The following is a 72,089-nucleotide window of genomic DNA, read 5'->3' on the forward strand; positions in this document are numbered from 1 at the left end:
ACACACACAAAAAGCAGTGGTCACTTTGATAGCGACAACTTGTATTTTAGTGCGGTGCCTAATACTTTTGGCCAAGACTTAATGTATTTAATTACTATTTTAAGATTGGTGGCAACGCTATACCATAATAAATCTGAATTAAAATTATCTCACAAACAGCTTTCGTTATTATTATTAAATAGCTTTAATATTCACCTTTTCCCTGTTTGCCTTTCCCTCTTATTTTAACATAAATTCCTGTTTTCGTAATTTGTCTGGCAGCTCGCAATTTCACCTATCAGCTGTTCATCTACCCAGGGAGGGCTCTCACATAAAATGAAACAGTTTCGAATCTAGTTATCCATGCCGTCTGAACAACTACTAATTGGAAGAGCAAAAGAATGCGTGTGAAATGAGTAGGCTTAATAGAGTCAAGGCCCCCATGACGTAACAGCCAAAGTTATTCTCATAATTTCAAATGTCAACAACAGCAAAACAGTGCACTTTGACATTCCATCGAACAAATCCAATAAAATAATCAGCTGTTGTCGTGAACTCACCTTGATTCGACTTGCTTGTATTCCACCATTCTTCGCTTAACTGTAAAGCATACTTAAACTAGCACTGAAAAACTGGCGTTTAATATTTCAAATACATACATATATTATATTTACATATACTTACTTTTTGCAACGGTTTTTTCTGGTTAAGAAGCCATTTGTCAGCAAAACCTGATTAAATGTTTTAATTATCAGTACAGAAACAAACTTATGCCAGTAAGTAATTTTAAATGTGTGTTTGAAAAGCACTGTAGTAAAGTTTTAAGTACCTTATTGGTATTGGTTCGAAACTTAGATAAACAAAGATACTTCGAATGTAAACCTAATATTCTCCACATTCGGTGTATGGTAAATTACTTTATAAGCACCCCCAATGCGCACTCATGCAAGGTGATATAAGTAGAGCACCTGGTTTGTTTTGGTGTTGTTGTTGTAGCAGCACAAACATTCCCCATACATATACGAGGAATGTTGCTGAAGTCACAGTCTTGGCCCGCTATAAATCTGGATCTTTCCGGTTATATAGAACCGACTGTCGTAGAACGAATAGGGGTTCGCTGAAATCGCTTCTGTATTCTCTCAATTTTGATATTGGATTTGATGCAATACTCTCGTACGCCTTCACTTTTAAGGCGTTTCGCCGATATGCAGGAAGATTCATGTTCTGGAGCACTTTCTGCGAACTATTTGCCTTTCATTTTATTTTTCTTTTCAGCGTACTGTGGCTTTGTAATATTATCTTTCGTTTATCAATGCTGAACGCTGATCAAAATTGATAGCGAAACTTAAGCTAATGTGGAAACATTTTTCCTTAAGGGGGGATTCTACTGTAAAAATCAAATTTTCATGGATTTTGTTTTCATACTTGTATTAATTTAATTAGTAAAAAAAAGTTTAGGGTTACATAAACACAGGTCTTGAGTGTACAAAAAAATTTTTTAAATTTATTTTCATTTCAAAATGGCAGCTGTACAGCCGCTCCCCCGAAACGCCTTTTGAAATCTGCCCACACTGTCGCGCATTTAAAAAAAATCTGAAATGAAAAAAAACCAAATTTTTTTTATTAATATATATATCATTATTTTTAGTTGTTAAGCCTATTACTTGCAAAAAAAAAATTTTTTTGTAAAATTTTTGAAGTTTTTTAAAAAATCGACATTTTTTTGTTGTCATTTTGTTATTAAAAAAGGGGTTGTAAATAATAAATTTTTTCCCACCATAGCTTTAAAAACTAGTAAATATTGTTAAAAATATACTATCAAAGTTTGAGCTTGATATGTTAATTTTTCACGGAGCTGTGATGTGGGCAATTTTGAAAACGTGGTTTCGAGAAAAACACGCTTAAACAATTTTTCATACTTACAGCTTAATCAGCTATTCCTGCCCCATATAACATTTCGTCTGCTCTTAATATTTCATTATCCTCTTCAAGAAGAGCCTCTGTACGAGCTCTTCGGGCTTCGTGGGTGGATTCAGAGCGACGTTTAACCTTTTTCTTCTCACGACGATTGTGGACGAAAATCGCATATTCATAGCATATGACCGTAAACCGCTCGAGCGCTCAGTTTATACCTGCTTTGCTAAAACTTTTATAACTTGAAAACTATTCAAGATTTCTTTTTAAGATTTTCATGGAACATTCTGGAGTTGTTTCTGAGTATGTTTCAACAAAAAGTAAAAAATCGATTTTTTTTAAGTTTTACAGTAGAGGCCCCCCTTAAAGTAAAAAATAAGAAGGTCTTACTGAAAAATGTTGAGTGTTAGGAAAATAAATTGAGCAACGTTCCGTCAGTACTAACGTTTAAGTTTTCAAAAGCTTTCAAGAATTGATATGTTGAATGTAGCTGACACATCATGTTATTTGCCAATAAAAAAATATTTCGCAATAATTTTTATATGTATATACATACCTGTTCCACTCACTCGACTGAGGGGAAGAATAATTATATCTTGGCAATCAAGCACGAGTGTTACAATAATAATTGATTGATTGATTATTTTAAGTGAAATAAAGAATACAATATTTTAAGTGTCTATTTAATTTGGAAATATACCTTGCGAAAAACATATTTAACATACCTATAATATTTTAATTAATATTATGCAGTTTTGGCATTAGCAAATTTTTAGGGAAAATTCCTTATTAATTAAATTATTATTAAATTATTGAAAATCTGCGAATTTCTGTTAAATGAAATGTTACTTTAATAAATTGCCAGCAATAACACAAATGTTTTTAATTTAACAAATAAGGAAAATTTAGGGTTGTGTGCGAGTTCATCTAAATTTTAGGACCTAATCTAATTCCCCAAGAGATTTCCAGCACTGCTTCAATTTAGGAAAATAACTGCTAAACTGTGCGATTGATTTGTTTTATATATATTTATAATTATTTTTAGAATATTGTTATTTTACCCAATAAACTACAATTATGTAAGGTACGTCTTAAATACAATAATAAACATATCTATTAATTCGAATTGCAAATCTTTGAGCTGAAGAAAAACGAAGTGATTTTTTCGTAAAATTTACTCAGTAAATTTCTTTATAAATATGCATTCAATATTCATCTTACTTATATTTTTTATTTATCTCTTGAATTCAAGCAAATTTATGAAGCTTGAAAGTTTCGAAATTTACTATACAGATATTGTACAATTGAGATATTATTCTGTAAAACAGGCGAACAAAATTATTGTAAAATACAAAAACACTTATTAATAAAATATGATTTTATATTTCGGATTCCCGGACAAGATTGCATGTTCAAGCTTTTTCTTGCAATTTTCTGACAAATATGACTTGCCAAATATCACTTGAATAAACGTAGTCTTTTCATTCATTTCATTTCATTTTCAAGGTCCGTCATCACGGAAACAAATGAAAATTCTTTGGAAAATATGAGTGTGTTCGAAACTGAAAGCCAATTAGCCTGTAAACTTGCACGTGTAAACCTCTAGTATACTATTTGGCGACATGTTGTTTCGAAATTGATTGTGATTTTCGCACTGATACAACACTGAAATTTTGTTCGATTGCCTAGCAAAATGGCGAAGTCTTGCTGAAAAGCTAAATCTAGTGATTTTCTAAATTAATAAACAGCAAAAGTACGCATAAATCAAAAACGAAAAGTAAGTGTATGATAAATGTGTGTAGTCGGATTAAAATCGTGAGGGCAGCACAAATAATATGAGTAACCTAAGAATTTAGCATGTGTTGCTGTATAGATCCAATTGTTGGAAATAGTGATCGAAAAGACCAAAAGGAAAACATCGAGAGCAATAAAAAAAGTAACTTCGAAAATAAAAATATGCGAATTGTTAAACGTCTGTCTTAGCAGAGCTGCCAATCATTGTGACGGTTGAGTGACGAGAAAACGTGTTATGTTCTAAAATTAGCTTATGGTTGAGTGCTACTAACATTGCTTTTATCTTTAATTACGCGACCTAAACTTTTTACCATTGGTAGATTGCTTGGTTTTTGCCAAATTATTATCCATTTGAACTCGCTGCTCCCGCATTTGGCAACGGTAACCCTGCACGTTCACATGCGAATTCGAAGTTGAGTAAGGCGAATATCATTGTCGAATGAGGCCAGCGAGGTGTCTCGCGCTATTGCTGCAGCAGTGTGTGTAAGTAAGATGACCAAACGTGCTATGAGTAGGAAATAAACGTGTAAAAGCGGCATAGCAATAGCAATTTACTGTTTTTCAACCATAGGCAGCGCTGCCAAACACGAACTTTAGCAATCGGACAGACGGAATTGTTCCAACGAGGCGACTTCGAAAAAGTTTTTTGTGATAACTTTACTAACTGAAAATTTGAAGAAAAAGCAGGTGTGGAAAAGTGCGGTTTTGTTGGAAAATACATTTTAAACTTATTCGTGTGCTAAAAAATATTGAAGAAAACTATTAAAATATTTCGATAGCGGAAATTCGAGTGGTGTGCGTGCGTGGAGTGTGCTGGTAGGGTGCTTTTGGCGAGGAGTCGTGGCTATGCATGAAAAGAAAATGTTTTGACGCTACGAAACCATCGATCACTACGACGACAAACGCAAGCAAACAAAGGAAAATTGAAACTAAAAATTTTGCCATTTTCGGTAACGGTCCTCCTGTAATTAATAGCCCTTTGTGTGTTGTTCCTGGATTTCAAGTTTCCTCAACATAGCGCTGGGCGACTACGTCGTGAACACCGTGTCCGTTGCGTGCCGTTGTCGTCGTCGTCGTGAACATCGTCTCGTATCGCCTTTCCTTCAGTTCAATTTACGAATAATAATAAAATAAGATGTGCTACACTGCGTTCATTTCTTGTTGAATCGCATATTGTGAAATAAAAAGAAATTAATTTTTCTTTTCTCTAAGAATTCTATGGTTGAGGCATCTGTGTGTGGGCTTTTGGTGACAGGTGTGTCTTAATAACATCTTTAGACTTCTGGAGTAGTGATACGCAATATATTATTTGCTCAACGATCTTGAAAAAGTAAGTAATGTATCACCACGATAGATGCAAATAGGTTTGTAAACCCTTAACTAACATAGAGGATACATTTTCACCAAAAAAATGATTTTTCGTGATATATTTGTATACTTTGTATCAGCGTTTTCTTCTAGATTTTAATATTATGTTTGGGGTAAAATTTTCCCATACGATGTTAGTTTTTTTACAAATAACGATGTTGTTCAGGGTTAATATCGGAAAAATTCCTAGCTGTTTCCCTTTTCTAAATAAATTAACTATTTATTGCAAAATGTTCGATTGTTAACTGAGAGTCCAACTAGCTTTTCCGTTGATTTCTGTTTGCTTTTTTTTTAGTTCGTTCCAATTGCATACGATTTTATTTTTCTACCTGCTATGTTTATGCCTTTTGTGGCTGTCTGTCCACATCTGGTTGTCCTCGTTAACGCGAGGCCATTGACTTTGAATGAATTGAAGTTGCATTTTATTTGTCCTCCAGTAACTTTTCTACAAATTGTATATTCGATTGTAAATTTTTTTTGCGGCAATTTTTGAATCTGACCAAATTGTTCCTTGTTTAGAGCGTTATTGTGTATCTTTATAGTCGTCTCGACTATCATTGCTTTGGTTTTTATTCGCTAGTTCTATTTCTTACTGGTATTATTTTTATAAATAAAACAAGAATCAAATGCAAGATGTAATGTTTATTATGGAATTAAATTAAGTAAGGATAACTTTTTCATAATAAAAAACCATTTATGGTACTTTTTGTTGCACAGAACCTTCAAATTTGCATTTAAAATTATTATAGTTGAACTACTAAACATTTGTGGTCTGCTAGTGGAAAGGTGGGTTTCACCTCAACTCGGTGAACGTTGGGCAAAAACACAAATTTTTAAAGTAGCAAGTTTTTTCTGAAACTAGAAACTAGTTTCTTTCCTCTCGGGGGCGTTTTAGGGAGATCTTTTAATTGGCCCTTACAGGACACTGTCCACGAAGTAAGCATGCTACTAAATTTTACATCCCTTCGAGTCATTTTTTGCGTCAGTTTTTTTAGGACGAGATGTAATCATCTCAGCACATTCTCCTTAGCTGTTCTAGTCCCACGCGGCAAAAATTTCGGCATCTTGGCTCTCACGTCTTTGCTAAGCTTGCTGATATTAGCATCATTGTAAATTTTATCAGTAGCATGGAGAGGCTAACATATTCGTAAATCAATCATCGTTTGGTCGTCATCCCAACCTTTTCTGTTTTGATATTTTCCCCTCCTTTTCTAAACTGCCAAATTGTGTATGAATTGGTTCTGTTCCATATTTTCCCAAAGTTCAATGAAATTTCATCTCACGATAATAGAAATAGCTTAAAAAGATTAAGAATATTTACAGCTTCCACCTTCCATGTAGTAGGTATGTATGTGGGACTTTCCTCCATGTATATATTTTGGAATGAACTTATGTGAGCTTTACGTCTGTTCGTATTGTATGCCGTTATTGGCAATTTCTCTTTTCCTAATAATTATAAAATCTTAGATTAATAATCTCTAATAGATTTCTTTATTAATCTTGTACATTTTTTCTATGCATATCTGCCTGTCATATACACGAACTACACATGCCATAAGATACAATTTTCTTTCTAGGCTCTCTGGCTGTTAGTGAATGAATTATTAATACACAGGAATTTCAGGCAATATGTTTTGATATTTATTATGTAAATTGTGTAGTAACTACTACTATCAGATTTGCTATTTTTTCGAGAGCGATATTTATTGTATGGCTATCTGGTGAAGCATTCTGAATATTTTTGAACGTGTTGAAACTTTCATTAACTTAATTGGAATAGCATATGTCTGAGTACAAAAATCTTTTTTAAAATCGCATTTCTTCCAGGACCTCAATAACATATGGATGGATATATCAAATCTTAGATGATATAGATAAACGCTATTACCCAATATTTTAAATATGTATTAAGTTTCAAATATACATATATGTACATATGTATAAAGATTTGTTAAAATAGCTTTTTCTAATAGCGTATATATTTCTACTATGATATATCATATCGGTTCAGTTTTTCTTGCTTCTGTAAACTTAATCGCAAATTCGTATTTTCTTTGTCAAGGGACTTTCACACGCAACTTCTAGAGAAAATTTTACCAACTCAGAGGTTTTAAGTTAAAAAAGCTTTATGCACATAACTAAGCAACGTGATTTGCTACAAAATGTAAAGCAAAAGTGAAAGTGTGTTGCATATTGACTCACTGTACGTATGTACATACGTGCGTGCATGTGCGTGCGCTAGTGTGTGTGGTTATGCGTATGTGTATTTTTCAGTGTTTGACTCGGAAAATATTACACACAATTACGCATTTATTTATGGGAACTATGTACTTATTTTACGTTGTTTCTATCTGTGCCTGCCAATCACACACATCCCTTAGGCAAGGCGTAATATAGAATGCAAGCACTTCCATGACTGTGAGCAAATTTTCCATGAGGAAAACTTAAAATATGAGAATTACTTTATGTTATAAGAAAATTAGGATATACTTTCACATCATCTGCAGCAAATCGTTATAAAAGTAGAAAGCTCATAATAGAATTATTTAATTGCGTGTAAGGCCCTGTTGGCCAGTTTATCGTTGTATTTTTGCTCTTCAGCAAATTATTTTTATTCTTTTGTTGTAGAAGTAACCCCTAAAATATTACCAATTCAAGTTCGCATCCAGTCCTTCTATAAGCAATGAGTCAAAGGAAAACAAAAGTAAACGAAATATCGGAATCCAAGTAAAATACATTTAATGGACATTTCAAACTTTGTCATCTACTATGTGTACCTTCCATGAGTATTTTTATATACCTACATATATTAAACATGTAGCCATGTACTACATATGTATGTATAGTGTGTTCACAACAATAGCAACGCGAAAGTTGCAAAGTTTTGACAAAATATTCGGCAATTTGTTATACGGTCGAAAATGCATACCGCCGTCAACAAGAAACAAAATATCAAAAATTTAAATAAAATGGGTTATAAAACCCATAAACAGTTTTTTTTAATTCTGCCCAAACAAATTTTTATGAGATTTTGTATACAGCTTGAATCTCTGAATTAGATGGTTTTGATGTAGGATAAAGTAAAAATATAATTAAATACAAATGTTCGGAAGCCTCTTATATGGAAGAAAATGGTCAACATCATATTGAAACCCTATTGGGTGTTTGGCCGAGTTCCTTCTCTTATTTGTGGCGTGCGTCTTGGTGTTGTTCCACAAATGGAGCGGTCTACAGTTTTAAGCCAACTTTAAACGGCAGATATTTTTATGAGGAGCTTTTTCATGCTCGGACGTTTGGACAAAGAACTGTTGCTTTTGACATTAAGGCAATTGGTCGGCCGGTTCTGAACTATGCTGAGCCTGTCTGGTCGCCTGGAACTAGTGACACGCAGTGGATAAAGCTACAGACATGTCAAAATACCGCCATTCGGACAGCGACCGGTTGCCTCCTGATGTTCCCCATTCAACACCTGCATAACGAGGCACAAATGCAGTAGTGGAGCATAACAAACTGCTCAGCAAGTAGTTCCTGCTTGGATGTTACCGCAGGTTTCACCCCTGCTTGAGCCTGAGCCGCCTCCCAGGGACGTCAGGAGACACCTTTTAGACTACGCTGACGAAATCCAGGACAAAACTGACCGCAACCTACTGGACCGGACAGTATATAGACAGTCAATAAACGACATCCACCGGGAGACCGTCACCACCTTCATGAACTCCCGTCCTGTGAATGCCGTAATCGGAGTCCAACCACCACCTATTGCAGACGAAGAGCTCCAGCTTCCCCGTGAAACTCGTGTAACACTGGCACAACTACGTTCTGGATACTGTAGCAGGTTAAACTCCTACATATCCAGAATTGACCCCGACATTCCAAACACATGTCCGGGATGTGAAGGTACCCCGCACGACACTAACCACCTCTTCACATGCCCCCTAAAATTTTTTAGAGCGCCACTGTTTCATTTATCCATGTCTTAAATATGTAACTATCCTATGTTTACAGGGGTAGTTCGCTCAGACGACAGCCTTCTGTCCGGAAAAACTCGAATCATTCCATTACGGTTTCTCTTTTTATTGCTTTCCTACGCTGTATGTAACTTGTAAAAAGCATTTGATCGGTTTATGGAATAATTCCGAATTATTTTTCGTTCAGCTTTGTACTTTCTTGTTCGCTTTCGAGTTATTTTCTGACGATGCGCACTCAAACCCAAAATGTATATTGTCGAGATATAATAAATACCGAATGTTACAGTAATCATGAGATACTTTTTGAAAGTATATATAAAATCCCTTGTTAAAAATAAGAATAGTTGATTTTGAGGTGAAGTAAGGTTTGTTTTACACTTTATTTTTCGTGTTCTTAAAGTGTGTTATTTTTGTTGTACATTTTTCTCTATTTCATCGTTATGTGAGGAAAGAAAATTCGTTTGTCTAGCGTAGTAGGTACATATCGTTAAAATATTCTATACGTACATACAAATCGGAAAATTTCAGAGGTTACTATGTACGAACTATTTTGTTTTCCGCTTCTGTATGTTATTTTATACTTTCAAACAGCAATTGGTGTAAAGTATGAAGTTATGTATGCCGAGCTCCCGTTGTATTGACGTAAATGTGCCTTAGCAACGGAAACGGATATTCCACAAAAAATTTAAAATGTTACTGCAACAAAGCAATGTCTGACGTTCATTTCTATATTTTTCGGCTTAAACTTTACATTTCCACATTCGCTTTGTAGTTCTGTCTTTGTTGTCTGTTTATTATTATTGTTTGCTGATGGCATTGGTGGTTGGGTGTGTTTTTCTTTTCTATTTATTTTCGTTTCTCAGCATTCGTCTCTCCAGCTGATTTCGTCAGCTGTTTATCATGGTTTTGTGTTTTTAGCCGATCGATGGTGCATGTATGTGATGGATGTTATTTGGAGGCAATTAATTGACTTTGCAAAGTTGCCAACGTTCATATTATAAAACATAAAATATTGGATTGGTTGCATTTGCTTTCTATTGTAAAAATAATTTAAAATTCAATTCTTCCAATTTATGGTGTGCGTCGGTTGTGTTTTAAAATTTTGTGCTGACTCCTGACGGCACTATCTTGTTCAATTCTAAAACACACTGGGAGGTTTGCTTTTTGCTTGCCAAGGGGCGAGTTAACTTCATTTTCTGAGTCTTCCACATTATGCCTACCTGGTAAACGTTTGTTGTAAGCGAATAATCAATAATAACGGCTTAGAACACAAAAAAGTTTTTTGTTTTGGTTTATTTTTTTGTTTGTTTGCATTAGATGATATGCACGGAAAAATAAAAATAATTTACTTCAGTAAAATAAATGGAAGTTGTACTCATCTTATAAAACAAGTTGAAAATAAATGCTTTATTTGAACTGAAAATGTAATCGAATTTCATATAATATTAGTTTTTACCTCTATTTGAATGGGATTTTGAAATAAATTTTAAATTTCAAGATTATGAAATAAATTTTAATGTACAGTGTGCATTTTTCTGAAATATTTTTCATATATACGTATCTTGTTTTTTATTGGCATTGAATTTAACTAATAATTTTTAAATCTTTTTATGCTGAAATACTGAAATCTTTGTTAAATATATATGTAAGTGCACACAATTTTTTTAAATAAGGAAATGTAGTGTACGTTTATTTTCTGATTAACGTATATGAGCACATATTTTTGCAATACAAATTTAAGCTGGCATCTTTTTATCTTATATTTTTTTCTCTTCTTTCAGTTACATATTTTTCTAAGCTAATGCAATAATATGATATAAGCAGACAAAAGAAAATATTACAAAAACAAACCGAAGAAGCACTGCAAACTAGAGAATTCACAGATGGTTCAATGCAATAAAAACACAAGAAGGAATAATAGCTGTAGTAACGGTTTGCAATAAGATCAGCGTTTAGATTATCAATACTAAAGACGACCTGCCGAACTAAACGGTTGTCACAACGTCTTCGGCTACATATTGACAGACGTCAATATACTGCACATCGATCCTTCTCTGATCTCCTCACCACTCACTGCCTCGATATCGTCAACAGCAAATTCAACGCATCGTTTAACTGTTGCCAGCTGTCGCAACACCATCTGCAGCAATAACAACAACAACGGCACAACCATTACAGCACGGTAAGATTTTAGATAATTTATATATTTTTTGTCTAACTTCAGCATCCAGAAAATTGAGCTGAGGCTTTGAAAACCTTAGAAGCTCCCTCGGGCGCTTCCGATCTATAGGTGACCAGAAGGAGCTCGTCGCCTTTCAAGTTTGGTTCCTTCCGAGCCATCGCTGAATTGACTCGAACCCCAACTTGCACAAACAGACCATCGGTAGTCCTCTCATATTTTGGGGAAGCCAACTCTCAGATCCCCTGTTTAGCAAACTCATCCGCTCTACCACTGTCCAGTGTCCAATGGCCGCTTGGCTGTCGGAGTAAATATTTACTTCCCTGACAGTTGTTACACAAATGTGCAGCTAATCAGCTGCTTCTTTGATTGCGGCTACCTGCATTGCAGTAGCCTAAACTTGAGTTTGGTAAGTAGCTCCTCACAAAAGGATCCTCCGCCAACCCTTTCATTCAACTTCGAGTCATCCGTGAACTGTTTCACCAAGCCCTGTTTCCAAATGTTGTACTCCGCCCACTCTTTTCTTGAGAAAGCATCTTACTCAAGAATGTCGCGTTTGGACCATACATTGATCAGTCTGCAGGAGCATGAACTCAAAGACTCGATAAGAAACCAAAATGATTTGTGATTTGATAAGAAACCAAAACTAAAACCAGCAGCGAAAAAAATCTTAGGTCATATAATCTGCAACTAGCCAACACTGACAGACTAAACAAATAAATGCATCCTTTTGCTCTCCAATTCTTCACCATCTATGTAATTTACGGTTGAATTTATCAGCCTTCCACTTTTAATAGGCATACGCACGCAGCTGGTGCGAGTTGAGTGCTTACATACTCAATGCAACAAACTTGCATAGAATAAAATCTGAGCTGAATTTCGGGCTCGAAATTTTGAAATATGATAATTGTAGTCTTTATTTATGTACGTGTAAAGTGAAATTTGAAGTCTTGTCTAAAAGTGTTGCCTTGTTGTCTACTTTTTGTTTTTTGTTTGTCCGCTTCCCCCGTCTATTCGCTCATCAGTCAGTCAAAAAGAACAACGAATCTTTAAAAACTTTTGTGGCTTTCGTGCCATTTCGCACTTTATGTTATTTTATTGTTGGTTCTCACTCACCTTAAACTGTCAGAATTTGTGTTTGCATTCGTTTCTATTTCTGGATTTTTATGCTTGGCCGCTAAACTCAAAACTAAGTGTACATATTGTACATAAATACATACATGATATGTACATAAGTATATAGATATGTAGAACATTAAAAAAAATGTATGTATGAATATGTATGTATGTATGAATGTAAGTACTTGTATGTTCATAGAAGGCATGTCACATAAAACGTCATTTCAAATAATTGAATACAGACACAAATATGAAACTGTATTCTCTTATTTTAATAAAAACCAAGTTGAGAAGTTTTTAGTTTCGCTTTTTATGCTTTTTACGTATGTACATATGTATGTGTTGGGGAAACCTTTGGACAATCGTCTATTTTTATTATGTTGGATATCTGCATAGATCGATTTAATAAAATTAAATAAATAAAAACTGGTTGCATTTTTAAAGTCTGTTCAAAATATAATTTTATTTCTTGATGCTTGAATCTATGATATCATTGATTTAATCCGAGTTTTATTGTGTATTTGAATACATATATATGTACATACATATAAGCTGACTCAGTTTTATACAAGTTAACGCCACTGTCGCTATGACTTATTCTTACATGTTCATGCGACATACATTAGTATTCACTTATAATTTATGCATAAGCTAAGACATATGGATGTCTGTACATATATACATATACGCTTTGTATTACAATCATTGTTCCGTTTCATATGAAAATCTCGTCACCAAATTTACCATAACAAATACGCCATCAAGTTATAAAGGGTTTTTTAATTGGCGCGGGTCGATTTTGGCGCCCTGTGGCAGCCATTTTGTTTTGGTGACATCTGTTAAATCTTTTGTTTATTATTCAGTTGTTTATGCCAAATCATCATGGCAAGTTACACGATTGAACAGCACGTTCAAATGATAAAACTTTATTATCAAAATGAGTGTTCATTAACGCAAACGTTGCGCGCATTGCGCCCATTTTTCGGTAGATGTGGTGGCCCTTTCAATTTCTTATGGCCCATATTGAACCATATGGACCTAGACGACATGTGGTTCCAGCAGGACGGCGCTACGTGCCACACAGCAAACGCCATTTTATTCCATTTCAACATCTACCCGCCCTTATTGGAAAACCCTTTATTATGTTCCACACATTTGTCTGAACGATAGTCGCGTATATATGGAAGATCAATCTAACCCTCATTCAGTTCAAGAAAAAATATTGTATGTAATATAGAAAGGAATTTTTGGATGACCGTTAACATTTGATTGACTGAACATGCACACTTCGATAATAGTACATCACCATTTTGGCCAGTTTGGGCTAGTTTCTTGTATTTTTTTTTGCTGACATTTTTTTTAATAAAATTATAAAAAATCAACGGTGTTTACGTTTAGCAATTTCAACATTGGTTTTTATTGTCATACAATTTATTAAGCTATAAAACAGCATACCAAAAATCTTTCTGAAAATTTTAATTAAAAATCTCGAAATTGGGATAAAAATAATCGAAATTTTTTGTACGTGTAACATCTCCAGTTCTGCGTCCTCAAACTTTTTCGGTTGTCTAGACCTACATATGTACATCTTCTGCCGCAATAAAATCACCAAAAATGGGTGGGGCTTCAGACGCAGTTTTTTTTAATAGAGTTAAGTAAAACTTCGCGCAAATGTTGGTCGATATTTTGGAGATGTCAAAGGTTTTTAAGTTAAAATTGCTCTTAGTCACAGTACTTTTCTGTTATTATGTTGGACTATGTAAAATACTTATAGAATTACGACGACCGCCGTTACCGAATAGGTTGGTGCGTGACTACTACGTGAAAGACCAAATAATAGAAAATGTTTTTTCTAATAGCGATCGCCCCTCGGCAGACAATGGCAAACCTCCGAGTGTATTTCTACCATGAAAAAGCTCCTCATAAAAAGCTATCTGCCCTTCGGAGTCAGCGTAAAACTGTAGGCCCTTCTATATATGGAAAAACATCAAGACACCAAATCGTAGGAGGGGTTCGGCTAAATACCCAGTAAGGTTGTAAACCCCCATTTTATATGTAAAATTAAAAGCATAGTTTCATTATATTTATAGAATATCAAAACCTCTATAATACGAAAAACTCAAAATGTTTGAAAAAATTCGTTATAAGTAGAGAACGACCGAATTTTGGTCATGTTCGGCCTGTCTGGTTTCGGTTCGCCTTCGGCAAAAAAAACCAAACTTTGTTTGGAACTTTCCTGATTTTCATTCCTTCTGAAAAAATTCAATGCAGCCTTTGGGATGTAGGTACATGATAACGATATGCTTTGCAGTAATATCTTATTTACCCTTATTTTAATAAATATCTTCTGCCAAGAAATTGTAATATTTTTCAATGGTGGTATCCAGGACCAAATTTTCTGTTGTGAAAATTTGCTTCTCTATCTGCTCCTTAATCGAGTGTGGGTAGTGAGCAATTGTTCAATGCTGCAGATCAGCTCTATAATGATGAAACATAACCGCTTGCAAGGTAAAAATGCCGATAAACTATTCTTTTTACATTGTAATATTCAACTTTTTTGGTATTTTTACAATCATAGGTATATCTTATGGACTGAAATTAATATGATTGAAACTTATGTACCTTTTTTTAATTGATTTTTAAAAGTTATGTGATTGCTTATTATTTGGGTGCTTGAGAAAATTTGTTTCGAAATTAGCCGGTAGATGTTTCGTCGTTCTCTACTTATAGAATAGCGTCGTTTTTTTTTTGCTTTTGTTTCAGTTGTTATTTCAAATTGAGCCAAAAATATTATCTTATTTTAGTTTTCTTTCGTTCATTTTGAATAATTTATTGAATTTGCTACAGATGGCAAATCCTCAACTATTATATATTATTGTAGAATCCTCAAATATTATATAAAGGGTGGATTTTTAAGAGATATAGGAAAGTTTTTCAAAAAAACACACGTAAAATTCAGAAAAATGCATGAAATTCTTATTTAAATCGATAGTACAGTCCATATAATTTAATGCTTGAAGATTATTTCATGCAAATGTTGGCCACGACTGCGCTTCAAATGATCCATCCGCTCGCCTCTCAACAAGTCCATTGTTACGCGTGCTGTGTGGCATGTAGCACCGTCTTGCTGAAACCACATGTCATGCAAGTCAAGCTCTTGCATTTTGGGCAAAAAAAAAGTTGGATATCATTTCACTGTAGCGCTCACCATTTACAGTTACGTTATGATTCGCAGCATTTTTGAAGAAGTACGGTCCAATGATGCCCCAGCCCATAAACCTCACCAAACTGTGACCTTTTCTGAATACATTGGTAGCTCTTGCAATTCTTCTGGCTGATCTTCACTTCAAAATCGACAATTCTGCTTATTTACGTGCCCATTGATCCAAAAATGAGCTTCGTCGCTGAACACAATTTTTCGATAAAAAAGTCGATGTTAAACTTTCTTAACACGCATTTTTATAATAAAATTCAATGATTTGCAAGCGTTGTTCGTTTGTAAGAAGATTCATGGTTAAATTATAGACCAAACTGAAGATGTTTGACAGTGAAACAAAACACGAAACGTGCGTCAGCTGTTTAAACCAACTGTTTAAAAAGATAATAGCTAAAAAATCACCCGTTATTATTGGCGAAGGCAAATCAACATGCGTTTCACTGGATATCTTATTTTAAAGCAAGACTGACAATGTATACTATCGACGCACTACAATTTGTTGTGAAGAGAGCGTCAATATATTCAAAATTCGGTATGTAAAAACTTTCATACTTCATTAAAGCTTTTGCTAAGGGAACTTTAACCGTCCATACTTTCTAAAGGTATTCATAGTCAAAATTTCTTCGTGAAATGTTTCTTCTACATCCATGGCAAACATTTTGTTACATTGATTTTTTCCTTGCATTAATGTTCGTCATAACGGGGGCTTACTGCACTTGTATCTTGATATTGAAATACAATAAGTTCAATCAAGTTACTATTGCCCTAAGTTTCTTTTTTTGTAAACTTATTTTTAGCAAGTTAAAAACTCACCATACCGTATATCCTGAACAAACTTAGGTGCCACCTCATCTACGGATAAACATCGCTTTTATTTTCCACGGATCATATTTAACATTGCATTATAATTAACAAAGAAATCTTTTTTTATTTTAATTTCTTAATTAAGTTACGCAACTTTTTACCCTATCTTTGACGCAAATCTGCATTTGTGCAACAGAAACATCGATTTACTCAATACGTACGTCCAACATATGCTTCGCTTGTACCTCCACCCCAATCAGTCTTGCCCTGAAGGCACATACTAGTGTAATCTCCACACCATACCACTCAAATCACTCATTAATGCCCCGCGTGCGAACTGCAGTCAATATTGAATACCCTTTGAGTTGAAGATTTTTTCTATACACATTTTATGTAAAATACACTTTATATACAAACTATTTGTATCTACATATAACATATATTGTATTTACAAATTTATATAAATTGTTCAACTATCAACCAACGTTGTCAGAGAATGTGACCTATCTCTTGCGCATATTGTTCGCATTATCTACCCCAGAAGCGTTGCTTGTGTGTCGCACACGCGTTTCATTGACCACTGCACTGCGCTGCGTCGATCGTTCGCCTATACATCTCATATCACCTCAATTCAATGGGGTTTCATGTTGTGCATACTCATGTTTACAAGCTTTCATACTAAATTGTAGCCACCCTGTTCCTCCCGTTTCTGCTACTTCTACTTATTCTTTTCAGCTGTTTTGCGTACTACTACTAGCACAAAAACCACAAACAGCCAATATTTGTGCGGCGCACAAACTTTTCGTCTTCATTGTTTGCCGCCAATGCCACTTTCGTCTCCGCCGACCTGTCGTTGGTTGACTTGGTGACGTGACGTCTTCTAAGTGGCTGATAGCTGCTGGCCGCTGGCCACTGCTAACTCACTCGACAAAGTTAATTTATTTATATTTTCGGTTTCTATGGTTACATTAATGTGTGTTCAGAACCTTGGTATTGTTACAATGTGATTCTCCTGTTCGAGCTGGGAATATCAGATTTCGTTATTCAATTAACTTTTCTGAGAGTGTTTTAATTATGAAGCCTATATTCTGCTTGTGAACAGGCCAGCGTTAGTATATACAGGGTGGCTGATGAAAGCCGCTACCAAAAAAAAATTTAATAACTTTTTTTCTTTTTAAGTTATCTGTTCCATTTTTGTTTTAATTTGCAGATTGATCTTTAAAATTTATTAAAATGGATAACTGGGACACGCAAACAAGAATTTGGATAGTCCGTCGCTATCACGCACTGGAGTCCGTAGTTTTGGTACAGAGAGAGTACAGGCGGATGTTTGGCGGCGATCCCCCGAGCAGATGGACCATAATGAGACTGGTGAATAATTTTGCTGAGCAAGGAACAGTCGTAAGAAGGCCTTATCATCGAAACCCACCAGTTCGGACGGAGGAAACGATCGCTGCTGTAGCTGCAGCTATACAAAGCAATCCAAGGGTTTCAACAAGAAGCTTATCTGCTCAACTTGGTGTCAGCCGACAGTCTTTGCAAACAATAATGCACAAAGATTTAGACTTATTTCCCTACAAAATTCAAATGGTTAACAAACTGAATGCAGCAGACTTGCCGATTCGCTTGGAATTTTGCCAGAAGATCCTGCAAATGGTGGAAGAAGACCAAAACATGTTAAACTGCCTTTTCATGTCTGATGAGGCCCATTTCGATTTAAACGGCAATGTGAACAAACAAAATTGTCGAATATGGAGTACTTCTAATCCACAGATACTCCACGAGACGGAATTGCACCCTCTTCGCGTGACAGTGTGGTGTGCGGTTTCTTCACGCTGTATTGTCGGGCCTTATTTTTTTGAAGAAAATGGTCACACCGTTACGGTTACTGGATACCGTTATTTGAAAATGCTGAAAGAATTTTTCTATCCAGAACTACGCCGAAAGAGAATTCCTTTCAACTCTGTGTGGTTTCAACAAGATGGGGCAACGTCTCACATAGCCCAGACTGTTATGACAGAGTTGCGACGAAAATTTCCCAATAAACTGATTTCAAGAAACTCCGATTTTCGTTGGCCCCCCAGGTCGCCTGACCTTACTGCACCTGACTTTTTCTTGTGGGGTTTATGTAAACAAGAAGTTTATAAAACAAAGCCAACAAATTTGGATGAACTAAAACAATCCATTCGGGCAACAATTGCGGCTATTCCTGTCGCAACTCTCAAAGCAGCAATGAACAACTTTTTACTAAGCGGCCGCACTTGTGTCAACGAGCATGGGGGGCATTTAAATTCAATTATTTTTAAAACTAGTTATGCTACATTTAATAAAATTTAATGACCTTCAACTTGAAAAAAAAAATAAATGAATTCCATACACTAAAAAAAAAGTTTTTTGAGTTTCTTAATGTAGCAAAATTCATCAGCCACACTGTAGTTGTAATGACAAAAATAAGTTTCTTATAAAACTTCCTCTAAATGTTGGCGGCAAAACTGAAGGGAAATTTCGTTATTTTTCATGCATGAATTAACATTGCAAAACAACCGATGGCACTATTGATAGTAAAAAAATTGTATCACTATTGATTTTTTAAGCTCTCTGGAATATTTTATTTAGGCTTTATTTATTATTTATTTTTAGGCTTGATTAATTGTTACGTGAAAGAGAAGGTATACGCCAACAGCCCAGGGTCGATTCAAGACCTCAAAGATGGAGTTCGTGAGGCTATCGAAGACATAGGGCAGCCACTTTGCAATTCGATTGTGGCAAATTTCATGAAAAGGATATTGTCCTGTAAGCGTGGTCGTGGTGGTCATTTGCCTGATGTTATTTTCCACTATTAACGGCGTACCTTCCTCTTTATAATGAAATAAACATCCGACCACTTATATTAAAAAATAGCATTTGTCTTTGAATATCAAAATAACACTTCTGTTTGAAAACTCCTATATATTGTATACAGTTAGTGCTTACACCATTTTTGGGTATTTGGCCGACCTCGTTACGTTCGGAAATAAAACGCCTTTTTGCCTCGCAAACTGCCCTCGTAAGTTACCATAACGACTTGAATTTAAATCCGACTAAGCCATTCTCCAAATGTTGTGCTCAGGTGTTAAAATTTCATGATAGATTGTCTCTGGTCTTGGACGAAGTATTGTATACCATTCTTACGTTGAATTCTCAAAAGTTTGAGTCTGCTCATAAAAATGGGTGAGAATGTTTTGTAAAAAACTGTGATTTGTTATCGGGTATACAGTATTGGCCAAAACTAAAGAATTTCCCTTACAGCATTTCACAAAATGCCAAGTAATTTAATAAAAACCACGTAAAATATTACATATTTGAATGTTTAATAATAAATTAGTATCATATTTCAGTATTTTTTTTTTTCAGTGCGCTATGAGTATTAAAAAGGTTACAAAAATATTTACATATGTACTTCTGATTTTGTGCCTTCAAAAGTATTTGTCAAATTCAATTTTCCATTCACCTACAATTTTGTATTTATATTTTAGTTATATTTTTTTGTAATTTTCTACTACTAAATTTCAGTAAAATAAAAACAATTTCTCTTTATTTTTTCAGTTTATAAGATCTACAATTGATGATCTAAACCACATTCTTCTCCAAGAAGCCAATTGTTATTAAAAGCATCATTAAATATACAACAAAGAGGTTCAATTGCTTGAATTTATTGACTTAGATCAATTTAATTGACTAATAAATATTTTTTTGCTTTTTAGCGAAGAAGCCCATCATCCATACTTCGTCATCAAAATCAAACAACTCTAAATACATCATCCACCACTAGCATATAGACCATTGATTTATAAAAGAAATGGAACTGAGAGTTGGCAATAAATATCGCCTGGGTCGTAAGATCGGCTCAGGTTCGTTTGGCGATATTTACCTAGGCACCACAATAAACACAGGCGAGGAAGTCGCCATAAAACTTGAATGCATACGCACGAAACATCCCCAGCTACACATCGAGTCAAAATTCTATAAAACCATGCAGGGCGGCATTGGTATACCGCGCATAATCTGGTGTGGGTCGGAAGGTGATTACAATGTGATGGTGATGGAATTGTTAGGCCCATCATTGGAAGATTTATTCAATTTCTGTTCACGTCGCTTCTCACTAAAAACAGTACTATTACTCGCCGATCAGATGATATCACGCATCGATTATATACATTCTCGTGACTTCATACATCGAGACATAAAACCGGACAATTTTCTCATGGGTTTGGGCAAAAAGGGAAATCTCGTTTATATAATTGACTTTGGACTGGCGAAAAAATTCCGCGATGCCCGCTCTCTGAAACACATACCCTACCGGGAAAACAAAAATCTCACAGGTACCGCACGTTATGCCTCAATCAACACACATTTGGGCATTGAACAGTCGCGTCGTGACGATTTGGAATCGCTCGGTTATGTGCTGATGTATTTTAATTTGGGTGCACTGCCGTGGCAAGGTCTGAAGGCTGCCAACAAACGTCAGAAGTATGAACGCATCTCGGAGAAGAAACTGTCGACGACAATACTGTCGTTGTGTAAAGGTTTCCCCAGCGAATTTGTCAACTATTTGAATTTCTGCCGTCAAATGCACTTTGAACAACGGCCCGATTATTGCTATTTAAGAAAACTCTTCCGTAATTTGTTCCATCGTCTTGGCTTCACTTATGACTATGTCTTCGACTGGAATCTGCTGAAATTTGGCGGGCCACGTAATCCGCAAGCCATTCAACAACAACAGGATGGTGGCGGTGAATGCCAACAAGGACAAGAGGCATCCGCTTCACAACAGCAACAACACCAACACAATCAGAAACAAATAGCTGGTGGTGTCGCTGCCGTAGGTAGTGCACAAATCATGAACTCGGGAGGCGGTGGAGGTGCGCAAACACTGGTCAGTAGTAGTGGTGCAATGGTCGGTGGTGGCACTTCCCAAATGGTGGTCGGCAGTGGCAATGGTGGCGGCGGCCTAAATATGGATGATTCAATGGCGGCCACGAATTCATCACGTCCTCCCTACGATACCCCCGAACGGCGCCCATCGATTCGCATGCGTCCAGGTGGTGGTGGAGGCGGCGGCGTGGTGCAGCCGGGCGTTGTCAACGACGTGAGAAACGCGAAATAATATTTTATTGTTTAGATTTCAAGTACATACTTATATATATATATGTATGTATATATATATATATATATATATTTATGTTAACATATACATAATTGAACGCTAGTTAATAGAGTATAGGTCAGGTCGTCTTCATGTAGTTTTAGCAATTTTAGATTTTGAAACTCGTTTAATTTCATTTCACGCACTGAGCACTGATTGTTGTTGACATTGCGTTTGGGTTTAGAAACGAATGCCGGCAAACAAACTATGACCCAGTAATATTTGTTAAGCATAATTCGGCTGGAAAAAGATTTACAAACCCCCATTAAACAACTTTTGAGCAGTAATCACTCAACAGAAATCGTGGCGAAACTATGTAATAAATATTAAATTTCAGAATTACAGTAATAATACATATACGAGTACATATACAAGGTATGATATATGAAGTGAACTGCGTTAAGTTGTTTAGTTGGTGCAACAAAGACATACATTTGTTTTAAGTGCGGATGTTTGCCGCAAAGCAACAATAAAACTCATACAAATAATGTATAACTCCAAAAATCAGAATACAAGCTGTATGTATTCGTTAAAAATACACCTACAAACTTTATATATAAAAATATATTCATGCTCTAGAATATACATATATAAAAGCTTAGATATATGTGGAGATACTTTTAATATTTAAGTTTATATTCCTAAATCTAAACTGCTCCTCTAGACATTGTTTGCGAATGTGAAATCGAAGCATGGAAGAAAAATGCCAACAAAACAAAAAACAACGCAAAGAGAAATTAAGCAGAATAATCGTTAAAATGAAAAAGAAAAACCATAACAGCAGGCAAAGAAACTAATGTGTATACTTAAAAATAATATAGCAAAATAAAACGATGTAAAGAACGTAATACAAAAAAAAAAAAAATAATAATAATAATAATACAGAAAATATTGAAGATGTACGTGGATGATACCACATTGCTATTGAAAAATTTTATGCTGTATAAAACTTTGTAATGCATACAAAATTGTATGCGTGTATACACATACACATATACATTATTTGATTAATTAATGAATAGATGTATGTAGTTTTGCTGAAATTTATCGAACTTTTATTGCGAGAGAAGGTACTGCATTGTTGTAGGCCACCTCCTTCATCCAAGACACATGTGCACCAATAGATTTGCATTGTATGTATATTTATATATAAACATTCTTTAAGATTAATACCTATTCATATTTTTTATTGAAAAAATAGAAAAAGAAAATACTTTATTTTGAAAACTTTAAAACAAAAACGGAAAATCGATTATAATTTCTTCACTTTTAACTAATGCTGAAAGGCATGTCTTGGGATACTATTTTCGCTAGTCACTAATAATTCGTACTGCACCGATTTCTTTTCATATACCTCCCGTTGCGAAATTATAAACGCGCAACTATTTTGTTTTTATAAAGACTACTAAAAGAAAACATGTGACAACGCAAAGTTTTAAACTTTGTACATAATTTTGAAAATTTTCATCAAAACTTACTACTTCTTAACCAGAGTTTGTAGAATTCTAATGATTTTTTCCATAGAAAGTGCATGCTACACTACACTACATAACACTACCAGCAAAAAATAATATCCAAAAATCTATGGTATTCTCTATTCACTTGAAACTTGCACTTGTTAAAAATTTTGTACAAAGTTTGAAACTTTCTGTTATATGGTTTTTGTTGTAGTATGAATTATTTTTTTAATAAAAAAATCAGAGGTGTGTTTATAATCTTGGGACGGATTGTACATATCGCACCCTAAATACAAAAGGGTCACAACTCAAAATGTACTTCTGCTCAAATATGAATGAGACGTTATCAATAAAACGGTCCGCGGATGACATATGGCAAAAATAAATTTTTTGTTTTTTGGTAGGACTGTTATAAGCTTACATGGCAAATTTCAGCGTTATATGTGACATAGTTTGTTTTCTGTGCTACTGTAAACAAGTCAAGCTCGAGTGTGGAAAATTTTGAGTTGTGACCCTTTTGTATTTAGGGTGCGATATATGAGAAGAAATCGTAGGGGTACGAATCAAATCATTGTGGTTAGGGCAAGTACGAGCTGCCGTGCAAGGCGATCTAATGTGAAAAAGGGCAGTTTTGTAATTAGCAATAATTATAATAGGGTTGGATTTCAAAGTCTATACAACAACGCAATTCTGTACACTTGAAAAATTAACAGAAAAGTTAGAAATACTCAAAATTTTGATCGAGTTGAAAGGTTTTTGGCATTCTGTGCATAACTTGATAAAACTGAAATGTTTTTATATACTGTGCTTTTCACCACTCTATGGTGAGCAATGGAATGTAAACAGAAGGCAGCTGTTTACCGCAAGAAACTATTGAAGGGAGTCAGCAAAAACGTAAAAATTCTGTTTTCCATTACTTCTATATAATTTAAGCTATTTATTTATGTGCACGGTCGTGCTATGCATGAACAGTTACAGCGTTTTGTCTCCTATGTACGTTTTATTCCAAAGTTTGGAAAAAATCGATGAGACAGTTTCAGATGAAGTTGTTTTTCTTTAAAAGTTTATGAATGTTCTCATTTCAAGTTGTTCTTTTTAAATTTGATAAATTGTTTATAATGGCTATTGCTAAATTTTTAAATTCACGAGTTATGGGAATTCTTTTCTTGTTTATAGTTCATTTATAGAAACGTGGAATATTACAATTTTTTTTTTTCATTTTACAAATTAGCCTACACAATTTTGAAATGTTTGGAGCTTCAAGGCTGTTAAATTTGAATTGTTCAAAAATGGTTTTATTTGTCACAGGAATTTGGCATCTTCACAATTTATCGAGGAAAGTGCTTTTTTATCTTTGTCACAGAACACCAAACATTTGATAAACAGTTAATATTGATAAATAAGCAAGAGGGTTAATTGATCAAGGGCTCAAAATTGGGTTGTAAAAGTATGCACATCTGCGCCACTTTGTACCATATTTCAAGAATTTATATATTTAATATTTCATAACTTTTCTGGTTTTCGCCAACATTAACAGGGAAATAGTTGTGGATTTTTTTCAGTGATACTAGAATTGTACTATGGAAAATTATTTCATACATAAATTTTATTTGTGATTTCTTTACCGCTTTCAAATGCTCTTTTCACAGTACTTGAGTACTTGAAATCATAGGTATATATGTATTATAATTAATACACATGTGCATATAAGTATGTAACTCTTTCATTTGCTGGACTTAAAACTACAATTTCGTTCTAAAAGCATGAGATAGTGGTAACTTACTTTAAAGCATTTTTCATAGATACATTTTAAGAGCTCTCATACTTCCACATGAATATACCGTGCGTGCAAATATCTAGCTTGGGGGTAAAAATTACTGAAGAAATGTAAATGTTTTGTTAACTCATAGGAATAAAAAAAAATGCTAAACACAAAGCAGCAAGAAAAATAAACTTATATTTAGCTTAAAAAATTAAAAAAGGGTATACGTCAGTCACCAGAAGCACGTTGGGACGCCATTTAGATGTGTGAAATCCTCACCTGACGCGACATCATTGCGTACGTGCAATCCAATAAAATCAAACACACAAAGAATAATAATAAATATAAAATCAATTAAAAGCTTTAAAATAAAAACTATGTTTACTTGTAAAGAGCACCATAAAATTTCGTGTGTTTTGTATGCATGTGTACGCGCAGCGCTTGAGTGGCGTATAGTTTCTACCATTTCTTGCATTTTGCATTACATTTTGGAATTCGTATGATTTTTGATGCGTAAATTCAAAACGTTTCTCTAATAAAAGAAACGAATTAAACAAAAACAAAAAACAAAAACAAAATATGTACTGCAATAAAATAGTTTATTAACCGAAGTAAAATACATATAAAATTATATACATACTCATAAATGTATGTATGTACATAACTATATACAAATTTAGGAAAAAGCTTACCGAAACATTTATTATTTTTAATTTAAACTAAACTAAACCATAAGTAGCTGTATGTAAAATATTTAATAATTAAAATAACTTTATTAAGAATGCGCTAGACATGTAATATAACTAGATACATAAATTTAGTAAGCAACATAAAACAAATTGAAGAAAAATGCGATCACTTGAAAATACAAAGCGTATAAAAACTACAAAAGAATAAACAAAAGCAAGTTAGAAACAAAAACCTTTAAGTGTAACTTTAATAATTAATGCAACAAACAAACGACAAAGGACACGTAGATTGCGTCCCTAATTAGCTCTTAGTAACTGATACATTTTTAATTTAATTCAATTCAATGCGTATAAGTACGATATATGGAAATAAAACATAATGATATGGATAAAAAAGAATTGTAACAATATTTGTCTTTCTCTAATTCTGATTGCATGCATGTTCGTACTTTGAACAAAATTTCTATATACTCGCAGTGCCGAACTTTGCTATAATTTTGCACACAATTCGCCTTATATGAATTTAGTGCAATAGACTTCTTCAAAAACATGCTAAACGACATCTGGCATTTTCTAATAATTTTACTATGAATAGTATGTTTAAAAACAAAAATTAACTAAGACTTCTTTTAATACTAATTTGCGCATGCCCGTCATGAATAAAACATATGTGCGAGAATACTAAAACATGAAATATGTTGTATATTGCCATACGCTCGAACTTAAACCAGTAGAAGTGTCAAATAACAAAATTGCCAAACAAAGGAACCTTAAAAATGTAAGGAAACGGGAAAAAATGTATTCGTATCCTTCAAGCCCAAAATATTTTCACTTCCACATTCCCACTTTAGTTGGTTCTACATTACCGGAACGACCCAGTGTACATGGGGATGTTTATGCTTTTACAACAACAACATTCACACTCGGAATTATTTTCACCATCATATAGTATATGTACATATTTTATTACTTATAATTTTGGTAGAAGAATAGACAGAGAATGGATGCAATTTCCGAGGAAACTAAGTTACGCTGACTCAGTTACAGTTATGGTTTTTGTTTGTTTTTTTTTTGTCTTTTTTGACTATTATTTGTCGTCTTTTTTTAAGTCTTTTTTTCTTTTGTGTTTGTTTTTTTTTCGTTTTGGTCTATTATTTGTCTTCTGTTTTTTTGGTCTTGGATTTTTTATCTTTACTAAATTTGTTTTTTTAAGTGAAACTTCTTCTTATGCGTAGATGGATGAGCGAGAATTGAGAGTAAAATTTCAAGGCCATGCAACGTTTTGGGCATTTTCGTTCCGCGAGTGAGAAAAAAGATATAACGTAGAGGAAAAGGAGAGAGAGAGCTATACCTTATATATATCTTAGATTTGCTTTAGGCTATTTTTCCTGAGTTTTTCCTTGTGGTTGCTAATTTCTAGTGAGAAATAACACTGCCTACTTTTTGGCGCTTGTTTGTTGGTGCAAACTTGTAGGAAATATAATTTTGGTGCCTACTTTTTGACGTTATATTTCCTTGGTGCCTACTGTTTGGGGTGTTTTTTGGTCCCAATTTTTTACCTTTTTTTTGTGCCTACTTTTTGGCGCTTATTTCCGTTTCCTGGCGAGTGCTTGTACGTACTATAAAGTGCTATCCAACCCAATCTATAAAGTGCTATCTAATCATATCTATATCTAATCCCAAGCCGGAGGGTTTATTGAAATTGCCTTGCGGTACTTTGTGCCGTTGCTGCGGTCCTGTAGTCGCTGCGTTTGTGCGGGTGATAAACGCTCGGAGAGTGCGCGTTGTTGCCACGGTTTGTGTTCGACGTTTACCTACACCGATCGACCCTTCTCCGTTTTTTGTAAATTTTGTCTACTCTTATTCTCTGCAAATGTGAATTTATTTTGATATATATTCTTTCTCTCTCTCTCTCTCTCTTGTTCTCTCTCTCTCTCTCTCTCGTTCTCTCTCGGGTCTCCATCTTTCTTTGTCTGCCTTGAAAGTTTCACTTCTGTTATGTGTACTTCGCTACACGCACGTTTTTTTTTGTGTTAGAGTAATGTTTCTGTTGGTTTTTGATTTTTTTAAGTAATCGCTTCCTGCCTATAATAATGTTGTGTAAATATATCCACGTATATCTAACTTTCCCATACTGACGCCCATCTGTAGGGTTTGCACTGCCTAAAATTATTTATTTTATCTATATCCAGTTTTAGTTATGCATTTTCCATCGCATTTTTTCTTGTTCGATAGTAAAGGGTTTTCCAATAACAGGTGTTACCTGAGATGATTAACGATTTTTTATAACCGGAATTGGATGGTATTGATCTGGAAAACGTTTATTTTCAACAAGACGACGCTACTGGCCACACAAGCAACGAAACCATTGATCTTTTAAAGGAAAAGGAAACGTTTCCGGACCGTGTTATCTCTCGAAGAGGTGATCACAATTGGCCACCGAGAGCTTTTGATTTAACACCTTATGACTTTTTTCTTTGGGGCCACGTGAAAGAGAATGTATACGCCAACACCATAAGGTAGTTTCAAGACGTGAGGCTATCAAGGACATAGGGCACCCACTTTGCAATCCGGTTATGGAAAATTTCATGAAAAGGATATTGTCCTGTAAGCGTGGTCGTGATGGTCATTTGCCTGATGTTATTTTCCACCTTCCTCTTTATAATGAAATAAACATCCAATCATTTATATTAAAAAATATCATTTTTCTTTGAATATCAAAATAACATCTCTTATTGGAAAACCCTTTATACTCTTCATGTAACTATAAAATAGATTTAGTTTTTGAACTTAAAGACATTTAGTAATCCTTATTACAATTATTTATGATAAAATAAATGTACACAGAGCTTCGTACAGCAGATACTAATTGCATTAGTGTCTAATAATAGTTGCTGTCTGAATACCGGAATTAGAATCTGGAAGCACATCTACTACGAGTATTAGGGTTGAGATGAGTATTTGAAAAGTCACTTTCAAGTAAGATTTTTTTTTTGTCAGCTGGTTGGCTTTTTAGACTATTATCAGACATTACTTTTACTAAATAAGGCAGCCTTTAACTCCAACCATCAGAACCTTAAAGTCTTTCGGGAATTCTGCTTCAAACAGCGCATTGGTCTGATGGTGAATAAAACTACAAGTATTGTATTTATTAATAAGAAATTAAAATTATGCTTTTGTATTTAAGAAATCCTTCCAAAGCGTTAGCTAAATCAATGTGCAATATTTATTTATGGAATTTACTTTGAAGGAATCTTGATAATATTATGGGGTATTTAGTGTAACATAAATAGCGGGTTAGTCATAGTTTTTTTAGTATTCTTTTTAGTATAGTTTACGAGGTGTCCGAATAACCAAAACTTTCAATAAACTTACTGTAAGGTTTCGAAATTTCCCACTACCCTTACGGTAGATTTTATTCTTAAAATTCTAACAACAAAATTAGGATAACGGTTATTTATTCTTACGGGACTTAAATAGTACTATCTCATCGAGTAACAACTACGACGATGTACTTTACTTAAGCTAGAACTACATACCAAGCATAGCAGGCGGTATGGCTTGCAGCGCTTCGTTCAGCAGACGTGTTACAGCTATAAATGGAGTGTTAGTGTAATGTGTGCGCATATTTTGCAGCCAGTTCTATCTGCACAGGTTTTGCTTTTCTTCTAAAAAAAATCATACAAGATAAATAATTGATTTTTAAAGGCTTGCATAATTGAGTGAAATAAATAATTATGTATGAGTGTGTGAAACATTTGGGTGGCTCATTTTAAATGATTCACGCTTTGGTTTCATCCGACACTGCAGATGTGTAAAATGTTATTAAATGAAAGTATGAGTAATCAATATATTATTTAATTTTACGAAATTGTTTAACATGCGAATTTTTAGATTTATAGCCTTGTTTTAAAAAACGGTACTAGGCTACTACTTATAAGTTGAGCTTTTTTTTTTTAACTCATCCTAACCTCATTCGCTTAACCCATTTTGAAACAAGCGTTCATTTTTTTCTCTAACGTTGAGACTCTGGATGTTGCATGTAGTTTTTGGAAAGTAGTTTCGGCATAAAACATTTCTCTGCTCCTTTAGAATTTTACATTGTGCTAAGATGTATTGCAAAAAAGTAATTTTTGTCTAAACAAACAAGTTTTGGTTTCACTGAAAAGGATCGTTTTTTAGTTCTTGTTTTTTGGATTGAAGAATATTCATGAATAATTTATTTACTTACCTAAAGCTAAGAATTCTGTTTGACAGTTTCTAAAAAAGTAATGATCTTTAGGGAATAAGTCATTCAGAATTTACAAAACCAGTTAAAGTAGGATTTTAGTTACCCTAATAACAAAATGGTGAGAAAGCGTTATTACTATTGCTAATATCCTATAGTAATACCCCGATTTTTCTCAAGAACCTTCTGTCCCATAATCTTTATCATTGTATTTCTTAGCAGCCCTCTATAAATTCTGATTCTGTACTCTCTTTTTTATTTGTATGTATATTGCCGATTGGCGTTTGTTTAATAAATAATAAAAAATAATATTTTACAAAAATAATAGGTTAGCGAATACATTTCCTGGGTGTTTGACGGAGCTTCTCCAATTTATGGTTTGGGTGTTGTCTTACAAATTAATATACCTGCAGTTTTCTACCAATTTTTTGTTTTAGTTTTCGAGAACAAGGATTGCGTTTGTATGCCCTATAAATGTAAATAGTTGCTCTTCACAATATATATGTATGTATGTATTTGTACTTCAATACTTATCTTCAAGCACTTTCTTTTATTTACTTTAAAATTCATCGAATGCAGATGCCACCGCTTTCAATATAGAACAAATCCAATTTTTATATTTATACTATTATATATAGAATAAAATAATTATTATTTGAGCTAACAAATGATTATCGATTAAAATCAATTGTTCATAACAGCTACGGAATTGTGAAGCTTCCCTGCAGGAAATTCAGCTCACTTGAAGTTCTCTTTAAATACACTATTTTTCAACTAAATACTTGTCATTGATACTTTGACTACTTTACTTGCTTTTAAATATTACTTTTGCATGGCGATTGCGCCAAAAAATTGTTTAGGTTTGCCCAAATTGGGTTTATTAATAGAGTATTAGTAGTATTCCCAGTTCTTTAAAGTGTCAGTTCAACATACAACAAATAACAACGTCACGTAAAGTGGAAGAACATTAACATGTAATTCTGACATATTTTTTTCAAAAACATAAATTTGTTTGTGTTTTCAATAACATTAGTAATTAGTTACATAAGTAACATTACTTGTATACAATTTTTCTGGAAAAATAGACTTATTGTAGGGATCCTACATGTATTTGGAACAATTCTGAAACCCATTCAGAGTTAATCGTAACAAGTGAGCTAAAGTTAGCTATTTTAGTAGCCTACTACGGAATTTCCCGCAGGGATAAGAGTAAGTATTTATATGTATGCATATATCTGTGTATTTCCATTTTTAATCTTTATTTATGATTTGAAAATAATCATGAAAATATATATAATAATATGTATTCGTTTTGCAAGCAAAATAAGTGGTCTTTTTAAAATAATCACACTTTCTGCACGCACACGATAAAGAAATTCGTTTTGACATACACATTCAAATAAATCAATCGTGCAATAAAATTTAACTAAGTTTGGAATTCCAGTTCAGAAAGAAAGTGTCTCAACAACTCTAATTGTATTAAAGTTTCAAATGCCCTTATTTCATTTTATCTCTCGATTCAAAAGTCGAAAAGCAGTGGCTTATCGAAAACAAATGTTTAGCCCGAGTTTCTTTCTAGCGCGAATTGATGATCTCGGACAAATGAAGGAAGAGCCCAGCACTTTTATGACCGATGGTTTATATGGGACACTATGCATATATATCATAGTATAATACACTTGCAACAAGGGCCGAGAGCAGTTAAGAAATGTTTGGGATTTTTTTAGCCAGAAATTTTATTTTGTACATCAGCATTAGATAGATCGACTGTCGTTGAATTTAGCTCGGCCATGTATGTACTTATAAAGCGAATTTATAATAAGTTTATAAGTTAGATAAGTGATTATAAAAATACATATATCTAGGTATATGTGCATATACATGTGTAAGTAGTACCAGTTTTGAATATAAAAAACAATTAAAAATTAAGTTTGAATTTCTACAATATTAAATGTCCAATATGTGAAGTTAGATGTATTATATCATAATAATCTTTATTAAATAATTTTTATATAATTACAATAAATATGATTGCTTGCATTAGTTTTAATACATTCTAGCGTAAAAAGTGTGCGAGCCAACAACAAATATTTATAATGCATTAGAAAACCAAAATACAAATTGCAACAACAAAAACCACCACAGTGATATAAATAATAAAATATAGCAGTAACCAGAAGCGAACAGGATTAAGAAGCGTAGGAGTGTAACCGGAAAATAAATAATTAAATGTATAATATAACTAATATACATATTTCTGACATTTACTGTAATTTAGAACTATTGCAAAAGCTGTATAATGCATATGAACTATAATAGCTACTAAGAATGTAAATGCTTAATATCGATAAAAAAGAAATTTAAATTTAAACAGTTAATATGAAAAGGGTATAAGTTTAATACTACATATTGTATAAGATATGATTGAAATTAATATCAAAAAACTACTTTAAAATATAAATATAATATATGTATGTGTGCGTATGTATATATTAATATGCATACAAATTCCAACTTATTAAAAAAATTAATTGTTCAAGCAATTGTAAAATTAATAAGCCAACAAAAAAAGTTCAGTTCTACTTAAAGTGCGGCGAACCGTGCAGGTTCTTTTCATAGCAGGATGACTTTAGCAGGATGACCTAAACATTAGAAATTTAAACTTAGAACAGACAAAAGAAAAAAAGGGTTAAGATTAAAAATTACAAAAACATGGTGATACATTATTTGAAATATTGCGTTTATGATAAGAAATAATCAGGCAATATCCTTAAATCAAAATGCGATTATGACAAACAAAAGTTTACTTCAACACTTTTAACTAACAGAAAAAGAGAACAACAAATGACAGAATGTAATCGTAAAATTAAGCGGTAAACATGAGAACAAAATAAAATGTAATAAGAATGTACATGAAAATACTGAAATTAACACGAACAGTTAGAAGGGAACCAATAAATTGAGTCAAAGATCTAATTAAAGTATGAGAAACGAATAAAATCGATAAAAAAAAAAAAACATTTAAAAGATATTGTGTGTTTTGCTGCTTTTGCGCCTTTACATGTGAAAAGTGTGGTAAGTACATATAAAAATATGATTTGTGTATATTTTTGGATGTTGTCAACAAAATGGGTTAAAATGTTCCATAATTATATTGATAATTAATTTGCATTATTTATAACTAAATTCATATCAGTTCAATCAATTATCGATATGAGCAATTGGTGGTGAACCGTGCTAAATATTTACATGATTTGGCCCAATCAGAAAACGACATTTGTAGCGGCTCTCTTTCCACGTAACAGGGTTGCTGTGTAACTGATTCAGTGTAAGTTAAGTCAAAAATATTAAACTTGCACAAGTTTGTTTTGCAAGCCCTACCAACTAAAATAGCTATATAACGATTCCATTTATTTGTCAAAAACAAATTGAACTCATCTGCTCTTTGGGTGAAGTCAATTCAATTGAATTAAAGTCAGTGTTTGTATATAAATCAAGGAAAGGGCCTTAAATCAAATTACCAACGCATCAATCTAATTTTTCTTAAATTTGCCAAAGCAACACTGCGAACAACTCATCCAACTAAACTGCAAAATTTACCAACGAGAGCCAATGGACGCATTTTAAGCTCTGCTGATTTCGATTTATTTTGCAGTTGGAAAGTGAACAGTTCGGTTGAAATATCCAATTAAAAATAAAAGTTACTTGCGGAAAGTATTTCTGCGAAGAAATTCCAAAGTCATTGGCTTTAAGTGCATTTTTATTTTATTAATATCACCTCCTGGAGGATTGTGTTACAAGTAAAATGAAGTATTTTTTGCTCTTGGGTTTGCTGCTTTTAGCAGGTTAGTTTTCAGCTCTCATCTTTGCATATACCGGCAAGTCATAGACGTGTCTAATTTGCTTATTTTGTTAAATTTTGTAATAATTTTGTTGTGGTCGTTCTTTGTTTCAAGGTGTAAGTGAAATTTTCGCGGAGGAAGCTGCAGAAGATGTTGAGACCATCGATCTTGATTTGGGCTCTTTCAAGGAAGGTTCGAGAACAGGTAAGGCAGAATACAGTTATGTACATGTATGTGTACGCTTTCAGTATTTCCCCCCACCCAACTGCTATCAGCTAATCTGCATGCTAGCTAAAAGCAGTTCGTAGCGTTTTGTACACGTCACATAAGCAATTTGCCATTTGACCGGTAGTGGCGATTACAATACTCAATACATACAATTACATCTTAGTTTTTTAAAACATTCCCTCTTTTAATTTAGCAACTTTCACTTTTCTACAGATGCCGAAGCACTCAAGCGGGAAGAAGAGGCAATACAATTGGATGGCCTAAGTGTTGCACAAATGAAAGAAGTGCGCGAGAAGGTAAGTTAACGTATATATGTATCTATATAATGACGTGCCTTTGACGGTTTCCGCCCCTTTCGAGATTTAAGTTGGCCACACGAAAAAAATTAAAATGATCTCTATAAAATTTATTATATGTATGTACATAAGTTGAATTGTTCTTGGGCGGCGATGCATTTGGCTTTATAATGTAACTTCCATATTTACTTTAATAATGGTCAGTGTGATGAGTACATCTTGGAACAAGCCATTTGTTGTAGATAAGAAATTCAAAGATTAATTAAGTCTTCAGTTTGGTTTGAGGAATTTTTTTTTTTTTTGAAGTTTGCCAGTTTTTCGCCAATCAAATTATAACCATTTTTAACTAAAAACATCTCGGCAAACTGCAGCCTGAAGAAAGGCACATGCGCCCAATCCAATCCAGTTCTATCCTGAGTTTAACAAGAGAACTGGGTCTGGATGAGGTACTGCGATGAGCAGAGAGCACAAACCTAGAATAAAATCTATCTCTCTAACTAAAAACATACAAGTTCTCGAAGTTTTAATTAAATTAATAAGTTTTCTTTTATTAATAGGCCGAGAAATTCACATTCCAAACAGAGGTGAATCGCATGATGAAGCTCATCATCAATTCATTATATCGCAATAAGGAAATCTTCTTGCGTGAATTAATATCCAATGCCTCCGATGCCATCGATAAAATTCGCTTGTTGGCACTTACGAATAAGTCCGAATTGGATAGTAATCCCGAATTGAATATACGCATTAAGGCAGATAAGCAGAATAAGGTGCTGCATATAATGGATACGGGTATTGGTATGACACATCAGGATCTTATAAACAATTTGGGTACAATCGCAAAATCGGGTACTGCCGATTTCTTAGCTAAAATGCAAGATGCCTCCAAGGCGGATTCTGGTCAAGATCTTAACGATATGATCGGTCAATTCGGCGTTGGCTTCTACTCAGCTTTCTTGGTTGCTGATCGTGTAGTTGTTACTACCAAACATAATGCTGACAAACAGTACATTTGGGAATCAGATGCTAACAGCTTCAGCATTGTTGAAGATCCACGTGGCGATACACTCAAACGTGGCTCCATCATTTCTTTGCATTTAAAGGATGAGGCACAAGATTTCCTTGAAGAAGACACTATGCGCGAATTGATCCGCAAGTACTCGCAATTTATTAATTTCCCAATTTTAATGTGGTCGAGCAAGACTGTTGAGGAAGAGGTCCCCATTGAAGAAGATGCCACAACTGAGAAACCAGAAAAGGCAGAGGATGACGTAGAAGATGGCGAAGAAGATGCTAAAGTTGAGGAAGAAGCTGAAGACTCTGACAAGCCAAAGACAAAGAAAGTATCCAAGACTATCTGGGACTGGCAATTGATAAATGACAGCAAACCAATTTGGACCCGCAAGCCCGCCGAAGTCACTGAGGAAGAATACACTGAGTTCTACAAAACACTTACCAAGGATAGCACAGAACCATTAACGCATACACATTTTGTTGCTGAAGGCGAGGTAACATTCAAGAGCTTATTGTTCATTCCTAAAGTGCAGCCTTCCGAATCATTCAACCGTTATGGAACTAACGCCGATAATATCAAATTGTACGTACGTCGTGTCTTCATCACTGATGAATTCAACGACATGATGCCCAATTATTTGAGCTTCATTCGCGGCGTTGTTGATTCCGATGATCTGCCATTGAATGTTTCACGTGAAACACTGCAGCAGCATAAACTCATCAAGGTCATCAAGAAAAAGTTGGTCCGCAAAGTGCTTGATTTGATTAAGAAAATCGACAAAGATAACTACACTAAATTCTGGAAGGAATACTCAACAAAGTAAGTGGTTAAATCTATCTAACTTACATCTTCCTAAGAATTTTCAATTTTCATTCTGAATAATAAATTTTTTATTATTTTTAAATTCTAGCATCAAACTTGGAATCATGGAAGATCCTAGCAACCGTTCCCGTCTCGCCAAGCTATTGAGGTTCCAATCGTCCAATGGCAAAGGCGTCACTTCGTTGGCTGAGTACGTTGAACGCATGAAACCAAAACAGGAGCACATCTATTTTATTGCTGGTGCCAATCGCGCCGAAGTGGAAAAATCACCTTTCGTTGAACGCTTGCTAAGCAAAGGCTATGAAGTTCTCTATCTTGTCGAAGCTGTTGATGAGTACTGTATTTCTGCGCTGCCGGAATTCGATGGCAAGAAATTCCAAAATGTTGCCAAGGAAGGCTTCAAACTGAACGAATCGGAAAAGAGCAAATCCAAGTTCGAAGGTTTGAAATCAGCATTTGAACCGCTCGTAAAATGGTTGAATGACGTAGCGCTGAAGGATAAAATCCAAAAGGCACAAGTCTCTGAGCGTTTAAGCAACTCCCCTTGTGCACTGGTTGCTGGTATGTTCGGCTGGACCGGAAATATGGAGCGTTTGGCTTTATCTAATGCTCATCAAAAGTCAGATGATCCACAACGTAGCTACTACTTGAATCAAAAGAAAACTTTGGAAATCAATCCACGCCATCCTCTAATTCGTGAACTTTTGCGCCGTGTTGAAGCTGACGAAGCCGATGACACTGCTAAGGATATGGCTGTGATGATGTTCCGCACAGCAACCTTGCGCTCGGGTTACATGCTGCAAGAAACTGCTGATTTTGCAGACACAATTGAAAAAATGATGCGCCAATCATTGGGAGTGCCGTTGGAAGAAGAAGTAGAATTGGATGATGATGATGATGAAGATTCTACTGCCAATGAGGAGGATAACGATGACTCAAGTGAAAATACCAGTAACACGGCGGAGGATGATGAGGTGCACGACGAGCTCTAAGTTAGGGAAATTTAGTTTTTAGATAAAGCATACCTATTTACTAAGAATGGCAGACTGATTTCTTTTTAGTTTGACCGCTCATTTCATTTTGTTGGCATTGTAAAAGAATGTAAAGGCCGATAGATCCACATAATTTCCTTTATACTATAAAATTGTAAATGGTATTATTTATTAATGTGATGGGGAAAAATGTGTTCACGCTAAAAACGGCCACACACATACGTAGATCATGTACTACCTCTGCCGTCTCAAAAACTTTGTTTCCATTTAGAGGGCGTATATTGAATGCATGCATTTACAAAGACACACCTATCACGTGGGCGGAATTATAGATTTAAATAAGTTTCGTAAAATAATAGAAATATTTTCTATTTGTATTCAATTAACAAAAATTCAAAATTTAATCTACAATAAAATATTTCAGATATAAAAACTGTTATATTTAGTAATTTTCTTTGTTGGATTACGAAAAATACTGCAATTTCTTACATACAAGGATGAAAGTAATGCTTTACAAATAGTGGTAAGGCAGCTTAAGAGAATTGCGGAATGAACGCGTAATATAACATTAACAATTTAGTAAAAGGCTGTGGTTTAACGAGTTTTCCAGTCTTATTTTTGCGAATTATAGCGTCAACTATTGGAGTAAATCCCGATCGGACCAGAAAACTTAAATTTAGACTTCTCTTTCATCCTAAGCTAATTTACCGTATGCTTAAAAATAATGGAGTAACAAATATGTGTATATGCCAGGGTACTTCTCAGTGATTATCCTCTACATCCATATACTGCATGTACTTTTGTTGATCGTTTAATCGCAACAGTGCATCGTTATGGGAAAAGTTGTGCTCATCCTTGAAAATGTTAACGAGCCATACTGGCATCAAGGCGTTGGCGAAAAGTGCAGAATACTAGAATGCAAAAATATATTAGAAATATTCAAAGAATACATAAATAATGCAGTACAAGGAAAAATCAGTAAATCTACGGCTCATAACTCACTTCAATTATTATAGATTTGTGTCTGTTCATAAATGCAGTATTGTACTTACGCTGCAAGGCTTGATTTTTACATTTTCAGTTTCGATTTCTAGCGTCAATAACGTATTTACAGTGCTGGCTGCTGTAGTACTGCCAACGCTTGTATTAAAGTACAATACTTTGATTCAAATATGCACTTGCACAGGACTTTTTTGCTAATTTGAAACGTGCAACGCAACTATAACACTGCGTTTACGAACAAATTTTTTATTTACCATAGACGTTCCTTCAGCCTCATTTTCGTAGACTTCGCCGAGTTTATTCATGATTTTTAACTGTTTTTCATTGTCGATCAGTTCAATAACCGAATAGTGGTTAATGCCATTGTAGCCAGTCACTTTCGGCTTCGATCGCAGCTTATAGAAAATATCGTCAAGGTGATCTTTATATTTAGGAAAAGTGCTCAAAATGTCATCTGCAGTCATATGATTGAGTGATCTGTTATAAAAACACGTAGATTTACATTTAAATGATTAGATATATATGATGTAATCATGCACTTACAATATTTTTACTTTTTTGGGTGCTTGCAAAAGGCCTTCCAATAACACTTTCATTTTTCTGTTCACTTTCATCTGCTCATTTTCTCTACGCTCATTATTAGCTATCTCCTCGGGTGTTGGATACACAATGCGCCTTATGCCACTGGAACAATTTGTCTCACTCGTTTTAGTTTCTTTCACTCGCGACGACTTCGTCGGTTTTGGTTCTTTCTTCTGAGGAGTGATCAATTCTTCAGGTTTCTTTTTTGTCAACCATTTATTCATGGATCGCTGTTCCTGTTGCAATGTTCCACGTTCATTTTTCTCTTCTCGCTTGCGTTTTTTCACTGACAATGTCATTTGTGCTGATCCAATTTGAGTTTTAGGAGCAGCCTTAGTGGGCGTTTTTTCAATGAAATCGTCGCTCTCGCCATCAGATCCAAAACATTGCAGCATGGTTTTACTAACTGCCTTTGACTTCTTTTTGTATGTAGGCGCCGATTCCTTGTCTTTGTAACGCAAAGGTACCGCCGCTGGCGAACGATTAGAACGACGCAATTTACTGATTTGGTTATCAATTTTGCATTCATTTTTACAATTTGGCGACGTGTCATCCGATTTCTGCTTTTCTACTTCGCCACCAAATTTCACGCTCTTTTCTTTCTTCCTTTTCACGTATTTTTCCAAATTAATATCATCTTGAGACTCTTTTATTTCATCAACAATATTTACATTCAAACATTTCTCTTGCATGTCGTTCTGTTCTATATCTAATGAAAGATTCTCAGTTTTTTCCTCCCCTCTTTGTACAAGTTCATATTTAGTTTGGGTATCATGGTAGTGAACACGACGACGCGATCTCGCATTCTTTTCACTTTTATTCAAATTGTCTTTTTCTAGAGGAATTTGTGGTAAAATTACATCTGGGCTGCTATCTTGCTCCCTTGACTGCTGAGGTCGACGAATTTTCGTATCTTCCGTTGAACAACCATTAGTTTCTGTAGCGTTTGATATATCTGACTTCTCAACCATGTTAGCACTAATGTTGTTATCATCTTCACTCGAGACTGCAAATATGTCATCTTCTTTGTTTATGGGTTTAGGTGTGTAAACTGGCAAGGTGTATTCACTTGACAATTTCGGTGAATATCGATCCTCGTCGTCAACATCGGAAATATCGTGATCAACATTGGCAAGATCCGAGTTTTTACTCCCAATCTTTGATGGCACGTAAGGCGAATTAGTAATATTGGGTGTGCTCGATATCGATTGCGGATTATATTCCAAATCATCGACAGTACCAGTGTGACAACCTAAAAAAATTTAGATTATAATTAACAAATTTATTAATATAATCAATCAGGTTGGTTTACCATCTCGGTTTTTCATCCGACGTCGAACTAAAAAGTCCAACGCTAATGTGTTTTCTTTTCTTCCAGGCATTACATGACCTAAACAATCTAAAAGTGTTTTTAAAGGTGTTGAAGAAGTACTAACTTCCACGTCGACTTCATCATTTAGTTGAAAGCTTTCCTGCACAATTTTATTGCGACTCCGTGTCTTATCCGCTAGATTATCAAGTAGCTGTTCCAATTGTGCATTGAAATTTCGCCAATGTGGTTCCTTCAGCCAATGAAAACCTTGTGGTTTTTTGATGTTTATGTCATCATTCGCTGAATCGTCTGCCTTAAGTTGACACACAATTCTTCTGTCTTTATACTAAGGAATGGATTTGAGGTTTAGTTAAAAGTATAGAAAACAACGTTTGGCTCACCTCACGCAATTCCAAAATGCATGAATTTACAACGCGCATTATTTATTACAAACACAATACTTTTATTGCCACTTTAGTAATGATTAATAGCTTTTTAATAAAAGTAGCGCAAAATTCAAAACAACACCAGTGTTGATTCAGATGTGACTTGCGCCGATATATACTTGTTATTTACGCCGATAAATAAAAAATAGTTACTCGAAATAAAAAGGGAAAGTATCGGGAAAATTTCAAATAACTTTTATGTTTTTATTTATTATGCAATAATATTTCGATAACGCGCCATGATTTTCTTTTTCAATATGCTGAGGATTGAGCTCTCACTTTTCGGCTTATTATCCAATATGTAGTAGTACGATATTTGGGTCATAAAAATAAAAATATATACTTATAGAGACATAAATGCCTATTCTAAAAGAAGGAAAGGCTAGTTTCTGTCCTTACTGAACTTTACATACAAGCCAACATTTAAGTAAAATTTAATTTGCCCCGGATATTTGTTTTTTGGAATCAATCAAATTCATATTTGTAAGATCAGACGGTAGGATCAGTAACGGACGGACAGAAATTGAGTCGTAACTTATATAGAGAAATATATATGTAACTAAATACTCAGAATGAGGAGAAGAGTCGATATAGCCACGTAGGTTTATTCATGCTAACGGTAACTAGAGCAAAAATTAATATATTTCAATGAAACTTGGTATAGATATTAATCTTTGTTCAAGGTAGGCTAGTCGAGATCGATTTATAATCACACCCATGTGAGCGTATAAATTATTAATGGGCAAGGCCAAACAGACTCTTCTCATTTTCTGAGCATGTTGGCATATATATGAATATACCTATCTCGATTTCTTAATGGATATATGTCCGGCGTAATTTTTTAAAACAGCAAAACCTAAAAATACAATACATTGTTTTCCAAGTCTCCTGCTTTTGTTCCGAATTTTATTCAATATTTCATCCACCATATATAGGCAGTTATCGATAATAAGTAGAGTTTCTATCGAGCATATGATTTTTGCAATGCCATTTTCATTAGTGCTGTGCAGTGAATCATCATCGAACGAACGTTGATTTTTTTTTGTTTTTTTTTTTCGCAGACGGTGCTGAACACTTTCCTACATATACAAAAATTGATAGGCTATAAAACTGTTTACCGAAAATTTTCTAGATATTAAAATAAAAGGGCTTACAATTTTTACGAACCTCTTTTATTTTTTGGGGTTAAACTTTCCATTACTACCACGATATATTTGAATGGGTGACGGAGGTGGAGGGGGCGTGGCACCACCCACCACGCCGATTGGAAAGAGCAAGGTTACACCATTATAACTCTGAAAGTCCCAAACTCCTGGGTCGCTATAGAACCCCCAAGAAAAGTTTAAAAATTAGGTTGTTTACGACCTCATTTGCAGTTTGTACTAAAATACAGTTGAAGAGAAAGTATACAGCAATCGTGTACCTAGCAAGCATTTAACTTAGGTTTTATAATTCATAGCACGTATGAAAATGTTGTTTTATGGTAAAATTTATAAGTACCGCTGGCTATTTATATACAACTAGCATCACCCAGTGGGCTTCGCACCACCATACATAAAATGTTTGTTTTATATCGCAAGAAATTTTTCATATTAAGTTTTCTTTATAGAACTCGTAAAATGTTTAAACAGTTGAATTAGTTGATTTTTTTCATTCAACATACTTTCTAAAGATGTCATAATAGCCTTTTCTGTACTTTTTTAAAATTTGATTGTGGTGGTCACCTACAACAGGTAAGGTACCGGTTCAAACACATCCTAGGGTTACCCGGGTCCACGTTTTGGATTATATCTCGAGACCCTAGTCACGGAACGGTATGAAAAATACTCTATACTATAGAATCATCAGCAGCTTCCATTTGCTACCCATATTGTACAAACACATCCTAGGGTTACCCGGGTTCACGTTTTGGCCTATTTCTCGAGACCCTGGTATCCGATTCTTAAAATTTTAAAACACAAACCATCTACTGAATAGTCCAAACAAAGCCTAAAAATTTGGTTTGGATAGGTGAGCCCGTTCGCGAGTTTTAAGCGAATATAGGGACAGATTTTCACATTTATATATATAGATTTTTTTTGTAACATGTTTATTTGAAAACAAAAAATCGCGCGATTTTTATTCCAAATTTTCAGTATTTGTAAAAATATTTTTTTTTGTAATATGTATGTATATTTGAAATCAAAAAAAGCGGCCCAGGCGAAAATTTGGACTAAAAATCGCGTGATTTTTATTCCAAATTTTTGGTATTTGTAAAAATATTTTTTTTGTAATATGTGTGTATACACGAAATCAAAAAAGCGCCCCTATAAATAATAAAAAGTGATAATAAAAGAATTGTTCCCTTTCGGTTGACTGGGTTTTTCTTACTTGGCTTTGTTCTTCTCTTTCCATCGTTCGTTTGACAGTTCGCTCCTCACATTTATTCTGCACGGTATTACAAACGTTTAAAAGAACATTTGTAATAATAGAATTTTAAGTATTATTTAGTAAAAATAGCTTTAAATCGAATCTTCATTTAATAAAGAATGTTTATAAGTGAATATGTTACTTTTCTCTGTTTGTATTTAAGTGAAATAAGCATCTGTAATAGGGAATTTTTTCAAGCTTATGCAAAAAATAAGTATTTTTAACGTTAAATATTGCTATTAATTCTTAAGTGTAAGTTAGTAAAATTGTAAGTTAAGTAAAGTTTGAAAATCATATTTATATGGTTTGCGTTATATAATGGGCTATACTTTTATAAAAAATGAATGAACATTAAACAAACAATCGAGAAATAGTCGAAATTGGTCGAAATCTTATGCATTTAAAAAATGGCTAAACTTTTTATTACTATCACAATTTGGATGGAAGGTTATGGGAGCGGAAGCGTGTTGGAACAAGCAAGGACCCAACATTCTAATTTTGAAAGGAAAAATGAAATAGTTAAGTTTTGGCGAAAATCCACATTTTTCCCAAATTTGCACCAGTTATGAAAATATTCTTGAAATAATCGAATAATGCCGCTGTCTTCCAAAGATCATAACACTCAATCAATAGAATTCTCCTTTCTCTTACCTCAGTATTATGCAATGGATTCCCTGCCGTTTTCGTAAGGTTTTTTTTATACAATATTTTCTAAAATAAATAGTATTAAAAAATTGTTTCACTTCAATTGTCATTAGGCCCAAAAACGCAACCGGTAGCACATCGGGCAAAGGCAAAGAAATGTTGCTGGCGACATTTAAAGCAATTGGATGATCGGTTCTGAATTACGCTGCGGCCGTCTGGTCACCTAGTAATAGTGATTCGCAGTATACTGTCAGAATACTGCCATCAGAACAATCACAGGATGTTTCCCCTGCAACTTTGCTATTTCGAGGTTTCTATGCTCCCAGTTAAGCAGCATAGTAAGATGCTTAGCAAACTATTCTTGCTGGATTGTTGCGACAGGAACGATTTCCGCAGGTACTTACTGGAAACTGAGTCACCATCCAGACGAGTCAGGAGGCATCTCTGAAACTACTGGACCAGACTACTTGGAGTTTCTTACCATCTTCCTAAACTCCCGATCCCAAAATGCCGCCATCAGAGCCTTTCCGCATTGCAGATGAAGAGCTTTAGCTGCCTCATGATATTCGCCTTACTTTGCCATATTTACGTTTAGGATATTGTAGTAGGTTAAGTTCCTACCTATCCTAAATACATACTTAACATTTCGCAATTGTTACGTTAAAGCGTAACAACTCAAAATTTCCAAATTTTAGTTTTTGCAAGAAAACAATGTACAGTGGTCATCTCTACCCACTGTAAAAATCGTTCAGTGGTTTGTCTACATGATTCAATTATAGAAGGTAAGTAAGCAGCTTTCTCGCTCCCTCTTGACAAATCGGCTCCCTTATTTAAAAACGTGTTGCTTCTTTACAAAAAAAAGTACCTATTTCACAAAAAAATTTTTGAATTGTAGTAAAAACTAAACTTTTGGTGCAAATTATGTGGTCGGCAACACTGTTTCCACTTTTGACACGTTGCTTTATTCATATTCGTTAAAACCCGTTTATTTAATTGGAAACATTCAAGTAAGTAAATTCGTAAATCGTAAATAAATTGGTTTCAAAAGCTTTTATTTGCAGGTCTTCATATACGCGCAAGTGCAGTATTTCATAATAACCATCATAGAATTCCAACATCGTTTTCCTGTAAATATACGTAAGTTATAACATTGTATTAGTAAATTATCTATTTCTAATATTTTTGATTTGCAGATTTTTGATTTCTGAGCAAATTCAGCATTCCTGCACCTGCAGCCCCGTGTCTAATATTCGTACGCGTTTTGTATCGTTAAATACTCGTAAGTTATAATATTGTATTAGTAAATTATCTATTTCTAATATTTTGCTAGGTAATATTTAAGCATAATATATAGTAAATGTTTGACATAAATGTATTTATCAACATGATTTAATTATAGCTCGTAATACGGAAAGCTTTGCTTCTCGTGGAAACGTAGAGAAGGATGAAACCGAGTGGCTACGCCTCAATGACGTTTCAACGGAACGCTTTCCTTACTGATGATGAGGTGGTTTCTGAGGAATTTTTGTTTTCCACTGAGCTGGCATTTCCTAATGAAGTAGGACAAGAAGAAAATTTTAATGGCTTGCACGAAGACGCCTTAGAATATATAAAGCAGGCTATATCGTACGTAAACTAGGCTTAACGGAATATGTTTCCAATGAGCCTACGTTTACATGGATCGACGAATTATCAAGGGGTGCTTTAACAAAGCCAACAACAACATTCCTAAATTTAATAAAACAGATGGAATCTGTGTTTCGTAATTTGAATGGCGACCAAATTTCAAATATTCCAAATTATTTGGAGCAAATTTTAAACCTATCTTCACACATAAGTGCCAGCATGGACATAAAAAATCTTTTTTTTCAAAATGCGCATGTACCAACGAATAAAAAAACTTAACAAATCATTAAGAAAATAGGAGCCCAGGTAAATATCAGTGCATAATAAAACATATAAAAGATGCTAAAAGTCAGTATTTATTTCAGGAATAAAAGTGTGTGAAAACAGTTATGAAACGTACATTTACGTATAGACGACTTCTGTGCGTCGTTTTCTTTTTAATAAAGCTACACAAAAGCGTATTTTGTTTACTAGCATTGCCATATGTATGTGGTTCTTCGGACAATTTCATGGATGACATTGAGCGTGCTGTGGTGATGGTGCCTCTGAAGTCGACTTGGTTTCCGAACTGGCGGGCTCCGCCGATACCGTACCGGGTCTAGAACAGTACGCTGTACGTAGATCTGCGATCAAATCTTCGCACTTTCCGTCTACAAGGGGCGTAAGTCGTAGTTTTATATGTATTTGAAGTTAACAATTTTTAAGACTTCTGGTTTACAGGTTTTCGGTTTCTGCGCAAGTTCAACGTCCCTATATCTGCTCGAATCAGAGCAGCGTTCCAACACCCATACGAGCCACTTTCCGCAATTTTTCTCATTGCATTTGATTTACGTAAATTTATGAATTATATTAGCAATATATGAAATATTTGTTTTAGACTATATGAATACATTTTCCCAACACTTACTAATATTAGGGTCAAGTGTATTAAGGTAAACGAACTTTAAACTATAAACTGCTAAACTTGTAATAAAAATATACTAATGTTTATTTTAAAACTACGAACTAACTTAAAACACATACTTAAGGAACAAACCATAGTTCTGCGTGCTCTTGTGTTGGTAGATAAACATAGAAAATATTCTAAATAAATATTACATTTGTTTTAGGAAAAAACTATAATTTTTCTGTCGTTTTGTTTTAATGTAGATTAAATAACCAATATACTTGTTTTTCTCTTATTACAGGACTAATTAGTGACTTTACGTACTTTTTTACTACCTTTGGGCAAGAAGGGGAAAACATTCTTCCCTTTTTCCCATCCTTCGTAAATGCAGCCCTAAAATAAGGGAGTGTCAAAGCGCCCTTGTCACTACTTACCTAACCTTCTATAATTGAATCATGGTTTGTCTAGTCTTTCGTTAAAAAACCGTTATGACTCTCTCTTTGTTTTCAGAATGACTTCTTTTGTCTCAACTAAAGAGTTACATTTTTAGTTGTCTCCAAGTGTTTGAACAAATTTGTGTCACATAAAGTGTAACATTTTGAATTGTGCCTGTTTACAACCAAACGGTTTGTTTAAGTTTGTTTAAGTTACGTGTTATTTTTTCAGTTAAACAGAGACAACTCAAAATAACACCACTAAGTGTATACAAAAATTTCAGGAAAAGAGTAACAACTCAAAAATTTGTTATTTTAGCGCAACTACTAAAAAAATAAGAATGAAACAACCGTTATATTTGTTTATATTATTAATATTAACGGAAACAGTTTTTCGTCTCTACTGAAAATGTTCAGATTTTGAGTTGTTACTCGTTAACGTAACAAGTGCGATATGTCTGGCATGTGAAGGTATCTCGTACGATACAATCACCTATTTACATGTCCCCTTAAACCTACTCACCTAAAATACCTCTCCCATTGGACCCAACTCGCCGAAACAATATGTTTACTGGACTTACCATTAGAAAAGATAGACGATGCCGGCCGGTGGCTACACCGTACTGACATTGCTTTATGAATATGAAATATGTAAATAGCCGGCTAAATTTTCCAGACCGTCATATTCCAAACCATCAAAGTACTGACTTCTTTGCAACCAATAATAATAAAAAATTTCTAAGTTTCATTGTGTTTTTGAGAAAATATAATAATTTATTGGGTTATATTTTTCTTATAAAAAATAAAACTAATTTTTAGAGTTTATTTTATCGATTTTAAATAATGAATATCTTGTGGATTGTTATTTTATGATTAGACATAATCATTATCCTTTTAGTCTTAAATTTTTTGTCAGAAATAATGATTATTTTTGAAGATTTTTTTTTTTATCGAAAATAAAACTAATTTATTGGGTGTTAATTTTTCTCAGAACAAAACTCATTTTGTAAGTGTAATTTTTTCGCTCTGGCATAATAATTTTTTTGTGAGTTGTTACTTTTTTGATCAGGAGAAATCGTCCTTATTTTTTAAGTTGCTTATTTTTCAGTAATGCTTGACTGATTGATCGAATGATTATTGATTGATCGCAAATAAAACTATTTTCTTGGGCGTTAGTTTCTCTGGATTAAAAATTAATTTTTGAGCTTTATTTTTTGGCAGATCGAAAAAATCAACTGGCACACCTCACCTATACCCACATCTCCCATTGGATTTACGGTTTCAGTGACCGATTTTACATAGGAATTGGATGGCACTGAATAGGAATAGGATTCCTGAAAAAAAAAAGAAAACAATTATTTATACACCAGTATAATCCTTCAAACTTTTGACTTCTTTTAGATAGAGAATGATAAAAAAATTGGGTTTTAATTGATAACACAAAATAACATTCCGTTTGGGTGTATCGAAACATATCGGAGGATTGCTTGTTCTTAATAAAAGCTAATTGAATCTATCTCTTTCATACAGAAAAGTTTTGTCGGATTTCAGTCATATAAGAAAAAACAAATCTGATTTACAATACAATCGAGTTCGATCAAATGATTGCAATTTTAAATTTAAGTTAATAATAAATCAATAATTTTATATGTAATATTTTAATAATACTAACGAACAAAATTATATTGGAAAGGGTATAAGGTTTTTCTTCTGGTATTGTTTATATTACATTTTATATACTACATACATATGTACATATATATGCCATATATTTATATTATATGTTACATTTTATTATCTAGCAACAATAAATAATAAAAATCAAATTGCTTTGTCAAGTTGGCGGCAATTTTTTTATATACCTTTCACTATTTATATTGTACTATTTGGAAACATTAACAGAAAAATCAAAAAAGGAAGTAAATGTATTTTTATGTTGATATAAAACCACTTTTATTAGGTTGAGATTTAGATTTCTGAACCCATTCCACTCCACCTATGCCTTAGAGCAATTTCGCATGTTTATCGTTTTTTCTGGCCGTAATGCTAACGGTAGTCAAGGGTGTTTGTACAAAGTATGATGAAATAATAACTAATTTGTTCAACATTTAGAGAAACACAGTAATTAGAAAAAAGGAGTGTCGGCGCACAATTTTTTTCCGAATTCAGCAAGACGTTTTTAAATACCACTTTGATTAAAAAGTTCCATAGAAATTTATTCCTCAAAACTGATATTATAGTCTTCAAAAAACTCCCCATCAAATGCAATGCACTTATGCCAGCGTTTGATCCAGCTCTGCCGTCTTCGGTTTTCCAATACTTCCTTTCGGCTGTTACAACGAGTTTTCCGTAGTGGTTTTTTGACTCGATTAAACAGAAAACAATCGCAGGAAGCCACATCAGGCGAATTCGATGACTGTTGGGTGATGGCACTGTGCGTTATCAAGGTGCAAAATCCACCAGTGGTTTTCCCAGAAATCCTTTCTTTTTTGGCCAATTGCTTCACGTAAACATCTCATAACGCCCAAATAATAGTCATCATTGACTGTCTGATCTTTTGGCAAAAATTCGTGGCGTACAATACCGTAAGTTGTAATCCATAAAATTGTGAACATCGCTTTTTTTTTTGACTGAAAACGACTTGCTTTTTTTGGTCTAGGTTCATTCGAAGCTCTTCACTTACTCACCTGATGTCTGGATTGCGTGATGTACTCATAAACCCAAGTCGCGTTTCTAATAATGAGGCGTTTGATGAATGTTGGGTCGGATTCAGTTTTAGAAATCATGTCTTGGCGATATTCGATATCAAGACGGTCCCTTTTTTGCATGTATAATTCTTTGGGACTCACGAGCCTTGCATCTACGAACTAATTTGGGCGGCTATATGCCGACACTTGTCCCCAAAAGGTTAAATTTGGTGTAAGGAATAATTTATAAAGAATATATGCGCTCAATTGAAAATGTTGGAAAACGGGCGTGCCATCGCCTACTTTCTACCCTTAAAACCATTTCCTCATATTTCACCAAACTTCGTATGCTCATTGTATTTTAGTGTTAATAGATATGATATTGAAAATGAATAATATTGGAGAGCAACCACACTCATCTCTCATCATACAACAGATATAAAATATTTGAACGCCATCAATTCTTATATGAAAGTAAGAATTCAATTGATGCATTTTGCTCTTTGAAACACTTGAGATATCATCACAATGCAATGTGTTGAATTAGATAAGATATTAAAACATTCTTTAAGTTATAATTTTGATTAATATATGCCTAATTAATTGCACCTGACCTAGACACTCCATTACTTAGTTAGTTATACACGGTATCCATCAGCAGGCGCAACTTAGTTTTGATTTTATAACAACAGTCATCTCATCTTGTTGGATCAATATGTCGATCGTGAATGTGAATGAAAGCGAGTGTCGTAAAATACTGGAACGCCGCCGAATTGATAGTAGTACTTATCATATTGAGCGCAAACTCAGTTTGCAGGTCAAGTTCATACAATCTGCCGATCCCTTGCTCTGAAGATCAGCCCAATCAAATATTCTATATGGAAGTATATACATACGTGAGTGCATAAATATGTGCCATTCCATACAGAATCGTCCATAGAATATTTAATTTAGATTTGATTCAATCTGTGTGAGAATCTTCTTTAGAGTTCTAGATAATCAAATCAACCGTCAGGCCGGTACTGATGCACACGAACTTTAAATTACATACAAGTACATTAGATTCAGTTCCTCGGAACTCTAATTGCCAATTTTGAGTAAAATTTAATTTAGCTGGCTCTATGGGCGGTTTCATATGGAATTGCTCATACATATGTATGTTTGTATACATATATTTATATACATATATATGAATGTATGTCCATACTTATCATGTATTTAGTATGAGAGCAATGAATGATGCTTAGCCTTAGGTATTTACTTTGAAGTGAAATTATCGAGACTTAGGGACGCAAATTGCAAATTATTTAGAACGAACCTGTGTTGCAGTACTTGTTCTGAATCAATATTTTTTGAAAATACTTACATAGGTTCAGTACGAGTCCGACTCCTCACATAGTCGGAGCGGAGCAATTTTGAGAAGTGAAAAACTTTTGCATCACAAGTAAAATATTTAAATTAAGACAAATGTGTATTTGAAATTTTTATTTAACTCGTGCAAAAATCTACATGAATATATGTACATACATACATACAATTAAATATACTGAAGTGCATAAGTGTATCATCCATTCAAATTACGATGAAAGTGAGAATGTTACGACAGAATTGTTTGTCCATTCTATTTCTAAGCTCGATCGTACTATGTGTTGCGCTACCCACTAACAACACTCCAACAGGAGAGATAATCGCGAATAGCGCCGTTAATGCGCCAACGATTGCAAATACAATTGCAATAGACACAATGCAAAATGGTTTGAACGAAATCGAAAGTGAATATCGTATCAAATACGCCGAACAAATGCTGACGTATATGAATCGATCGGTGGAACCGTGTGATGATTTCTACGAATATGCCTGTGGCAATTGGAAGAATGTAATTCCCGAACGTCAATCGCAACATAAACGTAGTAATCTTATCGATATTGTTTATAGTTTGGGTGAAGCCATTGAACAATTGCTTTTACAAGATTCACCACCGCATGAAAACTTCAAGTTTACATCGGAATTGAATTTGACAAAGCGAATTTATAAGGGTTGTTTAGCGGCTGAATTGTATCCATTGAAAAAATCCGAAGTGTATTTGGAGATTATCAAATCGATTGGTGGCTTTCCTGCTGTTGATGAGACTTGGAAAGCTGATAACTTTAGTTGGTTCAATATGAGCGCACACTTAACAAATTATGGTGCTGTCGGTTTGATTAAAGAAGAAATACTGCCGCAATATCCGTTTCCGCCATACTTCAAACTACCCACTTTAGGTTTCGAATATGTTGTACACTCAGATAACATACACACTAATAGTTCCCACGAGTTGAATGAAAAACGTATGCGTGATTACTTGCGTTTGTATGGCGTTGATGATGAGCAAAAAATTGAACGGATCGTTGCTGACATCGTTGAGACCTGGTCTGCTATACTCAATATAACAGATGATTTTCATGAAGATCTCACTGAATGTGAAGTGATAACAGCTGCAATGGACATAAACGAATTCCAGCAATGGGATAGTTATATGGAAATTGCATGGAATGGTACAAAATTTGATTTGGATGAGGATACTTGGCCCTGCCACTACTTTTACAACGAGCTCGACAAAGTGTGCAATGAACGCAAAGAGGCGGTGGCCAATTATTTGGCTTTGAAATTTATCCACCGTATGGATGCGCGTTTACAGGATACAAAATTTCAAACGGAATATTGTAATATGATGATTCAATATGTATCACCTCATCTTTTAAATGAAATCTATATGAATGTAAGTAATTAAGTAGTAAGTCTCAAAACTATTGGCAAGATCATTTAACGGGATATAGAAAAGAGTTGTTGAATGCTAATGTCCAAGACCATCATGGTATTGTGTTAGTTCAAGCTCTGCAATAACCGAATGGACATACGTGAATGTGTCTCGCCCAAATGAGTCTGTTGCATTCGCTGGGCCAATGCGTTCGACCGCGATGCCGTGAGGCTCAGCGCACTAGACAGGGCCTTTCGGTGGGAAAAACCCCGGTCATTCCGGTATGTAGAACCGGCTGCAGTGGGATATTGTAGCAGGTTAAATCGCCACATATCCAGAATCGATCCCGACATATTCAATATATGGCATGTGAAGATGCCCCGCACAACACTAAGCACCTATTCACATTCCCCCTTAAATCCACTCACCTAACACTGGACCCAACCCCCCGAAACAGCGGGGACTATCGGCGACTACACCGTATTGGCAGGGCTTGATGCATTGCATTAGCAACCCGAGTTGCCGTTCAAAACACAGTGGGATACCACAAAGGCAGACACAAATCAGCTACAGACTTTCCTTTTTGTTTGGTTGCTTACATTGTTGTTGTGCCGGCTTTTGTCGCGCGGCAAAATTAGAGAGTTGGCCGTCTTTTGTGCGTTTCGGCAGCACGTGCGGTTCGAAAATGGGCTCGACTATTAGTCAAATGCAGTGCGGCAAGGTTCGAAGCGGACTTATTCAGGCGTGGATATTAGTGTTTCTGTTAGTCAAGTAAAATCTTCTTTACTGTTCCTACTTGTACGACTAACTACTACGACTAATTAAAAGTTCGATATACAGGGTGGTCTAAAAAGAAACTTAAATACAAAACTACATTTGGTTTGGTATATTATGACTTTACTAGAAATAGAAATATTCTTATTGTTTATGGAACTCGATTTCATTCAGCCTCACACGGCTTTATTTAAGCTTATCCTTTCAATCCCAATTTCTAATATTGACGTGATAATGTCTTATAATTCCATTTAGCCGGCTGCACGCACGAAAAAAATCGTCGTTATCTTGCTCATTCGTCGTTATCTTATATTACTAAAAGGCAAATCGATGATGTTGCCTCTTAGTGTTGTGGACTTATTAACGTCTGATGCACAATCGAAATTGAACATATCTTTCATGAATTTGATAAATGTTTCGTCATTTTTCACGTTTGTGTAAATGTAACTTGACCTATTCCATTGCGATTCCATTTACCTCCTTCTCTATATCCATACAAAATATCTATCAAACAAATAAAATTAAAATTTTGTTTTCAAAATTGCAACCATTAAACTATCGTCAGTAAACCGACTTTACAGACGACCTCTTTTTATTTTGAAAATTACCGTTACACGGGAGGAGGGCTATTGACCGATTTCTCCAATTTTCAATGTCAAACTAGCTTCTATATTAATTTTTCCTGCAGTGCATGTCGCACGCACGGGTGGTTGGACAAACAGACATATATTATTTAAATCGACTCCTATCATTCTGAGAATTTTGATATGCATACACACGTCTACATCTATCTCGATTATTTTATGCTGTTACATACAACAGCTATGTTAAGAAAATTATAATACCCCTGGGCACAAGTGCATGGATATAAACAATAATAATTACTGAAATATACTCGCCTTCAACTTTTGTTCACTCAAACTTGCTAAATTATACAAAAATAGGTATCGCAATTTTATAGAAAACTTTATTTACCATCCAAATATGTATTTTCTTAAAGGAATATTTCGACGATGAAATCCATGGAGAAATTAGTGATATTGTTAGCGATGTACGGAAAAGTTTACGGGAAATATTGGAACAAGCCGACTGGTTGGATAAGAAAACAAGGGAGCAGGCTTTGATGAAGGAGGCTGCCATAAAACCATATATTGGAAGCTATCAGAACAAAAATGTGACAGATCGTTTGATTAAACAAATGCAGCAGCTCTCCTATGTGGAAGGCAATTATGAACTGAATTTGGCGAACCTGTACAAATTCAGAGCAGGGCAGAAACGTTTCAATGGCCTACATCACAAAGAATATGATAATACGACAATTCAACCATTGGAGCTGTTGACGGGTATTCAAGTGAATGCCTTCTACTACAATGTCGATAATTCAATTTGTGTTATGGCTGGCATACTGCATCCGCCGGCATATCACAAAGCGTGGCCAGCAGCTCTTAAATTTGGCACTATTGGTTACTTGGTAGGACACGAGTTTACGCATGGTTTCGACTCAGTGGGTGCACATTACAACAGCGTCGGTGAGGAGAATTACTGGTGGTCGCAGAAGGCAGGCAAAGTGTTCAACGAACGTGAAGAATGTTTCGTCAATCAATATAATGCTTACAAAGTATGAAAATTGAGGTTATAAATTTAGTTTTTTTATATGAATATTCACGCATCTAAGTACATATACGTTAACTATTTGCATTTCACCACTTTTAGATACCTGAAATTAATCGTTTTGTCGATGGCAATCAGACAAAAGATGAGAACATAGCTGATAGTGGTGGTTTGAGGGAGGCATTCTCTGCATATCAAAGACATGTAAAGCAATTGAATTTGAAACCAAAGGATGAACGAATGCCCGGATTGGATCTAACACCCGAACAGCTATACTTTGTCGGATTTGCACAACTTTGGTGTGCATCGTACAAGGAGAGGCATTATTGGGAGGAGTTAACGAACGAGCATACAATGGACAAATTTCGCGTGTTAGGCGCAGTGACGAATATTGAAGAATTCAGTAAAGCATACAATTGCCCAGTGGGTAGTAAAATGAATCCAGCAGAAAATAAATGCCGTGTATGGTAATATTAAATTTAATACTAAGAGTATATAGAAATAATTTAATTCACAAAAGTGTATGTAAGTGGCAAAAGTAGTAAATACAGGAAAATTAATTGCAGTAATGTTATTGTAACCGGATAAAACCACAAATATTTAGTGCCAACGAACGCTAATGAAAATAAATGATTGAGTTAATTTGACAGTGAATGTGTGAATGTACGAGTATCATTGTTTAAGTTGCATTGACCTATGAGAATTTAGAAAACTGCCTGTACACGTACATTAGACATAATAAAATGCTATCTGTTTATATTTTTCAATAACTGGTTACTTTAAACTTTTTGATTACATTCACATTCTAAAGACGATACCAACCGAAAAGACAATAATTAGATGTGTGTGTTGGTAATTGAAGATTATTTCATCACTACTTATGTATGTACATATGTATGCATTATACAATAACTTCAGTTAGTACCTCGGTGTTTTTTGTCATTGTTATTTTAGCAATATATGTAAACCTTGCCAAGGTCGTCGGAACTATTAAATGTTATCATCGAGGTCATCTAAAGGTAGGCTCATTAAATGTGCTGCTTTGACGGGTAGTAGTTAATGTTGTTTAAGAACTGTCGGCAGTCCGTCGCGCTCAAAGGCTTTTTAAATTCATCAGGTAGATTAAACTTCTAAAAGATGAACGGGACGCCTACGTGGTCTGGAGCTCGAAAATTTAGGGTATCTTCAGGAATTTTCTACAATAAAAAAAATGAAAAACGATATTTAAAGTTTTTACTCTTTTTATTTAACTTCTTTTACATACAAAAATAAATATATTTTAATAATTTAAAAAATGGTGCTGAAGTTGATCCTCCCGAAAAATTGGACCTGGACGGTGTTGCTCATTTTGGCTTTTCTATTTATCTGAACCACAAAAACAAAAAAAAAAAAATATTAATCAGAATGACTGTAGCTATGTCTCGTACTAGAATAAGTAAAAAAAAAAAACAAATTTGATAAAATAGCGCGGTTTTGAATTTGACAAAAATTCGAAATAATTGAAATAATAATATGATTCTAGTATGGGCGATAGCCTATGATGTTGTGTACAACATATTAATATGTCAGACGATTCGGTTGAATAGTTGTTTTGTTTTATAACACCTGGCCGAAAAAAGTCGTTTCGAGATAAATAAGTTTAAAGTTTGAGGTACAGGAGCGCGCGACTAGTTAATCGACTGTAAAAGCTATAATATTGGGAATTTCCGCATTAAAATTTTACAGTATATTCTCAAGATCCATACTTTCGAAATATCGGAAAAACAAAAAATCGATTTTTTGAAATTTCTAGACCACCGGGTTCCCTTAATACGCATTAGTCCCCTGTGCCAATTTGATAACAACGTCGCATCATTTTGTGTGAAAATTGTGAAGCAAAAAGATTATATAATATTTTTTGAATGTTTTTTTATTTGTTTGTAAATGTATAGACTTATCTTACTTTTAGGTTTTTTTTGCTTAAATCTGATTTTTTGATGTTGAGTCAAAATGACATTTTTTGCCAGGACTGATTCGTGCTAAGCAGGACATTCAGCAGAAATTGCTAGAAGAGATTTATTTAGGAGAACACTGTTATGCTGAGTACGAGTAGTAATAGAAAATATAATTTTGTTAACGCGTTACGTCTCCTACATAATTAATGCAATACCACGCGATTGCTATTGGTAATAAAGAAGAATTTAAGAAATGCTTTGAATAAATAACTCTAATTATCATGATTTTGCTTTTTTAAAAAGCTGATAAGTTTGTAGGTATTTACTTTTTGAGGGAGGCGTTTTACAATCGCATCCCGTTCAGGATTGTTGGAAGTTTGTTAGCACTGGTTTTCAAGCAACTAAAAACCAAGTCAGAAGGTGCTCAATTCGATCTGGACCCAACTTCATATATCCACGTACATATGCGTAAAAATTAATTTATATATACGTACACCCCTTTTGGGTGTTTGGCCGGAGGAGCTCGGTGCCATTTGTGGTGTGCGTCTTGATGTTGTTCCACAAATGAAGGGACCTGCAATTTTAAGCCGACTCCGAATGGCAGATATTTTTTATGAGGAGCTTTTTCATGACAGAAATACTCTCGGAGGTTTGCCATTTTCGTTTTCACCGAGATACGAACCTCCGTTCTCTCTGAACTCTGAATGGTAGTCCGCACCAACCCATTCGGATACGGCGGCCGCCAAATTTAATTTGGGTCGGCTATAAAACAAACTGATAGAGATAGCTAAGAGATAGGCATGTTCTTTAACTGATCTCAATATTTATGTCGTATCTAAATAATTTGGTGCGTGTACCAAGTTCGGGTGAGTTTTATTACGTCGAGGCACCCGCACTCACCAAAATGTGGCTGTGACACTGCCTATTTTTTTCCGAATTTTATTTGCGTGCTATTTCCATCCTTGGGTTTATCGTTTGTACTAAATTTGAGCAATTTCATAATCATTCATATTTTAATTTTTATTTTTATTTTTTTTATTACCGTTGTATGGATATTGGCCGATTCCGCACATACCAAATTACCATGGAAATACGTTTACCAAGTTTCAGTGAAATATATTGATTTTTGCTTGAGTTATGTAGTTTATATACGCTTCAACCTTTGTAACAATACGTTGTACAATGAGTTGGATGGCTGTTTAGAATACACGTTAAAATATTATTATTTTGATTGTCTAACTTTATTATTTTCTTATTCGTGGTGTTGAACATTTCGCAAAATGCAGGAAGCAAGTGAAATCTGTTCAATAATAATTGATGAAATTTTATTTTATTTATTACGAGTATTTGCTTTTTATTCTATTTTTTCTATGTAAATAAAAAAAAGAAAAATTTAAACAAAATTGGTTGTACAATCGTATACACGTTCCAACCTATTGTACTACCGCTAACACCGCTCACCAAAAATTAAAACATTTAAATTTTCATGCGACCGTCGAACCAACATGGAAACCGCTTGTACAACCATACTAAAAATGGTAAAACCGTTTATCCAACTTGCTCATGTTAATACAACGGTTGGAGAGAGTATACTCTGCATTATCGTGCGCACGGATGAACGGACAGATATAACTAAATCGACTAAATATGTCTATGTATATCTATTTCGATTATTTCATGCTGTTACACACAGCCATTAAGGTAAAAATTATAATACAATTATGCACAAATGCGCACAGGTATAAATACTTGGCTCACCTTTTACTTTTTTACGCACAATACCACACAAATTCATTTGTCTTCAACTAGTCATTAAGTGGATATTTTACGTGCCGATATCCTTGGATCTATAAAAATTAAAGTGCTTATAATTAGTTTGAACTTTACCTGATCCTCTTGCGGGTCAAAACTAATACAATCACATATTTTAATTTTGCTAAACGGTGAGAGAATGAAGAGAACTATTCGCTCACGCACCTAATACAAACCGTATTGCAAACAATTGTCAGTTACAGATTATAAGGAAACGGGGATGTTTTTGTATATAAAAAATGTGAAAGATAGATGTTATATTGAAGACTTTACATTTTAATGTTGTATATTTCAATTTAATTTCTTCTTTTTAATAACATTTTATTTGGTATTAAAAGCGAAAGTTATATTTTATTAATGTAGTATTGGTAATCAATCCAAATAATGGAAATGAAATGTGGGCATCTCCTAATTATTTTTAATTCTCCATTTATTTCATGCTTATATCTATTAGTTCTTAAGAGATCTTCTAAGTGTTCGTCAGTCATTGTGAAGCTGGGATTTGATTGAGCACGATCACAGCAAGATAGTAAGCGTCGGCATCACTGCTTCGGAGAAAACGTAGTGCATGTGTGAAAGCAGCGCGGTTTTTTTCGCGCTTGTGTGAAAACAGCGCTTGCAAATGAAGTGTTTAGCTGTGATAGACATACATATATACCTGCACAATATGCGCGAATGCGACTTTCTATGTATTGTACATACATCCATTTATGAAAAGATATGTAAATAGTCCTTTGTGTGTTCAAAGAATTTCTATCCTTGAACAAAAATAAATGTTTATGTAAGTGCATATTATTCGTCCACAGATATATGTATATGCATACATATAATATGTTTTTGCCAGGTAAATTTTCAGAAGGGATAGTGTTTCCTTTAGTACTTCCTTGCCGATTCCATGGTTCAGTATCGATTACGGGGCTCAGTACGATTTTACTTTTCACGCTGGAATGAGGCTCAATTTGGTCGTCGCAATTTTTGCAACAGTATTTAATGTTGTTTACAGTGTTACGGATATAAAGGACTATGTAAAATTTCACGCAGATCCCCGAAATAAACCATCGTTTTATGGAAATTTCTTGATAAAGGTATTGAATTGCTCGCCGAAAAATCTTGACAGCCCGAAACCAATGTCGCCTGATGAATATATAGTGTTAGCAAAACAAAAAGTACGAGACTATAAGCCACCAACGCTAATAAAATACACACCATATGTACCTTTGAGAAAGAAGCAAGTGACAACAATAAAACCTGACGCACCTCCGCTAAAAAAAATAAGGAAATTCGAAAACTCGCTGCCAATGACACGTGCTGAATTTGTAGCGTTAGCGAAACAAAGAATACGAGACTATAAGCCACCAACGCTAATAAAATACACACCATATGTACCCTCGAGAAAGAAGCAAGTGACAACAATAAAACCTGATGCGCCATATACAAATAAAGTAAATATCAGCACAATTGCGATTGCAGAAACAAATTCAACAACGCCATATCCAGTTACCACCGAGCCAGCTTTTATAAATTTAACTACAGACGGCATAATGGAAAATCAATCAACTACCATAACAACAGAAGATATTACGGCTAAAACAAGTACGACAACCCAAAACAAGTCCAATGTGGAGGACACCACTTACTCAAGTTTATCAACCAGCCAAATAGAATTTATGACCTCAACCACTGAAGATTACACTTCAACTCAAAGCGTTTCAACCGATCATACCCCAACTACAACAACATTAATGGACACAACAATTGAAAGTGAATCGACTACCCCCAACGTGGAGACTTCTACAGACAGTAACCAAAACGAATTAATTACCTCAACCACAGAAGATTACACTTCAACTCGAAGCTTTTCAACCGCTCAAACCCCAACTACAACAACATTAATGGACACAACAATTGAAAGTGAATCGACTACCCCCAACGTGGAGACTTCTACAGACAGTAACCAAAATGAATTAATTACTTCAACCACAGAAGATTACACTTCAACTCAAAGCGTTTCAACCGATCAAACCCCAACTACAACAACATTAATGGACACAACAATTGAAAGTGAATCGACTACCCCCAACGTGGAGACTTCTACAGACAGTAACCAAAACGAATTAATTACTTCAACCACAGAAGACTACACTTCAACTCAAAGCGTTCCAACCGATCAAACCCAAACTACAACAACATTAATGGACACAACAATTGAAAGTGAATCGACTACCCCCAACATGGAGACTTCTACAGACAGTAACCAAAATGAATTAATTACTTCAACCACAGAAGATTACACTTCAACTCAAGGCGTTTCAACTACAACAATATTACCGGAAACTATCACTGAAAGTAAATCGACTACCCCCAACGTGGAGACTTCTACAGAAACTTACCAAAATGAATGGATTACTTCAACCACAGAAGATTACACTTCAACTCAAAGTGAATCGATCACCTCTAATTTGGATACTTCTACAGAAACTTACCAAAATGAATTAATTACCTCAACCACAGAAGATTACACTTCAACTCAAAGTGAATCGATCACCTCTAATTTGGATACTTCTACAGAAACTTACCAAAATGAATTAATTACCTCAACCACAGAAGATTACACTTCAACTCAAAGTGAATCGATCACCTCTAATTTGGATACTTCTACAGAAACTTACCAAAATGAATGGATTACTTCAACCACAGAAGATTACACTTCAACTCAAAGTGAATCGATCACCTCTAATTTGGATACTTCTACAGAAACTTACCAAAATGAATGGATTACTTCAACCACAGAAGATTACACTTCAACTCAAAGTGAATCGATCACCTCTAATTTGGATACTTCTACAGAAACTTACCAAAATGAATGGATTACTTCAACCACAGAAGATTACACTTCAACTCAAAGTGAATCGATCACCTCTAATTTGGATACTTCTACAGAAACTTACCAAAATGAATGGATTACTTCAACCACAGAAGATTACACTTCAACTCAAAGTGAATCGATCACCTCTAATTTGGATACTTCTACAGAAACTTACCAAAATGAATGGATTACTTCAACCACAGAAGATTACACTTCAACTCAAAGTGAATCGATCACCTCTAATTTGGATACTTCTACAGAAACTTACCAAAATGAATGGATTACTTCAACCACAGAAGATTACACTTCAACTCAAAGTGAATCGATCACCTCTAATTTGGATACTTCTACAGAAATTTACCAAAATGAATTAATTACTTCAACCACAGAAGATTACACTTCAACTCAAAAAGTTTCAACCGCTCACACGCCAACTACAACAATATCAGTGAACACGATCACTGATAGTGAGTCTACCACCTTCAACTATGAGTCCCGCACAGATACTAGCCAAAACGGATTAACTTTTTCAACCATAGATGATTTTGATTCAGTATCTACATCAACAGGACATAGTATCCTTATATTAGGAAATAATTTTACTACGGATGTGATAACCGATAATACCCAGATTATACTCTCTGCCTCAGAGACTACAGAAATTTCAATAGTTGAACCTAACCATTTTACAATAAGTCCAAAGAGAGATGATACCGCCAGAGAAGATAAAATTACACCTGATGACATGCTTATGAAACCAATCCGATTTACCTACGATACTGACGTTATGCCAACTTTGGACGAATTTTAATTCGACTTTTAATGTAGTTTAATATTTATGTACTTGAAATTAGATGTGTATAAATAAATATAAAAACAACGTTGAAAAAAATATTGAATGTATTTGATGTATAAGATCGGTGGGGTATAAGATCGCATTTGAAAGCCACTCAAATTGGTGCGGTACGGCACAATACAGATTGATTCAAAATGCTGCAGTGAAAAATCTTTAATCTCTTATAAATTAATACTTTTGTCATGGATTCATCTAACACAGATGACGAATTGATAACTAGGGGTGACGTCCAGGGCACTATAAAGGGCTAAATTACTTACTTATCTAGAACCGACCCCGACATACTCAATATATGTCCGGCATGTGGAGGTACCCCGTTCGATACTAAACAGTATTCACATGCCCTCTTAAACCCACTCACCTAGCACCCCCTTCCCATTGGTCCCAACTCGTGGAAACAGCGTGTTTTCTGGATCTACCGTTAGATCAGTTAGACGATAACGATCGCTGACTACAGCGCAGTAGCTTAATTAACTTCTACAACAGCAAATTGATAACATTTTTCATAATAAGATATAGCTTGCTGCAGTATAGTTTTTGACCGGTACATACCGTATCTGCTTAAGCGCGTCATTACCATTTACATAAAATAGTTATCGATACCAATCCGATTACAAAAACTTGAATATTATATTTCTTTTACGGAGAGGTGCAACCCTGTAAATAAACAGCTGAGCTTAAGGCACAAACATGTGCAGAGTGAGCATACGTTGTATTGCTATTAACAGGGAGATAATTTAGATTTGTTTACTATGAATAAGAATAAAGGAAAGCGAAAAGGTTTACCGAAATTGAAAACAATTTTGGCAAATCCAATTAAGGAAAAATGGTAAGTCTGATATTTAATATTTCGTGTGGAATTTTTGCTATAAAATGCTGATTTTTAGTCCCGCGTTGGATGAAGGAGAACTACAAGAACTAGGTCAACTACTAAGTGAATCTATTAGCTGCAGCGGCTTAAATCCGCAACAATTTGCAACCTCTGTACATATTCGATTGGGATTGGAAAGTAGCCTCCGAGCTATCAATAACTTGAAATGTTCTTGCGTGCTGATTTCGTTGACTATTCAACCACGATTCTTGATTGGACTAATAGTTCGGAATGTTGAGGCTAAAAATACAGGAATACCTGTGTACGTGCAGTCTCAATTGGAGGAATTCACGAAAAGTGTTTTTGGCGTGCGAGCGCTGGCTCTATGCTTGCCTACCGTGGAAGAAATGCGTGTAACCAAGTTGGATGAAAAACTTGTACAGTGGGTTGGTTCGAGGACAAAACCTGTAAAACCAAAGGCTTCAAGAGTTATACCGAAAATAATAAAAAATAAAAAACCTACTGTAACTATAAAAGAAGCCTCTGCAATAGAATTGCAGAAAACCGCTGTTGAAAATGTAAATGAACAATGGGAAGGAGACTTCATATCCTTTTCAGAAACAAGGGAGGTTGATAAGGCAGACCCTATAAAAGATGAACAACAATTAACAGAAGCTTTAAGTAAAGTTATTGAAAATGTCGAAAAGCAAGCCGTCAGAGCAGTAAATTGTATTACTGCTACAACAACAACAACAGAAGTAAAAATGGATGTCGCAGAAGATGTATCACATGCCGTTGAGAAATGTTATGATGACAAGTCCTGTAGCGATTCTGATGACTTTCTTCCTGAAATTTATCAACCTCTTACGGTCCACAAAATAAAACCGAATCCTCAGAAAAAACCGAAAAAGAAGCGTCAAAAAAATAATAAACAAAAGAAAAACTAAATATGTTTTTGTTTCATTAAAATAGATAGCTTGGTAGCTCTGTTCTCCAGCTGTTTATTTTGAGGTTATGGCTAGCGGCTGATTTTCATAACAGTTACTATAGAACTAGACTCTTTATTAGGAAGTAAATAAATTACTAAAAATGTTAAAATTGCGCCATCTAAACAATTTTAGGAGAATATTTGGTGTTAATCAAGATCATGCACTGACATCAACATTGGCGGTTTGCCAAGAGAATACTAATACTGCGGCCAAAAAATGGTATAACCGTTTGCCACAACAAAGCCGTCAAATACATATAGCGCAAATATTGCAGAAGTACAATAAAAAATCAAGGTATGATGACGAAAGTGATAGCGACGATGAGAGTGTTGCAGAATTTAAAGATGAACGCGATTCCAAAGTGTTGAAGGCTAGTGTAAATTCTTTGCGGGCTGATTTGTTATTGAAAACAGGCTTAGGACTGGCTAGAAAGTATGTATTTGAACTTAAAATGTTTTATCATTTCTAATCTATTATCATTACAGTAAAGTGGAGACTCTTTTCTATGAAAGTAAAGTACGTGTTAATGGCAAAAAACTCAGCAAGAAAAGTGTAAAAGTAGGCGTTGATTACCGATTGATATTTGATGTTACTAAATTAGATTCTTTTTTTAGCTCGAAGTCGGCGATGAAATTGACGTAGTTCGAGGTTTCAGCCAAGCGAATCCCGCCCATCTGATAGTCTCTCGTGTAATTGTTCTTGACGTCAGTGAGCGAGAAGAAAGCTTAAGCGTACAGATACGGCGTTATAAATCACTACTCATAGAAAATTATCCTGGACCTAATGCTTACAAATCTTCTGAAGCAGTGCAACATTAACACAATTGTGATTAAAAGCGGTTTATTCATGTTCTACATTTAGGCCAAATTATAGTTTAATAGAGTTCCTATTTAAGATAATATGTGTAGTATAATGCATAACGTAATTTCCGCTTTATCATTCTAATGCATAAAGTTATCTGAACGTACGCTAAAATATGCAGTTGCCAACTGCTTCACCCAGTCTTATGAGCCTAGGTGTCTATTCTTAGGTTGATATATTTTTGTATGTACTTTAGTTTATATCTTTGAAAAAATTTGCTTTAATACAAAGAACGTGTGAAACTCATTAACATAACTTTTTGTCGAAAAATACATTTAATAGTAAGAGTAAAGATTTTTATTTATTTAGCAATTCAACCAAAAATTCCGTCTATTAAATTAATTCTTTTTAGAAAATTTTTTTAATTTCTGGTAAATTTACAGGATACAAAACTAGCAATCTCTCGGACACTGGATTAGTGAAAATATAGTAGTTCATTCGCCCACCGTAGCCGAAAGGGTTGGCGCGCGACTACCATTCGGAATTCAGAGAGAACGAAGGTTCGAATCTACATAGGTGAAATACCAAAAATAAAGAAAAAGTTTTTCCTAATAGCGGTCGTCCCTCGGCAGGCAATGGCAAACCTGCGAGTGTATTTTTACCATGAAAAAGCTCCTCATAAAAAAGAGGTTGTCTGTAAAGTCGGTTTTCTGACGATAGTTTAACGTGATAACGTCATAAGAAAATACTGATTGAATGGTTGCATTTTTCAAAAGAAAATTTTAATTTTATTTGTTTGATAGATATTTTGTATGGATATAGAGAATGAGTTAACATTAACATAATATACTTTAACATAACATATATTAACATTACATAACATAACATAACATAACATAACATAACATAACATAACATAACATAACATGACATAACATAACATAACATAACATAACATAACATAACATAACATAACATAACATAACATAACATAACATAACATAACATAACATAACATAACATAACATAACATAACATAACATAACATAACATAACATAACATAACATAACATAACATTACATAACATAACATAACATAACATAACATAACATAACATAACATAACATAACATAACATAACATAACATAACATAACATAACATAACATAACATAACATAACATAACATAACATAACATAACATAACATAACATAACATAACATAACATAACATAACATAACATAACATAACATAACATAACATAACATAACATAACATAACATAACATAACATAACATAACATAACATAACATAACATAACATAACATAACATAACATAACATAACATAACATAACATAACATAACATAACATAACATAACATAACATAACATAACATAACATAACATAACATAACATAACATAACATAACATAACATAACATAACATAACATAACATAACATAACATAACATAACATAACATAACATAACATAACATAACATAACATAACATAACATAACATAACATAACATAACATAACATAACATAACATAACATAACATAACATAACATAACATAACATAACATAACATAACATAACATAACATAACATAACATAACATAACATAACATAACATAACATAACATAGCATAACATAGCATAACATATCATAACATAACATAACATGCTGTTCAAGCAAGGTAATGACGCACTTTTTGGTGCGTGCAGCCGGCTACATAGAATTATAAGACGTTATCACGTCAAAAAATAATAATAACATTAAAACAACAGGTATTATTAACAAACTTGGTTTTATTTTAAATTCTTCAAGTAAATCAAATTAATAATAATCAATAAGAAGGCATATGCAAATACAAATACGTGAATTTATATATGTACATATGCGCATATACATACATATATACGCTCACTTAAGTAGGAGAGAGCAAGATGTCGAACGTTGCCTTTCGTTTGCTTTGTCGTTCGTTCCGCGCTTTCGCTTGCAGTTCATTCAAGGTAACGGCAATGAGCAAGGTAACGACAAATGAGCAAGGTAACACTATTGAGCAAGGTAACGACACATTTTTTCGTGCGTGCAGCCTGTCAAATCGAATTATAAGACGTTATCACGTCAAAAATATCTACCGTTCGGAGCCGACTTGAAACTGCAGGTCCCCCCATTCATCAAGACGCACTCAACAAATAGGAGGAGAAGCTCGGCCAATCACCCAAAAAGGGTGTAAGATCCAACTATATATATATGCATATATGTATATAAATAAAGGAAAATATCTTTAAACAGGAGTATGGAGGCTGATGTGAGTTTAAGATGTACGCAGGCGAAAGTATAGGAAAGTGCGAAGAATGCAGCTATCTAAAGGATCCGACTCTTCAGCAAAGTAAGTGATACCGAAAATTAAATCAGCTGTCCACAAAGTTTCAAAGGGGTCATTTTTATACTAGTCCATTCGTCCAGCCTGCACCGCGATGAAAATTAGGGATAATGAGTTTGGGTTATTGCGTCTAAATGGGTGGCCTGATCCTAACAACTTCAACACAACACAAACTTATAGTCTTTAATTAAAAATTTTTGTGCACAAAATTCGTTAATACACTCGATTTGGAACATGTATTTTTTCGGAAATAACGGATACAAGCATACATAAATTACTCTTAGTCTGCCTTAAAGTAGGAATTTAATCAATACATTTTTATGTTCACATCCACTTCACCTATTATACTATTGGGTATTACTTCTTTTATTTTTTAGTTTAAACTAATTAATCGAAATTTATTAAATAAAATCAGTTCTGCGCATTTAAAAGCAAATTAAATGACAGAGTTGAGCTGGCAAACTCTACAAAATCGACGAAAAATAAGAGACAGAAGAAAGCAAACAAAAACCCAGTTAGCATTAACGCTCCGTTGGGCACCTAAGCCGACTTTGGACGTGAATTTAACATATTTCTATTACACCCAACGACTTGAGCCAAGTCGCTTCTGAAAATTTAATTTTCTATCGATTTATGGAAATAACCCTTTAAAAAAGTTGGGCACATAGAGCCTAGCTGGGCCCCTATGTATTTACATTCATTTGTATGGGGATAATGTGGCAACTGTGCCACATTTATAATTATAATTTTTAATTTCTTACTTTTTTTATTGGTTTTGGCATACATTGAGCTACCTACAGAAGCAAAAATAATTGCAAAAAATGTTAGTATTTTGGTTTGTGGAAAAAAAAGGATTTTTTTTGTTTCTTATTTTGACTCATTTCGAAGAAGGTTGAAGAAAGACAGTTGATTACAATGAAATTTATGGTAAAACATGAAATTTTATTTATTTATGGATTCGGTGAAAGGAAAGCAAAACATGTATAAGCGATTTTTGAGTGCTGCTGGCATACTGGATTCTTGCATACAATAGGAACGAGTTTTTTGACGAAGCTTTTGCCCTCTGGCTCTGGTTGATTGATCCCGGAGATAGTAATTGGTTTATTAAATAGTGATTCCATAGTTAGCATGAGAATAACGGCTGAATTATTCATACGGTTTTCGATGTTTGCCTAAAATTATTCACTCAATTTTGTTTTGAATAATTTGTTTACTGAATAAAAATAATTATTTTGAGTCATGGAAACCTTTATTTGACCTTTACACGCGCCAATGCTCGCCTGTTTGTACATATACTGCAGCTGTTAAGTTCCTAAGTGTCAAATATGATTGACGTACGATGCCATTTGTAAAAATTAGGTATAAATTATATAGGGTGATTAATTTTGTGCCACCTTGTATAAATAACTCGGGAAACCAAAAACTAATAGCTAATAACTGACTCTGTTATAACGAAAAACCAACAGAGGCCGTTTATAATTCGAATAAAACCGGACAGACATTGAATTTGATATATCTAATGAAAGCATTTTTGGTCTTGTCCGTAATTTTTTTTTTTTTTTTTTTTTTTTGGCGGTGAGGTTGGGTTAAAAATGTCTTCGCACCATATAGTAACCGTCGCTACTACGTGTGTGGTGAATCCACTAAAAATATCCCCCCTCTTCTCTTGGAGTTTTCTCTCCACCCCGGGACTGCTTCCGCATTGCTTCGAGGTAGAGGGCCAAGACGGCGTCCTAAGAAGGACACTTACTTACTCACCCTGCGTCCAGGGTCGCCTGTTTTGAGAAACCTATGCTCAATGCTCTTCAGCATGACTTTCCATTTCTCGCTTCTTTTTTCGTATAATATCCTCTACAAAATTTGTGACGGCATTCCATTTTTCTTCGTCTATCATCATTTTGTCGATAATTTCTTCAGGTGTAAATACACCAATAGCTCGTTGTAGACCTGTTCTCTCTACGTTCCACCTCTCGCATTCAAAGAAGGTGTGCTCCGCATCATCATACTCAGTATCTCCATATATGCAGTTTGGTTGGCTCACTTTACCCATTCGCCACAAATACTTGCGAAAGGACCCATGTCCGGACAAAAACTGTGTGAGGTAATAGTTAACCTCGCCGTGCTTTCCTTCTACCCACTTTTTTAGATCGGGTATTAGTCTCGCTGTCCATCTACCATACCGTTCAGAGTTCCATCTTGCTTGCCAAAATGTAAGTGTTTGGACTCTAATATCAGAGAGGCGTAGTACTGGGGTTCCTGTGTTTTTTGCCTCCCATCTCCGTTTGCGCTCTTGTGCTAGAATATCTATAGGGATGGTTCCGCTGATAACTAACACCGCTGCTTCAGATACTATTCTATATGACGAAGCCACTCTGAGAGCGCAGGTGCGTTGCACAGATTGCAGAGTTTTCCGCCGGCATTGCACCCTTAGCGAATCTGCCCATATTTCGCATCCGTATAAGAGAATCGAGCTCGTCGTGTCCATTAAAAGTTTTCGCTTGTTCTGCGTTGGACCTCCAAGGTTTGCCATGAGCTTACTTAACATGCCACTTACTTTGGCAGCTCTTGTGGCAGCATGGTTTATATGCGCCCAGTAGGTTAGCCTTGTGTCTAATTGCACTCCTAAGTACTTGACTACTCTTTTTGTCGATAAAGTGGCATCGAGTACCTGTATGTCTACTTCTAATGGGATACGTCTGTTCGTTAGAAGGATTAGCTCTGTTTTCTCTGTGGCCAGCTTTAATCCATGGTCTTCTAGCCATGTTTGAACTCGGATCATCACCTGATTTAACTTTCTTTTGGCTTCGTCAGTGTTCCGGGCGATTATTATAGCCGCAATGTCATCTCCGTATCCCACCAAATGCACATCCTCGGGCATCTCTATTCGAAGGATTTCATCGTAGCTTATATTCCAAAGTTCAGGTCCGAGTATTGATCCTTGGGCCGCACCTGCTGTTATTTGTTTGGTCTTACACCCTTCTCGCGTTTCGTATAAGAGCTCGCGATTGCTTAGATAGCTGCGAATAATCTTCAATAGATTTTACCTTTAAGGCTTTAATTACGTCGTCCCAACTTAAACTGTTAAAAGCATTTCTGATATCCAGTGTGGCTAGTAATACTAAACGTTTGGAGTATCGATTACCTGCCTGGGCATGTTCTACGCTAGTTATTACATCTTGGATGGCTCCTAAGGTAGATCTGCCACTTCTGAAACCATGCTGCCTGTCGGAGAGGCCGCCGCTGTTCTCTACGGCTTCGCTAAGCCTGGTCTTGTCCGTAATAAACGTGCACGCTTGTTATCAGCAGAGATGGATAGTGGCAAATTAATTTTTTTTCTTAATTTTATTTTGAATTTTTATATGCTTTGTATTTATGGCTTTAATTGCCTCTGTACACTAATTTAATGTTTTTTTAATATAATATATTATATGAATTCTTTGGGATCCCTACAAAATGCTGTATATCAAAATTCTTTTCGTACGAAATACTGTAAATTAACGTAACAAAATTCTGTATTTACAGAATTCTGTATTTACAAAATTCTGTAAAAACAAGATTCTGCACTGTCTTAAAAATATTCTGTATTGACAAAATTGTGTATTGACGAAATTCTGTACTGACGAAGGCCGCCCACGCGAAAAGGAGCTATACGCAAAAATACGGTGGATTGCGTAGCCAGAGTTGGACTGATGAGGGTTATTTTTTGAAGCGCGGCCGAAGGCCGCCCACGCGAAAAGGAGTTCTACGCAAAAATACGGTGGATTTTATCGAAACTGAAGAAAAAAGCGCGCACTTTTTTTATAAAATGTGTTGAATTTCTAATCATTTACTTACAACATTTCGTCAATACAGAATTTTGTCAATACAAAATTTCGTCAATACAGAATTTCGTCAATACAGCATTTCGGCATTACAGAATATTTTTTACAGAATTTTGAAATACAGAATTTCGTATACAGCATTTTGTAAACAGAATATTGTATCATAGAGCATTACGTACCCAACCCGAATTCTTTTTGTTTTGAAATAAGTATTTGTTGTTGTTGTTGAAGTGGTTGAGCATTTCCACTGAAATAATCCTAATTAGTGACCAGCACCGTTTTACTACCACTGTCCTCGTGTGATGATGTTTTTTTTTGTTTGTTTCTATGTCAGATCCATTTAGTCAGGTCCAAGTACAGCAGCAAATTCTTTATCTCGATGTCTGATATCTCATTAATTTGCTGTAAGAAAGGCTTACCGAAGGAGCGGAGTCGTGCCCCTGCTAGCCCTGGACATTCACATAAGTAGTGGAAAATACTTTCCTTCACCCCTTCCGCTTGACAGCTTCTGCGGATGTGATTGAAGGGGAGGTTGAGTCTGGCTGCATGATCACCTACTTTCCAATGACCTGTAAGGGTTGCAATGATGCGTGAAATGTTTGGCCGAGAACATCCTAACGGGTCATTCGTCCTTTGGATTTTGTACGACGGCCATGTGTTTTTTGTTGTAATACATGTAATTAATAGTGTGAAGCAATGGATGCTTTGTGCTCAGTGGGGTGGAGACTGCCACCGCCTCTGCTATGTCTAGTGTCGAACCTTTTCTTGCTAGCTATCTCATTACCCTGTATGTTCCAATGTCCGGGAACCCATATCAGAGTAATCTCAAGCCAATGACTAAGTAATTCTAGTTCCTCTCTACACTGTAACACTAGTTTTGATGAAATGGAGTTGGAGTCGAAGGCCTTGATAGCTGCTTGACTGTCTGAAATGATAGCTATTTTTGCACCAACTTCCTTGTAGAGTTTTAGTGATTTGCATGTTTCTTTGATAGCTAAAAGTTCTGCCTGGAACATGCTGGCATAGTCAGAAAGTCGAATTGACTGAGATAGGTTGAGTGGCTCCGAATGGAAGCCAGCTCCAACACCACAGTTCATCTTAGAACCGTTAGTGTAGATTTCAATATCGTATCTTCCAATCATCTTCCATTTGCTCCATTCGGATCTTGGTGGAAAACGTACAGTAAAGTCTTTCTTGAAGTTAAGGTCGGGGACTGTGTAATCTGATTTGGTTTTTAGCAGTGAGGGTCCCTTTAGGAAGATCTTCCTATATCTCTGAGTCTCACGTAGTGATTGTTTTATATGTAAGTCTAATGGTAATAGATGAGTTAGTACAATGAGCCCTTCAGTAGGACTTGTACTTGTACTCCTGTAGTTAAGATACTCCTGTGTCTTGTTCAGCTTGGTTTGGTTGTATTTCTTTTCTGTTGTGGGCCATCAGAGTAGTGCCGCATATGTTGGTATTGACCTTATAATGGCTGTGTAGGACCAATTGGATAGTTTTGGTTGGAGACCACATTTTTTAACCAACATTCTCTTACACGTGTAAAGTGCTATATTCGCTTTCTTTGCGCTGCACTCTACGTTGGACTTCCAGCTGAGTTTGGGGCCTAAGATAACACCCAGGTATTTTAAACACTTATTTAGTATAGAATTCATTATTACTTCTTTTGCACGTTTTTTTGGGAAAATATTTAGAACATAAAAAGAGTTTGACTAAACATAAAACAGTTAGACTAAACTTTAAACATAAAACAGATTAAACTGGCAGAAATAAAAGCCAAATTTACCAAAAA

The 72,089-nt window shown here is 34.6% G+C and overlaps 7 protein-coding genes across 13 annotated transcripts; 6 read left to right on the forward strand and 1 right to left on the reverse strand.

Annotated features, from left to right (window-relative positions):
- Nucleotides 1-3,470: 3,470 nt before the first annotated feature.
- Nucleotides 3,471-22,745, forward strand: LOC129252779 (discs overgrown protein kinase). 7 transcript variants are annotated; one of them, XM_054890960.1, is made up of 6 exons: nucleotides 3,471-3,670; nucleotides 4,259-5,017; nucleotides 10,805-11,205; nucleotides 19,928-20,017; nucleotides 20,086-21,470; nucleotides 22,192-22,745. In XM_054890960.1, exons 5-6 carry the CDS (start codon nucleotides 20,181-20,183, stop codon nucleotides 22,282-22,284), a joined length of 1,383 nt encoding a protein of 460 aa, XP_054746935.1. In that variant the 5' UTR covers nucleotides 3,471-3,670; nucleotides 4,259-5,017; nucleotides 10,805-11,205; nucleotides 19,928-20,017; nucleotides 20,086-20,180; the 3' UTR covers nucleotides 22,285-22,745. The 7 variants fall into 7 exon arrangements, with proteins under 7 accessions (XP_054746935.1, XP_054746937.1, XP_054746936.1 ...); XM_054890962.1 differs by having other exon boundaries at nucleotides 4,366-5,017; XM_054890961.1 differs by having other exon boundaries at nucleotides 4,900-5,017.
- A 10,518-nt stretch (nucleotides 22,746-33,263) lies between these two features.
- LOC129252843 (endoplasmin) lies at nucleotides 33,264-37,297 on the forward strand. Its single transcript, XM_054890977.1, has 5 exons — nucleotides 33,264-33,508; nucleotides 33,620-33,709; nucleotides 33,947-34,029; nucleotides 34,587-35,863; nucleotides 35,955-37,297. Exons 1-5 carry the CDS (start codon nucleotides 33,469-33,471, stop codon nucleotides 36,856-36,858), a joined length of 2,394 nt encoding a protein of 797 aa, XP_054746952.1. The 5' UTR covers nucleotides 33,264-33,468; the 3' UTR covers nucleotides 36,859-37,297.
- On the reverse strand, nucleotides 37,277-40,291 carry LOC129252844 (uncharacterized protein PF3D7_1120000). Its single transcript, XM_054890978.1, has 5 exons — nucleotides 40,156-40,291; nucleotides 39,755-40,100; nucleotides 38,404-39,694; nucleotides 38,115-38,337; nucleotides 37,277-37,769 (listed from the first exon to the last, which is right to left on the reverse strand). Exons 1-5 carry the CDS (start codon nucleotides 40,192-40,194, stop codon nucleotides 37,620-37,622), a joined length of 2,049 nt encoding a protein of 682 aa, XP_054746953.1. The 5' UTR covers nucleotides 40,195-40,291; the 3' UTR covers nucleotides 37,277-37,619.
- Nucleotides 40,292-50,281: 9,990 nt separating this feature from the next.
- LOC129252850 (neprilysin-4) lies at nucleotides 50,282-54,663 on the forward strand. Its single transcript, XM_054890983.1, has 3 exons — nucleotides 50,282-51,645; nucleotides 53,399-54,016; nucleotides 54,112-54,663. The coding sequence occupies exons 1-3, from the start codon at nucleotides 50,470-50,472 to the stop codon at nucleotides 54,478-54,480; spliced, it is 2,163 nt and encodes a 720-aa protein (XP_054746958.1). The 5' UTR covers nucleotides 50,282-50,469; the 3' UTR covers nucleotides 54,481-54,663.
- A 3,942-nt stretch (nucleotides 54,664-58,605) lies between these two features.
- Nucleotides 58,606-61,432, forward strand: LOC129235952 (mucin-2-like). Its single transcript, XM_054870050.1, has one exon. It carries the CDS (start codon nucleotides 58,703-58,705, stop codon nucleotides 61,430-61,432), a length of 2,730 nt encoding a protein of 909 aa, XP_054726025.1. The 5' UTR covers nucleotides 58,606-58,702.
- Nucleotides 61,433-62,175: 743 nt separating this feature from the next.
- On the forward strand, nucleotides 62,176-63,250 carry LOC129252851 (uncharacterized). Its single transcript, XM_054890984.1, has 2 exons — nucleotides 62,176-62,306; nucleotides 62,365-63,250. Exons 1-2 carry the CDS (start codon nucleotides 62,230-62,232, stop codon nucleotides 63,233-63,235), a joined length of 948 nt encoding a protein of 315 aa, XP_054746959.1. The 5' UTR covers nucleotides 62,176-62,229; the 3' UTR covers nucleotides 63,236-63,250.
- Nucleotides 63,251-63,292: 42 nt separating this feature from the next.
- On the forward strand, nucleotides 63,293-64,430 carry LOC129252852 (mitochondrial transcription rescue factor 1). The gene is made up of 3 exons (XM_054890986.1): nucleotides 63,293-63,709; nucleotides 63,763-63,835; nucleotides 63,892-64,430. Exons 1-3 carry the CDS (start codon nucleotides 63,378-63,380, stop codon nucleotides 64,093-64,095), a joined length of 609 nt encoding a protein of 202 aa, XP_054746961.1. The 5' UTR covers nucleotides 63,293-63,377; the 3' UTR covers nucleotides 64,096-64,430.
- The last annotated feature ends 7,659 nt before the right edge of the window (nucleotides 64,431-72,089 follow it).

This window comes from Anastrepha obliqua, chromosome 1 (genome assembly GCF_027943255.1).
Source record: "Anastrepha obliqua isolate idAnaObli1 chromosome 1, idAnaObli1_1.0, whole genome shotgun sequence".
Taxonomy (NCBI): domain Eukaryota; kingdom Metazoa; phylum Arthropoda; class Insecta; order Diptera; family Tephritidae; genus Anastrepha; species Anastrepha obliqua.

Bases quoted from the DNA above. Each gene is read 5' to 3' on its own strand.
- LOC129252779 (XM_054890960.1), top strand. From the start codon at position 20,181: ATGGAACTGAGAGTTGGCAATAAATATCGCCTGGGTCGTAAGATCGGC. The intron at 21,471-22,191 runs GTGAGAAACGCG...CTGCTCCTCTAG, and splicing joins AGCCGGGCGTTGTCAACGAC to ACATTGTTTGCGAATGTGAA.
- LOC129252843 (XM_054890977.1), top strand. From the start codon at position 33,469: ATGAAGTATTTTTTGCTCTTGGGTTTGCTGCTTTTAGCAG. The intron at 33,710-33,946 runs GTAAGGCAGAAT...ACTTTTCTACAG, and splicing joins CAAGGAAGGTTCGAGAACAG to ATGCCGAAGCACTCAAGCGG. The intron at 34,030-34,586 runs GTAAGTTAACGT...TTTTATTAATAG, and splicing joins TGAAAGAAGTGCGCGAGAAG to GCCGAGAAATTCACATTCCA.
- LOC129252844 (XM_054890978.1), bottom strand. From the start codon at position 40,194: ATGCGCGTTGTAAATTCATGCATTTTGGAATTGCGTGAG. The intron at 38,338-38,403 runs GTAAGTGCATGA...TTTTTATAACAG, and splicing joins CCCAAAAAAGTAAAAATATT to ATCACTCAATCATATGACTG. The intron at 37,770-38,114 runs GTAAATAAAAAA...TTTGCATTCTAG, and splicing joins AGGCTGAAGGAACGTCTATG to TATTCTGCACTTTTCGCCAA.
- LOC129252850 (XM_054890983.1), top strand. From the start codon at position 50,470: ATGAAAGTGAGAATGTTACGACAGAATTGTTTGTCCATTCTATTTCTA. The intron at 51,646-53,398 runs GTAAGTAATTAA...ATTTTCTTAAAG, and splicing joins TAAATGAAATCTATATGAAT to GAATATTTCGACGATGAAAT. The intron at 54,017-54,111 runs GTATGAAAATTG...CACCACTTTTAG, and splicing joins ATCAATATAATGCTTACAAA to ATACCTGAAATTAATCGTTT.
- LOC129235952 (XM_054870050.1), top strand. From the start codon at position 58,703: ATGAGGCTCAATTTGGTCGTCGCAATTTTTGCAACAGTATTTAATGTT.
- LOC129252851 (XM_054890984.1), top strand. From the start codon at position 62,230: ATGAATAAGAATAAAGGAAAGCGAAAAGGTTTACCGAAATTGAAAACA. The intron at 62,307-62,364 runs GTAAGTCTGATA...GCTGATTTTTAG, and splicing joins AATCCAATTAAGGAAAAATG to TCCCGCGTTGGATGAAGGAG.
- LOC129252852 (XM_054890986.1), top strand. From the start codon at position 63,378: ATGTTAAAATTGCGCCATCTAAACAATTTTAGGAGAATATTTGGTGTT. The intron at 63,710-63,762 runs GTATGTATTTGA...TTATCATTACAG, and splicing joins GGCTTAGGACTGGCTAGAAA to TAAAGTGGAGACTCTTTTCT. The intron at 63,836-63,891 runs GTAGGCGTTGAT...TTCTTTTTTTAG, and splicing joins TCAGCAAGAAAAGTGTAAAA to CTCGAAGTCGGCGATGAAAT.